This window comes from Clytia hemisphaerica, unplaced genomic scaffold, assembly GCF_902728285.1.
Source record: "Clytia hemisphaerica strain Z4C2 unplaced genomic scaffold, Clytia hemisphaerica genome assembly, whole genome shotgun sequence".
NCBI lineage: Eukaryota > Metazoa > Cnidaria > Hydrozoa > Leptothecata > Clytiidae > Clytia > Clytia hemisphaerica.
The window spans coordinates 89,032-155,047 of record NW_027103993.1 but is presented as its reverse complement, the minus strand read 5'-3'; the positions used below and the strand labels follow the sequence as shown (position 1 = coordinate 155,047).

At 35.3% G+C, this 66,016-nt stretch overlaps 6 protein-coding genes and 2 long non-coding RNA genes across 11 annotated transcripts; 3 read left to right on the top strand and 5 right to left on the bottom strand.

Annotated features, from left to right (window-relative positions):
• Positions 1 to 3,110: 3,110 nt before the first annotated feature.
• On the bottom strand, positions 3,111 to 4,086 carry LOC136811172 (uncharacterized). Of its 2 annotated transcripts, XR_010847203.1 has the most exons (3): positions 4,000 to 4,086; positions 3,605 to 3,732; positions 3,111 to 3,430 (listed from the first exon to the last, which is right to left on the bottom strand). It is a non-coding gene; the product is annotated as an uncharacterized lncRNA (long non-coding RNA). The 2 variants fall into 2 exon arrangements; XR_010847202.1 differs by having other exon boundaries at positions 3,605 to 4,086.
• A 13,386-nt stretch (positions 4,087 to 17,472) lies between these two features.
• On the bottom strand, positions 17,473 to 21,158 carry LOC136811191 (uncharacterized). Its single transcript, XR_010847207.1, has 3 exons — positions 21,123 to 21,158; positions 19,913 to 20,084; positions 17,473 to 17,577 (listed from the first exon to the last, which is right to left on the bottom strand). It is a non-coding gene; the product is annotated as an uncharacterized lncRNA (long non-coding RNA).
• LOC136811190 (uncharacterized) lies at positions 18,316 to 19,630 on the top strand. Its single transcript, XM_067067805.1, has 3 exons — positions 18,316 to 18,428; positions 18,774 to 18,887; positions 19,349 to 19,630. The coding sequence occupies exons 1-3, from the start codon at positions 18,374 to 18,376 to the stop codon at positions 19,570 to 19,572; spliced, it is 393 nt and encodes a 130-aa protein (XP_066923906.1). The 5' UTR covers positions 18,316 to 18,373; the 3' UTR covers positions 19,573 to 19,630.
• Positions 21,159 to 24,984: 3,826 nt separating the features above from the next.
• On the bottom strand, positions 24,985 to 26,475 carry LOC136811171 (uncharacterized). Of its 2 annotated transcripts, none has more exons than XM_067067791.1 (2): positions 26,039 to 26,475; positions 24,985 to 25,723 (listed from the first exon to the last, which is right to left on the bottom strand). In XM_067067791.1, the coding sequence occupies exons 1-2, from the start codon at positions 26,439 to 26,441 to the stop codon at positions 25,044 to 25,046; spliced, it is 1,083 nt and encodes a 360-aa protein (XP_066923892.1). In that variant the 5' UTR covers positions 26,442 to 26,475; the 3' UTR covers positions 24,985 to 25,043. The 2 variants fall into 2 exon arrangements, with proteins under 2 accessions (XP_066923892.1, XP_066923893.1); XM_067067792.1 differs by having other exon boundaries at positions 26,151 to 26,273.
• A 139-nt stretch (positions 26,476 to 26,614) lies between these two features.
• Positions 26,615 to 34,284, bottom strand: LOC136811169 (E3 ubiquitin-protein ligase TRIM71-like). The gene is made up of 10 exons (XM_067067786.1): positions 33,535 to 34,284; positions 32,801 to 33,137; positions 31,860 to 32,074; positions 31,271 to 31,388; positions 30,640 to 30,773; positions 30,075 to 30,162; positions 29,522 to 29,675; positions 28,389 to 28,735; positions 27,822 to 27,962; positions 26,615 to 27,537 (listed from the first exon to the last, which is right to left on the bottom strand). The coding sequence occupies exons 1-10, from the start codon at positions 33,996 to 33,998 to the stop codon at positions 26,980 to 26,982; spliced, it is 2,556 nt and encodes an 851-aa protein (XP_066923887.1). The 5' UTR covers positions 33,999 to 34,284; the 3' UTR covers positions 26,615 to 26,979.
• A 4,027-nt stretch (positions 34,285 to 38,311) lies between these two features.
• LOC136811170 (E3 ubiquitin-protein ligase TRIM71-like) lies at positions 38,312 to 44,227 on the top strand. Of its 2 annotated transcripts, none has more exons than XM_067067789.1 (6): positions 38,312 to 38,436; positions 40,232 to 40,981; positions 41,204 to 41,485; positions 41,816 to 42,375; positions 42,811 to 43,126; positions 43,582 to 44,227. In XM_067067789.1, the coding sequence occupies exons 2-6, from the start codon at positions 40,267 to 40,269 to the stop codon at positions 44,106 to 44,108; spliced, it is 2,400 nt and encodes a 799-aa protein (XP_066923890.1). In that variant the 5' UTR covers positions 38,312 to 38,436; positions 40,232 to 40,266; the 3' UTR covers positions 44,109 to 44,227. The 2 variants fall into 2 exon arrangements, with proteins under 2 accessions (XP_066923890.1, XP_066923891.1); XM_067067790.1 differs by lacking the exon at positions 38,312 to 38,436 and adding an exon at positions 39,043 to 39,165.
• Positions 44,228 to 45,182: 955 nt separating this feature from the next.
• LOC136811168 (uncharacterized) lies at positions 45,183 to 47,049 on the top strand. The gene has a single exon (XM_067067785.1). The coding sequence runs from the start codon at positions 45,282 to 45,284 to the stop codon at positions 47,004 to 47,006; it is 1,725 nt and encodes a 574-aa protein (XP_066923886.1). The 5' UTR covers positions 45,183 to 45,281; the 3' UTR covers positions 47,007 to 47,049.
• Positions 47,050 to 47,272: 223 nt separating this feature from the next.
• LOC136811167 (rab5 GDP/GTP exchange factor-like) lies at positions 47,273 to 57,931 on the bottom strand. The gene is made up of 15 exons (XM_067067784.1): positions 57,791 to 57,931; positions 57,498 to 57,634; positions 56,862 to 56,943; positions 56,313 to 56,407; positions 55,955 to 56,054; positions 55,505 to 55,580; positions 55,199 to 55,311; positions 54,554 to 54,708; positions 54,092 to 54,169; positions 53,493 to 53,604; positions 52,105 to 52,174; positions 51,608 to 51,678; positions 49,055 to 49,142; positions 48,795 to 48,905; positions 47,273 to 48,426 (listed from the first exon to the last, which is right to left on the bottom strand). Exons 1-15 carry the CDS (start codon positions 57,871 to 57,873, stop codon positions 48,262 to 48,264), a joined length of 1,536 nt encoding a protein of 511 aa, XP_066923885.1. The 5' UTR covers positions 57,874 to 57,931; the 3' UTR covers positions 47,273 to 48,261.
• Between the last annotated feature and the right edge of the window lie 8,085 nt (positions 57,932 to 66,016).

Sequence of the window (66,016 nt, the reverse complement as noted above, 5' to 3'; positions counted from 1 at the left end):
CAATTGGTTGTGTTCCCATGTATTGAACAAACGAGTCTAGTGAATCGTATTGCTCTGGTCCGAAATAACATTGACCAGTCGCCACGTTGAATTGTAAGAAGAAATGTTTATATGAGTCTATATCACGTCTGAAAAAAATAATTGTTAGTTTTTGAAATATTACTGAGCATAACAGCTGGCTGCAAGGATTTAGTTAATAAGACCTTTTCGCCATTGATGTCATTTTATATGTAAGCAGCCATTTTTCATGCAAATGGCATCATTTTCCAATAGACCAGGTCGATCTGGGGGGTCTGCATCCCCCAAGAGGTGAAAAATATTTGATGGTGGTTTTGGGTTGCTAAGATGCTATATTTTCAGGAATGAGACGGTAAATAGGCTGTTAAGGGGGCTAACTAAAATGGTAGGCTAGGTAAGTGGGGGTGTTTTTTGCCAAAATACCAATTTGTAAGGGATTTTGCTTGAGACTTGAAACAGCATGGTAACTTAGAAGTGCGATTCTGCACTATCTAAAAATTATTATTGATTGAAACTTTCCAAATATGTTACAAATAGGTAAAATAAAATTTTGATTTTGGTTCTATATCAAAGAAAACAGGGGGTAAAACACGAAAAAAACCCAAAAATCGTCTTTTTTCAGCAGAAAAGTGGTCCTAGGCAAACGAAAAACTGTTTATGATACTTCAAAGGTTACGTGGTGATAGATCCTGATTGCTCTCATCCTAATATCAGGATTTACTATCCCCTGGGGGCTTAATTTTTTATCTTCAGGGGGTAAAAATTGCAAAAATACTCATTTTTTGACCAAAATTCAATTTTTTGAGCTTATGTCTCGCGATTTACCCCTCAAACAGTCTCCAACTATTAAAATTCCCAATAAAAAGCCTTTAAACTAATAAAATTATTTGTTTCTAGGTTAGAAAGTTTCAAAATATCTCAAAACCGGGGGTAAAATGTCTAAAAATATTAAATTTTTACTAAAGAATCACTTTTTTTCAAAATTAAAGACTACCAAAGAGACTTTAATGACAGCGCGGTTCACACAAATCATTGAATTATACGAATTAGGATCAAATTTGGTTGTAGTCAGATTAATCGAAAGAAAAATATGACCTTTATAGATTTAGAAACCCCTTGTGACCAATTTATCTCATTACACAATGTGTTACGTTGGATTTTCAATCCAATCTAGAGAGTGTTTTCAGTTATTCAAAACGTTTGTAATGTAAATTTTGTAACATTTTTGTTAAAAGAATCTCTGTTTAAGTTATCAAAGACTAAGTTGCAATCAAAATTGTTCATTGCTTGCTATATAGCTTAATGGGTGTTTTAGAATTAGACTTGGAGAAAATATTTTCATGGTTTACATAATGTAGAAAACTTAGATAATGTTGATAAAATTTCATGTTTTTTTTTCTCTTTTAAGAAGAAAAATTAAAATGAAATGACAAAATGAAAAAGTGTATCATACATTACAATGGATATCCAAAATATTCAGTCCCTAAAGCTCTAAGTGAGATTAACCGGAAGCGTATTTTAGAGGCAAAGGAGAAACGTCAGAAACTTGGTGGTGCCCATTATGAAAATCATATGGAACAATGCAATGGCGTGCCAGAATTTTTCAATGAAAATCACTTTATGCATTCAGAACCTTGCTATAAAAAGTTTACAATGATCTTAAGTGGCCAATCGAGTAAACAAAAAGATAATCCTGAGGCACCACAACGCAAATCTAAACGAAAATCAAGTATAGAAGAAGAACCAAAACCACCTGGTTGGGTTTATCCACCTGAATGTCAAGATTGTAAACGTTACCGAGTCAAATACCAAGGAGAGCATGTCTTTCCTTTCAAAATTAAAACTCAACAGTGTGCTGAATCGATAAAGGCAGCTGCAAAAGCAAAGAGCGAAGATCTGTACTACGAAATCCATTTACTTGATTTAGTTGCTCGAGAATTCAAGATGCATGATCATTGTCGTAAAAAATTCCTGAAAGGATTCGGTGAAGTAACCAGAGACAATAACGAAAGAAATATTGCAAGCCAGGTAAACATTTCTCATCAATCAAAATTCAATTTCCTTTTAAACGGCCGTTTTTTAGAGTACCAGATAGTTTTCTTGTTGAGTAGTGAAGCCAAATATGAAACCTTAAGGATTAGAGTGGATTTTTAGTAATGTTTTGATTGCAAATTTCTTTCATTTTTTAGCAATCATCTCGAATAGACAAAAACGAAATTTCGAAAACAGATTTCACATCACTGAAGCTCTACATTGAACGAAACTTAATCGCAGAAAGTAAAGTTGTTTCTATGAAAATTTTACAATCCATCTATGGTGACAACTCCGACGATAGAAAAGCTCACGCTAGGCTTAAGGAAAAAAATTTTGAAGGAATTTCCTGACAAACTTATATTTGTACAGCCTGGTCAAAAATGCCCCGAAGTTGTTTTCAGCAAATGCATTTTTGATAAAAAGTTGATGCCATCGCTGGACCTTGAATCAAATGTTGTCTCTGTGGCCAAACAGTTAAGAGAAGATATCATTTCCTATTGCAAACCTGCACTCTCAGTTTTAAAGGTCTTTATTAAGACCTTTTGGGTGTATCAGGTAACGATCCGTTATCGCAGAACGTTTTGGGTCTTGTTCTAAATCAGACCTTAAGGTCTTGATTTTAATAAGACCTTTATCGCGCCCAATAGAGACTATTCTAGATCCCGAAAGAGACTTCAAGGGTTCTGATTCTATCATACCTAAAAGGTCTTATTTTAAACGAGACCTTTCGAAAAAAGTCCGTTATCGCAGAACGTTTAGGGTCTTGTTCTAAATCAGACCTTTAGCGCGCCCAATAGAGACTATTCTAGATCCCGAAAGAGACTTCAAGGGTTCTGATTCTATCATACCTAAAAGGTCTTATTTTAAACGAGACCTTTCGAAAAAAGTCCGTTATCGCAGAACGTTTGGGGTCTTGTTCAAAATTAGACCATATTAGTGCCTAAAAGAAACTATGTTTAGTACTCGTTTTTGAAGGTCTGTAATTTTCAAAAGGCCTAAATTGCCGAAACAAAACCTAACAATAATTAAGAGAAGAAGAGAATAAAAATACTCAAGAATTTCAATCTAAAAGATATATTATACCCAATAGGATTTCTAGATATTTTTCTAACAAATATCCATTATATTATGTATATAATAGTTCTTTGATATCGAAACGTACAAGAGATGTATTGTACGTGTCCAGTTTGTTCATGACAATGATGATGATTCACGACAAAGTCTAGCTGTTTATGTAAGTACGACTGTAAACCAGATTGTCAAACAAACGTCCGTGTCCAAGAGTTGAAAATTGAATAGACGTTTGTTGGTGACGGTGGCACAAAACTTTAATGAACTGGATAGTTGCGTGCTAACATGAAAGCTGGATAGTTGCGTGCTAAAAAATTCAAGAGAAGTGAGATAAAGATCACAAAACTGGTTTTTAGGCCTATTACTTCATCGAAATGTCATTTAGAAAATTTGAAAAATTCTTTACTTTTGATCCAGCTCTTCAAAGTTTTCCAGAAAAAAAAAACAAATTGGGCAAAGATACAGTATATTCAATTCTTACCTCAGCAGAGAGTCGATTTTGTTCTGGCCATACTTTAAACAAACGTTTAGAAAATGTGATGGTGGGATTTACAGCGACAGTGACATGGGCTCACATGATGTTGGGTTAGATTCTCGTTAATGTCGAAGCTGAAAAAAATAATATAATAAAAGATTTAAAACGAATATTGCACAAAAAATAAAATAAAATTTCGTAAAAGCCTAGCTAGTAGGATCAATAAATACAAGCACAAAATTCGATCGAGCCTCGCCAAAACTTTCCATGGGTGTATTTGCAACAATAAAGCTCCATGTTTGTGGAAGAAAAAAGGATTCATCCGATCAAAAGATATATAGCTCCAGTTGACAAAAAAAGGATTTTAAGAAATTTTATTACGTGAAGATTGTGTTACTTACCTTTTTTTCTTTTTGCTCTTCAGACCGTCTTCACCCTTTTGGCTCCAAAATTGTTTTGATTTTATTTTTGCACTTTGATCGGCATACAGGAAAACTGGGAGCCGGGAGGCGGGAGGCTGGACCGGTATCAGGGGGGATCGGGTTCAATAATCCGAAATGATAAGCCGTCGTCGAACATAGAGGTCGTCGTCGCCGCGCATAGAGGCCGTGGTCGGACATAGAGGTCGTCGCCGGACATAGAGGTCGTGGTCGGACATAGAAGTCGTCGTCGAACATAGAGGTCTTGGCCCAATTTTTTTCGGTCTTTATTTTATAAGTTCTGGTCTGGAAATTTGACAACACAGTCTTCAAAATAACACCTTATCGTATTTGTGTATAGCAAAGTCACGGCAGAACGTCGTCTTCTTCGATAACAAGGTCTTGGCCGGACATAGAGGTCGTCGTCGAACATAGAGGTCTTGGCCGGACATAGAGGTCGTCGTCGAACATAGAGGTCTTGGCCGGACATAGAGGTCGTCGTCGAACATAGAGGTCTTGGCCGGACATAGAGGTCTTGGCCAGACATAGAGGTCGTCGGACATAGAGGTCTTGGCCGGACATAGAGGTCGTCGTCGAACATAGAGTTCTTGGCCGGACATAGAGGTCTTGGCCGGACATAGAGGTCGTCGTCGAACATAGACATAGAAGTCGCCGTCGAACAACGGGATCATTAGCCTGGAGGTCACTTAGAGCTTTTTGATAGACTGGATGACACAGATAAGTGGCCATTCTGATTTTTATTCTGCCCAGCCAGACTCTAAAGTCGTCTGGAAGATTTCAGATGTTTTGGAAATTAATCAATGATCAATGAATGGCATGGGGTGATGATTTTTTTTCAATATAAGTCATTGTAGGCATTTCTGTTGGTTCTTCGCTTCGTTTTTAGCCAAGCAAGCTCGACGCTCGCTAATGCTTCTTACTCGATGTCTTGAAATTGCCATCGAGCGCGAAGTAAGAAGCAAGCGAGCGTCGAGCTTGCTTGGCTACTTCGTTTTCAACTCTAAAAAGTTTTTTTGTTATTTTGAAATTTTGGTCAAAATGGCGTTTGCGTCAATAGCTCCTAGTCTACAAATTTTTTAAAAAGCAATTCCATTTTTCGCTAAGGATTTTTCGAAATCCAGGAGGGCAAAAGATTTTCAAACTTAAGGGCTCTGACCATAGTGAATTTTTCATAATTGCCGTGTTTAAAATGTGTTTTCTGACTGATGTAACCAACAAAACTATGGCATGTTATACATTTTCTGTTAGACAAACTATGCCTGAATCTGAAAATTCAAAAATTACATTGAAAAAATGTGATGAAGAAGAAAATGAAGACTTTTGCGAGGAAGAGTATTTCAACTTTGAAGAGCTTAGTTTCGGCGAAGAAAAAACATTTTGAAAAATTTTTCGCAGTAGATGGTGTATCTTTTACCGAACAATAAAAATTTTTGCGGAAAATTTTGGTAAATGCTTCTTTGTCTCAAAATCTTCAAAATAGTGGATTTTCATCAATTTTTCATCTGGATTTTGCTTAAAAAAACAGTCATAACTTTTGACACATCTTTTTAGAAAAATTTTCCGCAAAATTTAAAATAGTTCAATTCTTTGCGGACAGTTTGAAAAAACTTCTAAACAAAAAGGTTAATTACCCATTAAAACTTAGCACTTTTTATAAAAGAAGGTGATGCAACATATTATTAACGTCTTTTTAAAGTTCATAACGTCATTTTTGCAATTAAGTTCTTAATTACTCTTAAGGGATTTGATTAAAAAGCAATTTATAAAGGCAATTCTTTGTTAAAAGTGTTAAAGAATCTAAAACATAACTTTCATGTTCAGATACTAAAATCAATTTTCCGACTATGGTCAGAGCCCTTTAAGCACAATTTTGAATTTTTCGACAATTTTTCAATTTAAATGGACAGTAAAGGCATCTTTCGAATGTTTGCAAGGGGCTCTCTTCTAAAATTGTGCCCGAGTTTTTTTTATTGCTGAGGAAAAAAAGTTGCTAATTTGGATTTGAGGCGTCAGGATTGCTAAGCAAATTGCTTAATTTTTTTGGGCCATTTTGAGGCCTGAGCCCTTAGCAACTCGGTTGCTTATAAAAAATGTGCATCGCAAGTATTTTTCTAGATCAATCCGCTGTTTTTCCTGGGCTTACCAATAAGTTGATTTACAAAATTTTAGTTCACCCACCTATTTCCTATTTGTTGAAATAGGAAAGCACCCTGGAAATTCAGTTTAAATTTAAATTAAGGCAAAATATACCGAAAAACGGTTCTAGGTGATATTTAGTACTAAACGGACCAGTTTGTAAAATTTTCCGAAACTATTGTACCTTTTAATAAGTTTTAATTTTCAAAAGTAATTTTCAGTCCTGAGACGACGACCTCTATGTCCGGCCAAGACCTCTATGTTCGACGACGACCTCTATGTCCGGCCAAGACCTCTATGTCCGGCCAAGAACTCTATGTTCGACGACGACCTCTATGTCCGGCCAAGAACTCTATGTCCGGCCAAGACCTCTATGTTCGACGACGACCTCTATGTCCGGCCAAGACCTCTATGTTCGACGACGACCTCTATGTCCGGCCAAGACCTCTATGTTCGACGACGACCAAGACCTCTATGTCCGGCCAAGACCTCTATGTTATCGAAGAAGACGACGTTCTGCCGTGACTTTGCTATACACAAATACGATAAGGTGTTATTTTGAAGACTGTGTTGTCAAATTTCCAGACCAGAACTTATAAAATAAAGACCGAAAAAAATTGGGCCAAGACCTCTATGTTCGACGACGACTTCTATGTCCGACCACGACCTCTATGTCCGGCGACGACCTCTATGTCCGACCACGGCCTCTATGCGCGGCGACGACGACCTCTATGTTCGACGACGGCTTATCATTTCGGATTATTGAACCCGATCCCCCCTGATAGACCGGGAGCCGGGAGTCGGGAGGCTGAAATCGAAAGTGGGAGGCGGGAGGCGGGAGGCGGGAGGCTGAAAACGAAAGTGGGAGGCGGGAGGCTGAAGTTGAAAGTGGGAGGGCGGGAGGCTGAAAACGAAAGTGGGAGCCGGGAGGCTGAAATTGAAAGTGGGAGGCGGGAGGCTGAAAAACGAAAGTGGGAGCAGGAGCCTGAAATGAAAGGGGAGGCGGGAGGCTCAAAACGAAAAGTGGGGAGGCGGGCTGAGCTGAAAACGAAAGCTGGGAGGCGGGAGGTGGGAGTCGGGAGGCTGAAATCGAAGGTGATATAGGCTGAAAACGAATAGACGAAAGGCGAGAACCAAGTTGCAAAGATAAACAAAATCTTGTGAAGATAAACAAAGACAACGGTTTAAAAAGCACTCTCACGAGTTCCGTATCGTTTGTTAGTATACGCCTTTTCAATTATAATAAGGATCCTTACGGAGCCTGGAGTATGTAATTGATCTAAACAGTTAGCCTAGCCCATGAGGTCCAAGGTCAGTTCACCCGTATATGCAGTAGTGTTTTTTATAAGGATTTTTGAATTACGCGTTTTCGTATCGGCTCTATAGTACATAGCTAGCGTACCGAGCTCAGAATCATTGACAAGAGGCTTTGGTAGTTCAAGCCGGGGTCAAATTTTCAGTTTTGAAAAAAAATTCTAAGTCGCAAGGCGTTCTAATCATTTAGCTACATTTCACTCTTGGTGTTTTCAAGTTAGTCTTTAATTATTGGAAATATGAATTAAAAAGGAAAATACTTTCATTTGTCTTTTTTCTACGCTCAATGTCAATTTTTCAGGATAGGACTCGAGGTTGGTTTGTTTTACATCAGAGGAAACCCCGTTTCATTTATTGTTAAAAAAAAATTCCATGACACAGCATTCGAAAAAGTAGAATAATTGGGCTTTCCACAAGTATATTACTTTTTGATAAATATAACGAGATTGCTCACGGAAATATCTAACCCGGGCCTGTCAATCATTTTCTAGACCTGTCAATCACTTTTTTGGCAGTATATTCAGTCAGTTTTGCTTTTCTTTTCATCGTGGTTCTGAAAAAAGTGTTTATAAGATATAATAAAAAAAGACGAAAGCCGATTTTTTAGCATTTTTTTAGTTGAAAGTTTTGGAACCCATTAGATTTTCAAGACAAGGGAAAGTCATAACTCTTGACTCTTGACTCTCCACCCGCTAATCAACCTGATTCATTTTGAAATACTGTACTTGAATCAAACTGCATTGAGCTGAGCTGAGGGGGGGGTTACCATTTGACAGTATGTGCGGCAAAAAAATTGGCTTTTAGAATCGCACCTACAGTGCATTTATCAAAAGTCCACCCATACAGTGCATTTCTGATAAATTGGAAAACATACCCTTAACCGTTATCTGGTACCAGATGTGGAAATATGCTACGACACGCTTTGCTCTAAAGGTCCGGCATATTTTATATTGGTCCGCTCCTTTAGAGCTTTAGCGTGGGCGGCCGCCAATACGCCATCGGAATATCAAGATAGCCTAAACCGCTGCAGAACCCGTCGCGGCGTCGGTCAATTTGCCTGACTGCCCCCCCCCCCCCAATTTTTGTTTCTTAAAATTTTAACGGAAATTTTCAAAATAATCAATAAGAGCTCATAAACCAGAAAAAGTTTGATCAATGTGACAAAACAGACAAAAATAACACAATTTTCGTCGCATCCGTATAGGATTCAAACTCTCTATAATCATTACCCTTAAGTTGCCGTTTCATCGACTTATCCACTCGGCCACGCAGCTGATGTGCAAGAGAAGTTGAACAATGATTATCATGAGACCTTTATTTTGCCATGACTTGTATAATTTTAACCCTGTCAAGGTATTGACTTCTTAAAAATGATTTTAGATTATTTCCAAAATGCAAGAGCCGATTGCACTAAATATATATAACTCGAAAACTATCATGTTATATTTTTTTTGTAATTAAATCTTGCATCAGCAGTTTCGAAAAAAAGCATGCTATTTTTTATGTAAAATTATTTTTATAAAGAGAAACGCTTCCTAGGATTAAAGGAAATAAACCAGCTGTGCTGGAAGGTCAGCCTGAAAGGATAAGAAAGATTAGAAGATAAGAAGATTAAAATAATTAATTCAAGGAAAACTAGTTGTCCCTTATTTTCCGAGGAAAATTAGTTATCGCGTATTTTCCAAGGAAATTTAGTTATTGCGTATTTTCCAAGGAAGATCACTAGACTGTATTTTCCAAGGAAAATCACTGGTTCCGTATTTCTGAGGAAAATAGTTGTTGCGTATTTCCAAGGAAAATTAGTTGTTGCGTATTTTCCAAAAAATTTAGTTATTGCGTATTTTCCAAGGAAGATCACTAGACCATTTTCCAAGGAAATCACTGGTCCGTTTTTCTGAGGAAAATAGTTTTGCGTATTTTCCAAGGAAAATTAGTTGTTGCGTATTTTCCAAGGAAAATAGTATTGCGTATTTTCCGGAGATCACTAGATCGTATTTTCCAAGGAAAATCACTTCTGAGGAAGTTGTTGCGTATTTTCAAGGAAACTCCTTTTCCGTTCTTTCCCAGGGAAAATCAATTTCACGTTTTTCAAGGAAAATAATTTCCCTATGCTATTTCCAAAGGAAATCATTTCTGTCGTATTCTCCAAGGAAAATCACAGCACTTTATTGATTTTCTTTTGAAAGAAAAGGTATTTCCCTTGCAAAAAATACAAATAACTGAAATTCTTGAGCAATCATTAGTTGAATTTTTCTTTTGAAAAAGAAGATTATTATTCCCTTGAGAACACACAGAAAATCAATTTCCTATGGGAAAATTCATAGCCTGTCTTATTTTAATTGGAAATACAAGATTTTATTTATTTTTCTCTTGGAAAAAACTGCTCAGAATGATGATTCACAAACTGGGGGAGGAGTCTTCAAAAGTCATGCATCCGCATGTTTCTAGTCCAACAGCTAAAAAGTCCGATAAGGCAATCGAAGGTTGCCCAGTTTTCCGAACCGATTTGTCCGGCAAAAAGTGTCAAAAGAATATTTGTTTCAAAAAAACGTTATTAGCCTGTCTGACTAGCCAACCAATTTTTAACACTTCAAAGTAGGCGGAGGATCGTGTCCGTCTAGTACAGACTTTTAAACTAAATTAGGGAAAAAATCTCTTCAAAGGTCCCCAAATCATCAAATTTTGTCTCTCAAAGGGCGATTTTCGATTTTTGCCTCGGACATACCTGTCACCATCGCAAACCTAGTACCCCCCCCCCCCGGAGCATCCGTAACCCCTTTTTGCCAATATCCCCCCCATGTATATCTCGAGGAAAGTGTATTGGAACTTTGTGATTCAAAGACAATTTTGGATGAAAATTGTATCAAAAGTATCAAAAGATTAAAGGACACAACAAGATCTGCTATTTAAAAAGATAAATTTCTCGACCTCCGTGCTTGAAAAATCATATGTTTTGATTAGGTCTGAAATAATTTTGATCCCTGTGGATTTCCCTTGCAAAAAATACAAAATAACTGAAATTCCTTGAGCAATCATTAGTTGAATTTTTCTTTTTGAAATAGAAGATTATAATTCCCTTGAGAAACACACAGAAAATCAATTTCCTATGGGAAAATTCATAGCCTGTCTTATTTAATTGGAAATACAGATTTTATTTATTTTTCTCTTGGAAAACTGCTCAGAATGATGATTTCACAAACTGGGGGGAGGAGTCTTCAAAAGTCTTACCAAAATATTAACTAGAAAAGTATACTTTCAGTATATAGAAAGTATACTGCATTCATACTTTTGCTCAAATTTAAGGATTAAAGTATACTCTAAGTATACTTATCAAAATCAAAGCATCACTCAAATTAAAAAAATTTGTACTGCATTTATACTGCGAGCAGAAAGTATAAGAAAAGTATACTGTTTTTATACTTTACTGTACTTGTTTTTGAAAAAAAAGATAAAAAGAAAAATAATTGGGTGCATTAGATCAAAAAGTATACTTTAAGTATACTGCCCTTGGAGAGGGAAAATTCTTATTTGTTTTGAAATCATTTTTCCTTTGTTAATTTTCATGCATGAAAGATTTTTCTAAAAAGAAGTGAATTTCATAAAAACTTTGAAACACATGAAAAAATTCTCCCATAACATCAGAACATCAATGTGTGTAGGTGTTGTGAGAGAACTTTGTTTTACCATTTTTTGAACAGTTGAAATTTTAAACATTTTTAAATTTGAAGATGAAGTGTTTGCTAACAATTAGCAAAGGTTTAATGGATGATGTACAGCGACCTTGCTTATGTAAGTATATAGATTACCTGTATATTATTCAAAACTAATGGACCACTAATGGTGCACTATGTGAATGTAATGAATCTTGTTTGTGATTATACTAGTCTGTGACAGCATGATGAGTTAAGGTAGTTTAAGTTAAACCTGATGTGAGTGGATACGGATTTTCTTTATCTGCTTAAGTGTTAAGAGCGTTTAAGATTATTTACTTTCAATGTTACTGACAGTTACTTTACCTTCAATGTTACCAGATTAATAGGAGTTTGGTTTTAAAACTTCTTCAAATTCATAAGCTTTATAGGCATGAACTTTTTAAATTTCATTGAAGAATGTGTTTTAAGTGCGGCCATGTGGTTAATACTAGCAATTTGTATAAAAGTATACTTTATTTATACTTTTTTGCAGTATATTTGAAGTATATTTCCATGCAGTATACTTAAAGTATATGGAATATTGTTCCAAAAATTTAGTACTTTAAGTATACTTTCTATAACATCACAATATATACTGAAAGTATACTTTTAGTACCTCTGAAAGTATACTTGCAGTACAATATAGAATATACTTAAAGTATACTGAGTTTTGGTAAGGGACATGTTCTAGTCCAACAGCTAAAAAGTCCGATAAGGCAATCGAAGGTTGCTCCAGTTTTTCCGAACCGATTTTGTCCGGCAAAAAGTGTCAAAAGAATATTTGTTTCAGAAAAAACGTTATTAGCCTGTCTGACTAGCCAACCAATTTTTAACACTTCAAAGTAGGCGGAGGAACGTGTCCGTCTAGTACAGACTTTTAAACTAAATTTAGGGAAAAAATCTCTCAAAGGTCCCAAAATCATCAAAATTTTGTCTCTCAAAGGGGCGATTTTCGATTTTTGCCTCGGACATACCTGTCACCTCGCAAACCTAGTACCCCCCCCCCCCGGAGCATCCGTACCCCTTTTTGCCAATATCCCCCCCATGTATATCTCGAGGAAAGTGTATTGGAACTTTATGATTCAAAGACAGATTTTGGATGAAAATTGTATCAAAAGTATCAAAAGATTAAAGGACAACAACAAGATCTGCTATTTAAAAAGATAAATTTCTCGACCTCCGTGCTTGAAAAATCAATATTTTTGATTAGGTCTGAAATAATTTTGATCCCTGTGGATAGATTAGTTTAGAAAAGAAAAAAAAATACGGGTGGGGGAATCGAACCCTGGACTATGAGACCTTGAGTCTAATGCTCTACCGACTGAGCTAATTATTCGAATCTGATAAGTGATAGCAAATCTATATATTAATAGCGGTGCTTTGTGTGTCTGTGTGTCACTTTCGTTTTCGCTTTGTTTGTGTTTTAAAATTATGACTTTTAGTCTCTTGCTCCACAAATTTGTTCCATTGGATTCGCGCCATTTGCAAAAGATCGGATAGAGCTTGGTTTGGACTTTATTCAGCCTTTGTTTTGAAATTTAAGGCCCATCTACATTTTAGTAATTTTAATTTTTGCCCAGAGTTGTCTTTTTCTCTATTCTTTTGTTTTAAATGTTTTCGAATGTATTTAACGATCGTATTTATAAATGACATTCGAATTCTTTTCAAAACAAAACAATTTCATTTCATAGAAAAGAATATTTCAAAAGTAAATCAAAACATAAAAATCAAAAAGGTTGTGGACAACAACAGCATTCAAAGGACGATATCAAGCATAAGAAAAAATTAGTTCACTTCTTTCTTCTTATAAAAATATTCAAGTCGTCGTTTAGTCTGTCATTTTGTATGTTTAAATTCGAAAAATTATGCCAAGGGATTAAAAAAGCAACTTTAAATTGTCTTATTTTTTTCTCGATCTGATAAAAAACAAAGAGTTATTGCACTATTCTTTGTGACCTTCCCACTTTTTCCTGAAAAATTGTCATTTAAACTGGACGGCATATTTAACGCGAGTGAAGCGATACAGTAAACGATACTTTTTTATAACTTTTGACTTAAACAAAAAATTATGTCACGGGGGGGGAGGCAGTACACGATCCAAATATGGTTAAAAGATAAGACACCCGTGGAAGGTTAGAGTTAAACGTTGTAGAGATTTCTTCTTTTTTTATTTGATCGCTTTTTAAGCCAGCTCAGCTTCAACATCCAAAGGACTTTTAGTGCGTTCAGCTACAGCTTAACCGGCGTGCGACGCCGGGTACCGGCTAGTGTTTTTATATTACCATAAAAAGTAATAAAAAATGACGTAATGTAATTGCGTAAAACATTTTCATTCGCGCATACAAACAATAGGCAGGATTTTCATTGTTATTTTGTCGATACTGGCGTAATCATTTGAGAGTATTCCGATCAGAATAACAACTGATACTTGCTTATAGCGCTAGCCATAAGCGATGCTAGGTTCTAGAAATCCGTTAGGGAATGTTTTGCCGAAATATCGGGGAAACACTTTTTTTGAACGGAAATGGATGATAACATACTATTTGAAATATTTTTTTTGATGGATTGTGTGTGTTTATAAAAAATAAATGATCTGATTTTTCTCAGCTCTTTGTTACCTATCCCTTGACCAAAAACGTTTGTGCGTGGCCTTATAATTGAGCCTCTCACTTTTGTTTTGAGCCTCCCGCCTCCCACTTTTGTTTTCAGCCTCCCGCCTCCCACTTTCGTTTTGAGCCTCCCGCCTCCCACTTTCGATTTTAGCCTCCCGCCTCCCACTTTCGATTTTAGCCTCCCGCCTCCCACTGTCGATTTCAGCCTCCCGCCTCCCACTTTCGATTTTAGCCTCCCGCCTCCCATTTTCGTTTTCAGCCTCCCGCCTCCCGCCTCCCACTTTCGATTTTAGCCTCCCGCCTCCCACTTTCGTTTTCAGCCTCCCGCCTCCCACTTTCGATTTCAGCCTCCCGACTCCCGGCTCCCGGTTCAGCCTCCCGCCTCCCGCCTCCCAGTTTTCCTGTATGCCGGTGGGAAAGGAATGTGAAACATTTTGTAGGTCAGAGATTATTTTGGTGGCGGTTGAGTTTAGAGACCATGTTAAATCATTTTTCACTCATATGATATTGAAGAAGGGGACATTATTATATTTAGATAACATATTATTGTAATCACAAGTTTTTAATGGGGCAAATTTAAATTTCAACGAAAATATTCATGCGTATGCGTATTATCTTTTCGCAAGGTTTGCCGTTATTTGCTTATTTTCAGTGATATTTTTTTAAAGAAAAGGGAGGACCAGAAAATCAAGGATTACTCCCAAAATCTCCGTGATATGCTACTGTGCTCTTAAAATGTCGATTATAGTTAACTATCTTCATAATTGCTAAAGAGTTTTGGATGAGATTAAGGGAGTAGTCACGGAAAAACTAGGTCTTGTCAAAAAGGACCATTTTAATCATCGGGCACTCATTTTTCGCTGTTGAATCAGTAAAAAATTTACTTAATAGACTTATTAGAAAGTTTTTGAATGTTTTTTCCCAGAGTATTTCGGAGTAAAATATGATAAATTAGTCCAAAGCTTTACTAAGAACATATTTTCTGTACGAAAATAACAGGACTATAATTAATCCTCTGGCACTCTTCAAAAGAGTTTTTTTGCCGTAAAAATGTTTTATAGTGTATTCAAAAGACAAACCGCAAGCAAAACCCCCAAAATTATAAGAGTAAATAAAGCTAATGGAGAAAATGTCATTTTCTAAGAAATCGAAAATGACCCCTCAAATCATCAAATACTCTTGAATTTCCGAATTTTTTCGGCTAAGGCCTAAAAGCACCCATATCAAAAGTTTTAAGTTCATATTTGAACTGCAACATCTAAAAAATTGAGATGACTTTTTGTATCTTTGCTTGGAGGGACTAAATCGAATCATTTACTACTCCTAACTTTAGACCAATATTGAAGTAAGCCTATTAATGCTAAACATCTCTATACTTCAAAAATGGAAGAACCAATCTTATCTTAAACTACTCTGCAAATGACGTCTTTCTAGCTTTAAAAGTTTCATGGCTATCTTACAATTAGTGATGGAGGTGAAAAATAACGATTTTGATACAGTCAAAAAAAAAACAAGTCCATAAAAAGTTATTTTGACTTTTACTTTTCTTGAGTTTATATGTATTGAGCAAGACTTTCAATTGCAATGCTATAAAATGTCACTTTCACAGATCCCACTTTTACAGTTCGTTCTTTAATGTAAGTATCTGCTTGGAGAGTTCTGAAAGTTTTTTGTGCTTTTGAAAAACATGCAAAGGGACTTCAACGGGATAAATCCGTTGCATGATCGTCTCGAGGTGGGATACGGGATATACAGGAATCAGTAAAAACAGTATTGGGACTCGGTAAGCCTCGGCACCAATACGTTTTTTTACTGACTCTGTATATCCCGTATCTCATCTCGAGAAGACCGTGTAACTGATATTATCCCGCATCAGTAAGATTCTCGTGATTTCATTGGTCAAAAGAAATCACGTGGAGGTGGGATATAAGCCGTATCCTGTCTCCCTCGCATTCGATCGAAGGTAGTTCTGAAAGCTTTTTTTCCTTTGGGAAAACATGCAAAGGGACTTCAACGGGATAAGACCGTGTAACTAAAAGTCTACGATACAAAAGCCGGCACTTCAATTGTGCCAAATGTGTTATAATCACATCAGCAATCACCTGGAAAAGATCCGAAAAGTAGCTTACATATTCGAAATGAAATAAAGAATCTGATTGGGTGTAGCGCTAAAAGTCGGCATCACAAGAAAGATAGACATAAACTGACAAACAAAAACACATAACGTCACAGACGCATAAACTAACTACATAAGAGATTTATCAACAACGATACGACATTGAACGATAGATTGAACAAAGTTTTTTGTTATATACAACAACCTAGAGTCCGGTCTACCAGCGACGGTAAAGCAATAGGACGTATCGTTGGAAAAGGATCGAACATCAAAGGTTTGAACATTTTCTAAATTATAGGTATTTGAACGTGTTTCCTGGGATCATACATACACATTTCATATCTTTGTGTAGAATAAAATATAGACGAGGTTCTGCCATTGCAATCCCCTAATTCTGGCAATAGATTTAAGATCCACCATTTGTGGTCGTTGAGACATCTTCATTACATTCATGCCGAAGAATGAACCCAATAGAATTGGATGAAAATCTAAAAAAACCTTTCATTAGTCTGAATATTGCCACTAAGATCACATAAACCAAAAGAATTAGTTTTTTCATTCTCATTCCCCCCGATCCTAAGGTTTTCAACATACGAAATTTACGAATCTTTGATAGTTACGGTAAGTAAAGGTAGGTCTTCACAGTATAAGCCATGGAACCTCTGCATGAGCTTGCTACTTTCGAACCAAAGCCAGCTACTGCTTTATAGGTCCTTGATTGAAATTTTCATAAACAAAAAATAATCTAAAAGAAATCATCACCCTTCTGTCAGCCAAAGACAACATTTATAAATAAGAAAGCATTTGAAAAACTAAAACAATCTTACAACAAGCGCCCTGGCACGCCATGATCTCCACAACAACAGTCTTTCATTTTTCCAAATACAATATGCCACATCATATGCAATATATTCCATTTCCAATGGTTTCTTGCTCAATATCACTCCGACAGGTCGAGAGCCAAATAAATTTTCATCGTGTAGATTACGATAATAAACAGTAGCAAATCTAAAAACAAAGAAAGTTGAAACTTTCAGGTTCATCTATTTTCACCTGGATAACCGTCAACGACTTTTAAGTGAAAACCTAGTCTTTTCCGTAATAGAGCACGGAAGATACAGTATGTCATGCCACTTTCTCTGAAGCTCTAAATCTTTAGTACACCCCCTTCTAACAGACCCACCAGGAAACCTTCCCCCTGGTAAAATTCAGAAAAGCAAATGCTCACTGCAAAATATTGTACCATTTTTTTCATCGGCACTGAATTTCTATGACTAGAAAACAATTGAATTAAAATCATCAACCAAAAAAAACATGGGAATATAAATCCTATCGAGTTTTGGTCCGTTATTTTTACCCCCACTAGCTCATAAAATCCTCAAGATTTAGAAGCACCGCGTGTGAAGAAGTAGTCATCAGCAACAATAATTGCGGGGCTTTCACTTGTGGTACGCAATATTGACCAGACTTTAAATCACAATCCGTTTATTTTACAACCAACTTCAGCTATTATCACTTTATTCAACTTTACGTCAACTTTTCAGAAAAGAATCCTTACCAAGGCTGGTTGATTCTCCAGTTTCTTTCTGAATGCATCAACATTCTTGACTTTCGTGTCTTTCGGCTGTTTAATCAATTGATGAACGCGATACTGGAAATTCTTCATGATCTGCAAAATAAAATAAAAAGGCTCCTTTCAATTATTTGATGACAAAAATTTGATAAAAAGAGGTCTAAAAATTTATTTAGAGGGTTGGATAGCACTGAAAAGTCTATCTATAATAAAATAGGGTTGTAAAATCAATACTCCTGAAAAAACAGTATTGTTACATGGGAAATTTCAAACGATGCACGAAGGAATTACTGTTTTGGAAATTGATTTTGCTACAGTGCACTGGGAAAGTCGAATACTTGAAGTAGTTACAAGCTCTTAGAAGGTGACCCGTTGACACGAAAAAGTGAAAAAACAGGGGCTTGAGCTCCAAAGAGTCATCTTCTCGGAGGCTGCCTGTAACATAGATATATTTAACTAGGAGGTCAAAAATTGTAGCCCCGTTGTTGCAGTATTCTAAAATGAGTGAAAATTAGTGTGCGAAATTTCGAAAGCAATCTATGAAAATGCATGGACTGTCAATTGTTTTCTGAAAATTACATCCATAAGGTCATTAGACGGAATATAATCAGACATTTAATTGGCTGTAAGTCATTATTCTCACGATACGAGCCGTAAATATGAATTATATATGAACCGCAGATTTATAAAGTGGGCTGGCGGCTGGCAAGCAGCTAGCTTACTCTAATTTTCATGAATTTTACACGAGTCCAGTTGTTTGAATGTCATTACTTTATGCTCAGTAATGGTATAAAAGCGCCATGAAAAGTAAGTGGAATCATTCAAAGCTGATAACACATTCAAAGAAGAAGTAAAGATAACTGAAGATAAAAATATCGTTAAAAAACAGAACATGACTATGATGAAGTTGGCTTTCTTGCTTGCTGCTGTCTTCATGGTTGTACAATGTAAGTGAAAAGATTTGCAGACCTAAACGTTTTTTACAATCTAAAATTTTTGAAAACTCAGGATGTTCTTAACTTCTTTAATTTCAATCCAAATAATGTTCTTTTTTTTCACCATTACGTGAGTATTTATTTTTGTCCATTTTCCTAAAAAGAATTGTTAAAAAGCCTGTTCTTTATTTGTTCATATATTTTTGTCACCGAAGCCTTATGTTCTTATATTTTTTTCTAAGAAAACGTGTATACAGTTCATTTTGTTTTGCTAAAATACCAATCTTCTTAAGGAAAAACGCTCACTGTAGACTTTATTAATAAATTCAATTTACTAAGGGATATCTCATTTTACAGGTGCACCAACAGTAGTAGACAAGGAAAATAACCTTTCCACTTCAGAAGATGTTTTTGACGCATTGGAAGATTCACCAATGAATGATGAACTCGATGAAGATGAACTCGATGAAGGTATACACACTTGACCTTCTCACAGACCCATTACATTAGGATCCCTTCCCATTGGAATACTGTAATTGGCCAAAATATCGGAAAACTATACTTGAGTTTTTGTCCTCACTGCAAATAATAAAATAAACGCTCACTGTAAAATATTATGCTATTTTTCCAACCCCCACTGAATTTTCTGACTTAAAAACAAGGGAATTTAAATCCCCAGCCATAAAAGATATGAGAATATGTTTTTTAGGCCAAGCTGCTCTATTTTTTTGCCGCTTCAAAAACAGCTTCTAGTCTTGTTCTCATTTTCCTGGTGGAATAGGCTTGTTACTCCTTTTATATTTTGACTCTTAAATTTGCTTATTAAACTACTTAACTAAAAGTTATCTACTTATCTAACTAAAACCTTATCCATTTCTCTTGTTCTCAATATTAACGAAAAGAGTACATCTTATACATTTTTTCTTATTAAGAAATCGAAGATCCTTCATACTACCGGAGAAAATGTCGATACGTTCGTAGATGCCGTTCGTCAAGGAAATGTTCGCGTGTACGTATTCCCGTCAAATACAGCGGAAGCAAAGGTTCTTACCAAAAGCCAAGATATGAATTACGTTGTAAACCTGTCCGACGTTGCCGACGTGTTCGCGTTTGCCGTAAAGTTAGAGTTCAAAAAATTTACGCTTACGGAAAATAGATGCCAAACACGTGTTATGAAATTCAACAAAATAGGTGCTGGAGATTTCTGCTTGATTTCTTTATTTAAATTTATATATTTCAACCTAAATTTTTTCATTGTATCCATTACATTTTTAATTTCTTTCAAAGAAGACAATGGCTTTATTTTAAAATAAATGACACTCATTCAAGAGGAGGTTTTTCGACGATATAATCGCGATATAATAAAATCTCGGTTTTTCACTATTTAAGTAGCAAGCAATACGAGACAGAGTGAAATTTTAGATCTTTCCAGGATTGGTATTTTTATAATAGCAAATTTCTAAATGAAAAAAATCAAAAAGAGGAATAATTCTTACCTTCCAGTGAATATTGGGTTCTTCCATTTTTTTGTCGGTGTTTCATACATCGGATTTCCGTGCACAGGCCCTCATGGATGACCCCGACCAATACTTTACTTGCATTTTTATGCATCTTTATCTCAAGTTCGTCCAAATTGTTTGTGAGCTGTTTGTATAGGTAATGATCGATCTGTCAATATGAAATGAGGAGAAACTGACTTTAGGTTCAATAAGGTTGGATTTTTCAATAAAAAGAGTTAACTACCACGCCCCTGTATCACAACCCCGGTGAAACTTTTTCCCACAGCGGGGATAAAAATTCTATTGTTCAAAGATTAGAAAAATCCAATGGGGATGGTTTTGGAGTATAAATTTTAAACATTGAATTTTGAATGGGGGATGACTATGATGAAATCAAAGTCAATTCCCCAAAAAGTTCGTCCCCGGTAGGAAAATACCCTAGAATTTCATACCCACTATGAAATTCTAGGGTATTTTCCTACCGGGGACGAACTTTTTGTCAAATTTTTCAGCGGGGCTGGGGTCCCAGCGGGTCTGCGACACAGGGATGTGCTACCCGGAGAAAATTATGTATCGGGTTTATCCTTTTCCTTTGGTATCAAGAGTTCTCTCAAAACTAAAGAATCTCTGGAAATAAATGTTTTCTGCTATAATTAAGCTTTTCTTATTTTCCAGTATTTTAAGCTTTCTCCTATTTTCCCTGCTTGTAAATTTAGAAATGGCCCAAATTTTTAGTCTCTCTTAATACACCTTTCCCGTAATTCGTAAAACTAATGCGCGCGCATTATTTTGATGCTCTCCACCGTTTAGGCTCTGGAGGTTAACAAACCTGTTTTTGCCTGCGTTTCCCTAGGGAACGTTGGCTTTTTTAGCTTTTCTTAAGTTCTGTCAAACAAATTCCCCTCAAATTTTAGTATGTTCAATCTATTCATGATATTATACTACCCTGAAAATCTTCTGCCAAAAGAAGATCGCTATCAAAAGTTAGAAGATGAAAACCCACTTTCCCTAACCCCTCGCAGGTAAAAACGCGTTCGTTTACCTCCCGAACAATTTTATACACAATAGTGGAGCGCACATTTTCCCGGGCCATTTCTGAGAAGTTTGAATTACGGGAAAGGTGTATTATTAGTCGGCCCTTAGTGATTAAATTTTGACGAGGCGACTAAAATTAGAGCCGACTAAGTTTTGGCCGATATAAAGCTACCTCATTCGAAACTCAATATCTTCTTGTGTTGTAACAGCAGGTAACAGTACTAAAATTGAAAATTATTACACCCTTGCTTCTAAAAACGACATCATTTGTTGATTGATTGTTAGTTTATTGATTTGAGCATCATTCTTTTAAATGTCCAACTTTTTTGGTAAAAAAGTTCTAATTTCATTCTGGTGGTCTCACTACTTTTGGTATGGCAATCCTTTCTTCTAGATTGCATTGACCAATTTATTTTTTCTGTTTTCTTTTAGTATTTTCATTCTAAAATGACAAAAGTATTTGAATACAGTGATGATAAATCAAAATGGAATATGTACTCATAGACTCTAGGACCTTGAATTTAAGAAGTACTTTAAGGTTTAAGAAGTATTCCAACATTGACAAGGAAGTTTTAAATCGATTAAAACAAAGTTCAGAGACTTTTTACACAAAATTTTGGCTGAAATTTTCAAAATTTAGTCCAAATTTCAAGAATTTATGGCCCTTTAAGAGAATCGATTTTTGATTTCCGTGGTTTTGGAACATTTACAGAGAGCCTGGAGATCCATGCTATGATTTCTTATTCTTTACAGAGACTGCTTTTTTTGATGATTTTTTTTACCGCTTTGAGGGACTTTCGAGGGTGTCCTGGAACCTATTTTGACTAAGTACCCCCGGGCTATTTTTACAGAACTTGCATATTCTCTTTCAAATATAGAAGTTAAATAAGTGACAAAGTAAAACCAAAAATTGTATCAAGAAATAAGACCCTTGCAAGACTTCCCACAGAAGCAGCCACCGACCTAAAATTTGCAAATATCTGTTCTGATTTGCCAGCTGGAAGGATTTCCACGAAATTAAGAACAGTTCCTCGTTTTCCAGGCGAGAAATTTTTACTTCAGAACAGTTATATTTTTCCAGCTAGGAGGTAAAAATACTTTCAGAACAGATACGAAATTACCAGGCGATTGATTTTACGCGAGTTAACTGTTCTTATCTACCAGGGCTGACAAAATCTTATAAGAACAGATCGCTAAATTCCAGGAAACTTAATTTCCAGCTAACAGATCGACAATTTCCAGATGTTTTGTAGAACAGATGGAGAATTTTCAGCTGCAACTCCAGGCAACCACATTCAGGACTTTTTTTAAAATCCCTCAGAACAGATAGGAAATTCTTAGACACATTATTTATAAATATAAGATATCAGACTATTTTTTCATAAGAACAGATCATATTTTTCCAGCTGGTCCCAATCTTCAGTAGAACAGATCATATTTTTCCAGCTGGACCCAATCTTCAGTAGAACAGACAATATTTTTCCAGCTGGTCCCAATCTTCAGTAGAACAGACCACTTTTTTCCAGTAGACTTTTTTCTTTAGTTCGGTAAGAACAGACCGTCATATCCAGCTGGAACGTGCCTTCAGAACAGATATTTTGAAGTCCTCCTTCGGTGGATGCTTTCGTTCCCATTTTTGCATGTGTTCCAGTAAAATGACTCTCCGAAAAGAGAAACCTTTATTGAAATAGATATTCAAGATTTCGAACGCCAAAAACATTCGAAATTCGAACGTCAAAAACATTCGAATCAGGCATTCGCGACGTTCCGTATCAGGAAAAGGTTCGAATCGACGTTTTTGAGAGTTAAACCCGGAATTCATGATATGCAACACTGGAGAGTCTTCTTTTAAAAGTTCCCAGAAGACTCTCCAGTGTTGCATACCCGGGGGGGGGGGTACTAGTGCAAAATGGGTTACGGGGATGCTCCGCTGGTCAGGGTACCTTTTTTAACCTCCACAAGTCCCAGGTAGGGTCGCAAAAACACCAAAATAGAAAAATCAGTCCCTCGTAGGGTGCCTATTTTTGGAAAATTTGGGGAAAAAGTAGAAAATTTTGGAATTTCAGTCCCATTCAGGGTCCCTTTTTTCGCAAATTTCGAGTCCCACTTAGGGTCCATTTTTCGAACCTCAGCGGAGCACCCCCGTCTGTCGACAAGGGTAGTACCCCCCCCCCCCGGGGTTGCATATCATGAATAAGTAAGAAAATAGGTGAGCGATGATACTTTCACTTTACGACCACGCGATCAATAGGCTTGAAGGCTTTAAATGTTTTTCCGACTGAAATGTCGCTGTGACAATCTAGGACATTAGTATATGTTACAATATGTTATAATCCTTTAAAAAATAACGTAAATAACTCGAAAACTTTAAATTCTCGTTTAAATTAAGGCACGTAAAATCTCAAGTTAATTTATCAATTACCGTCATTCTTCTAATTTAATCCTCCGGAAAAAATAATTATTTTGAAGGGGTCGTACTAATAATAAGAGGAAATAAAATACCTTGGAAATTGACGTTGATTGTCGTACTAATAATTAGAGTAAAAGAGATATCAAATCGTATTAAATTCGTAAATTAGGGGTTGAAAAATTAAAAACACACATTTTGGTACTTTTTATTTATATTTTCTTTCTTTTTCAAACTCTTATTTTGACCAACTTTTCTCTTTTCTTCAAAAGTTTACAGTTCCTTGAGAACTTTCTCTCTCATTTGACTGTAAAGTTTTGCATTGACCGTTTTGAAAATGAAATCAGCTGGTATCTCCATACCTCCTTGTGGAAGATCGAACGAGAATCTTCGCTCTCCTGTTACCTTTATCGATAACGTGACTTCGTATTTATTTTTTCATGTTTTTTTAAAAAAGAAAGTGTCTTTGAAACAAAAAAAATTCGTTTATTTTTACTATTCGTACTATAATTAGAGGAAAATTTGACCTTTATCGTACTAAATTAGAGGAAAATCAGAAATTCGAAAAGTTATAGGCAAAAAAAAAAACCGAGTTAGCTTTTTCACATCTACGTAAAATTTTACTTAAGACCTTCAGAAATGGGGAATTTCCCTAAGCTTACGTAGCGTTTTAAGGCCTTACGTTCAAAACATTTTGAACGGAAGGAAAAGTCACTTAAGACCCTTTTACAGGACAAAAACTGTACGTAAGGGCGGCGGGGAAATTCCCAAAAGAAGTTTTTCGTAAGGTCTAAAGTAAGATTTTACGTACATGTGAAAAAAGAGGGTCTTACGTGACTATTTTCCTTCCGTTCAAAACTTTTTGAACGTAAGTAAACTCTACATAAGGCCTTAAAACACTACGTAAGCTTAGGAAAACCCTCCACCCTTCAAGTCTTAAGTAAAATTTTACGTAAAATCTTAACTCGAGTTTTTTCGACCCGGAATTCCCAAGTTGCGAAAAAACGAGTTATTTACAGTTTTTCACTTTTACATTCCTTTAAATCGGTTTATTTTGCTTTCTTTAGCTTCCCAGTCATTTATCGTTTTTAACTCAGGAAATTTCGCGCGAAAAAATAGAGGCATGAATAAAACCCGAGTTAAGAAACACCAAATAACTCGGAGAAAGATAACTCGGGAATTCCAGGTCGCGTCCACATAAAAGCAGCATAAAGTAAAGTCTGCCTCAAAAGTATGTGGACACTTAGTTAGTTTTTGACATTTTTCAAGCAGCCATTCGTGCTATGTTAGAAAGTTATACACCGTCTAAGGGTTTAAGGTTTTTTAAAAATTTTTTCTAGACATGAAATTTTCTTAGAATATTTGAACCTTGTTGATTTCATCTGTGTTCAGATTTGTCATATCTTTTTAAATAAATAAAAAGTTACAGCACTTTGAAGTTGGTCACTTTTGCCCGTTTTAGGCCTACTTCCAAGGGCTGTAACATTTCATCCAAGAATTCAACTTTTCAAAAAAAATTTATTCTTTAGATTTTTCAACTTAAAAATATCTTTCCAACGGTCCTATGAATTTCTAACATAGCACGAATGGATGCTGAGAAAAGGTAAAAAAACCCAAAGTGTCCACATACTGAGACACATACTCTAGAAAAACATTGTAATAATATGTAAAACCTAAAAAGTATTTCTAATAAATCATATCCTGTCCATATTCTTCACGACCAATAAATTTCGCTTTACTTATGCTCCACTCTGGTTTATCTTTACAACGTTTAGGCATATACCGAACATGCGGCCAAAATGCATTCAAATCAAAAGTTCGATTCTTCTGGCAAAAACTGGTAAATTCCGGTATATGAGGAATGAAATATCTCCGTTTAGGTTCTTTATAATCACTGTGTAGAATCCAATATTTCAACATTTGTAATTGATACGAACCATGCATCGCTAAGTAAACATTACAAAAACCATTGAACATATACTGGTGCTCATTGTACGCTGTTGCTTGATGTACAATTCTGTTATTATCAGGAAACCAGTTGATATCTAACTTCGATTCTTTAATCCAAAGGGCCACAGCTTGATCACCAAATGGATGACACGGTAACGTTGTATCAAGCTTTGATAAAGCTTCGTCAATTATATCACGTGATAATAACATCCAACCTTCATCTACTCTAATAACGTTATCTGTACAATGTGTGTAGCCCCAATATAATCCGCTCTTCGGTCGATAAGGAAGTTCATACAATAAACGCTCCATACAAATGAAATAGTCATCATCAACACGTAAGAAATATTGAAAATCGTAATTCTCGGTATACCATTGTAACATCCAAACCAAACGTTCGGCAAATCTATGCCCACCTAATTAATAAAAAATAGAAAACAAAAAAATGATGTCATGATCGAAAGATTTACTACTAAGTGTAGACTTTCTATGACAAAGACAATTAAACCGATTAGGGATACAGTTGACGCTCTCTAATTCGACGTTCTCTAATTCGATAGGCCCCCCTATTCGACGAAAATCCAATTCCCCTTGAAGATTGAATTAAAGAGCGTCAACTGTATAATTTTCTGTAAAAACATCATAAAATTCCAGATATCATAGTATTGTTACAATTTCAGTGTACTATCGTGCACCATACAGAAAGACACGACACTAGTATATTACTATACCTTTTATTGGCATGAATAGCATATCGTTATATTGACGATTTTCTTCTTGAATTTTATCAACATCTGTTTGATTCAATCCGTCAAAGGAATCGGTGAAAAAATTACACCGTACCAATTTTGTTTTCCGTTGGCATTCTTTAAACCACGTCATTCGTATAACGTCGCGACGGTTTTTTAACGACAAATGATTCAAAACACCGACAGCTAAAAGTATTTGACGTGATTCGTGACGTTTCTCGTTTATTTTGAAGTAGGTTTGATTTCCTTTGACCGTGTAAAACTCAGTTGATTTGAACTGTTTGAAATTTTCTAAGGAATTCCATATCCTGACGTTTATTGTAAAAATCGCACAAAGTAATACCAACAAAAATGATACAATCAAAAACTGAACATATTTATTCATTTTAAAATTTTATAAACGCTATAATATGTGTACATGAAGCTTCTGTAAAGTTAAAAGTCCATTAATAAATGAAACATAAAAACTGACTTGTGAAAATTACAATTTATCAAAGTTGCTAGGCATTAAAAATGAAGAACAATTTATATCACATATACACTTTGAAAACACGTGTTCAGAGGGCGTAAACCGCCCTATATAAGTCTATTCTTTAAACAAAAAATCATACCATTTTGTAATAAAAAAAAGAATACTTTCGAATTTTCCATTTTTGAGAACATAAACAACAACAGTTTAAAAAACAATAAAATAAAAAGGTGACAGGACAATTGGCCTCCAGGATAATTATCCCTCAGACCATTTGCCCCTAGGACAATTACCCATAGATAATTACCCCCACACAATTACCCCCTACGTTGAAAAGGAACTGGACAATGAAGTCAGCTAAGAGAGCCTGAGTGCCAAATTATAAATGCCAATAATACCACCCACCAACCAATCGTTACTGTAGTTGAAAGCAGTAACGATAAAGAATTTACATTTAGAAAAGATATATTTTATGATTTCCACGATCAGCTACAAATATATTACCAGAGGTTGTAACGCAAAGACTTGTGGGTTTACTAAACACTCCTTCACCGATCTTCTTTACGAAAACACCCATTTTATCAAAGAGCTGAACATCCAGATTCTTGAAATCGGCTACTACAAGATTATCCTCAGTATCGGTGCAAAGGCCAGCTGGGCATTGAAATTGACCAGCATTGGATCCTTTCTTACCAAGGATACCAAGATGCTGTCCATTCTCATCGAATCTTTGAACGCGACCATTATTAGAATCCGAGACAATAATATGGTTGCCATTGGTAATAGTCACGTGACGTGGGGAATCGAATTTTCCCTCTGAGTTACCATAGGAACCAATATTAAACAAAAATTTCCCGTCAACAGTGAGAACTTGAAGGCGATGGTTATCTCTGTCAGCTACTATTAAACGATTTTGTAGATCGATAGCGATATCACAAGGACCTTTGAACAGACCATCCATGTTACCTCGACCTCCTATCTTTCGAACGAATCTGCCTTCTGGTGTAAATACCTACAATAAAATAAAAATAGTAGTGAAACGAGGTCTTTTACAAGGGTTACTTTTACTTAATGGTGGTGTTATGTAGTGTCCACCACCGCGGCCAGCTTGTATGCTCCAAAGTGCTTAAACGAAGAATGAAGGAGATTTTCTAATGAAGAAAATATACTTCGTAAATGATATGCAAAAAGGTGTGTTTCTCCTGAGAGTATTATCCACGAGCGTTTAGTTAGCAAATACATGGAATAGTGAAAAATCGCTAATAAATGAATTAATATTAAAATTTACACACTGACCTGTATCCGATGATTTCCATGATCAGCCACAAAAATATCGTCATTCTTATCGACGCAGATTCCCGTCGGATACCAAATTTCTCCGTCATTTTTGCCACGTGATCCAAACTGACGTAATAATTTTCCATTTTGATCAAAAATCTAAATCAAAAGTAAATATGGTAAAAACAAGATCTTCTTTGGGGTAATTTAACATCACAAGACAGATAAACGTAAAGCCCCCCCCCCGGCTTTGAAAAAGAACTTATTAAGATATATTGTTGAATAACTACTAATCTTAATGTTTTTGGTAAAATTTGCCAACCTGAAGTTATCATGCCCTTCAAATAAAGTATACAGTTAATCCTTGCTTATTCGAGCTGGAGCTGTCCGATTTGTTCAAATTACAGAAAACAGAAAAATTCGGATTATAGAAAGGATTTTTCGAGGGTTTCCCTTTGGTGGGGCCTGAGAATTTGTTCGAATTATAGAAAGATTCGAATAATAGAAGTTCGAATTAGCGAGAGTACATTGTATGTCGTGTAAAGTTTATGTAATCTTATGTAAAAGCGAAATACTTTACCCTACCTGTATCTTATGATTGTTATGGTCAGTAACAATCACCTGATCACGACTATTACAACAAATACCCCATGGTTCATACGCTTCATTGATTTTCCCATTCGATTCAACACCGTTAGATCCAAACCACGTCAGAACAGGACCAATCCTAAGCGAATCAATACCAGTTGAAACGCTTATGGTGAAAGGAGAACCATGAATAGGTCGTCCGCGTAACGTGACTTGAAGGAAATGATCTGTTTTGGCGTTGACTTTGTATTTGATTGTATAGCTACCATTTTGGTTATCAATGACGTCAACAGGAATTCGCTCTCCTTCCGTGTTTATCATGGCCGCTGAAACATCGTCACCTCCTATAAATTATTTACATAAAAAAATTAAACTATTAACCGAAGGTCGAATAACCTCAAATCTCTGAAGTCATTGCATTAATGCCCTTATCAATATCTAGACATTTTGTAATCACCGGTCCGACGTAGACTGCTGGCATCTAACGGATTCGTGCTCCTTATACTACTTGCGGTTTCGTAGAGGTTTGCGATTCAGTGACTACATCCGACGCTTATCATTTCGAACCCGATTCCTACGACATTAGGTAATAGACCTTTTCATAAATTACGTCACGAGCAACTCTTGATGCCTCGTTTCCAAAATATTTGCTATGGTGATTGATTCCCAGAGGAGTTCATAAGAAGTTTACTCTATTTCTAAAAGTAACACTTGAAGCCTCAAGAGATTTAATAACCTTGGTAATGGTTTCAAAACGAGACAATTGTTGCACTAAAAATAATTTATGAGAAGTCCTGTTAATACATGTACAATGGAGTTTCTCTAACTCGACCCTTTATAACTCGAATGTCTCCTTAACTCGAACAAATTTTATGGTCCCTTCAGTTAACAATGCCTTATAAACCTTATTCTCCAAATTGAAATTTCCTTAACTAGAACAAAATTGTGTTTTCGACACAACAAATTCGTGCGTGTTCGAGGCATGAATATCCCACTGTATGACAAAGACCAGTTTGACAGTGGAAGCATGCGAGGATTGTTAGATTAAAGAGAAAACTTAAACTGTCGAATAAAAACAGAATCCTTACTACGAAATTTGTCTTGCTTATTATGTATCCTAGTTGACTTACCGTTAGTTATCCTTTCTGATTTGCGATTATTCAAAACTACTTGAAAAGATGACAAGTATCCTGTCTTGATTAGTATTTCATTACGTTCCGATGCAAAGCAGAAAGGTGCAAAAGCTTGACTTGTTGTTAAAATACCAAAATCTCGTGTCCCAGTCTAAAAATGAATGAAATGTAGAAAATTTGACGTTAAAATTAAAAGGAGTCTTACTCAAAAGTTGACGTTCAAACTTTTCAGCAGTTCATTTCTTCCTATAGAATATTTCGATAAAAAAACGGTTAGTCTAGTTTATTAAAATTCGTGTTGTTTAACTTTTTTTCGCGAATTTTGTTCGTTTTCGCGGAAATTAGCCAGTGCTCGAGAAAAAATTTAATACAAAATAGTACTTGATGCCTTTCTACTTTGTCCTTAGGAAAAGGATCCAGGGAGAGAAAGGACCCGAAAACTCCTCCTTTGATAGCTATCTACCCGAAGGTAGGGGAGGGCACCCCCTCCTACCTTCGGGTAGATAGCTATCAAAGAAGAAGTTTTCGGGTCCTAAACGTTCTTATTTACCATGAGATTCTGATTGTTTTGGTTAAAACAAAGAACATCATTTTCTTCTGGAACAAGTTGCATCTTGTGCTCACTTAGTGCATGTAACCTTCAATGAAAAAACAAAATATTTTTAACGGGATAAGCAATTAGATAGGGGAAGTACAGAAATTCCAGATTCTAAGCATGTGATCAATATTTTTGACTGATGATAGATTGGGCCAAGACTCGTCCACCTTTTATAGCCAACACTTTCCCCGCATCACCCACCCCCCTGTCTGGAAAAATCTGACTTCAGTTATTATGATTAAATGATTTGTCAAATTTGATGTCGTGACTACGGGCTGTTCCGGAAAGATAAGATAAGATTTTGGGGTATTTTTCAAGAAAAATCAGGGGGCCAATGAGACTTTGTGATAAAATACAAATGATCTCTTAAACCAAGGAGAAATCTGTTCCGTCGTGAAGCGTACAGTCTAAATAGCCGAAACACCACCTATTTTTCACACTGGAGACGGTTATTCTTTTTAGAAGGAAGGGCGTCCCAGCACTTGTGCTAAGGGGTTATCTATGTAGAAACAATCACCTTGACAACATGAAATATTTAACATCCATAAATTCAGCCTCGTTACCATACAAAACGATATTATCGACGAATTCACAGCTGCTAACCACGTTATCAAGATCAAAGTGCAAACGTTTGAACTGCTCTTGAAGAACCTAAGGTAGATAACAAAACAGAAAACATTTAGAAGTTATGTTAGAAGTTATGGATTTTTTTTCTAACTAGAATTTTGCTTTTACTCGAAAGATTTTAGTTTCTAAAGCTCTAAATTGTATTTTCTCTTTTAAGGCACTAATATTGACACCCCCTTCTCACAGACCCACTGGGACCTCTCTCCACTGGAAACTCTAATTTTTGCCCCCACTTAAAATAACCAGATAAGCAAATCCTTACTGTGAAATATTGTGCTATTTTGCTATCCCAAATCCCCATCGAGTTTTGGTCTGTTATTTTTACCCCTGGTGGCTGAAAAATCCTACCAAGTCTGTGAGAAGAGGGTGTGTATATTGCAAGTTTTCCAAAGCCGTCACCGGAGTTTTCGCACTTACATGATCGAGATTATCTTTTTACCCTTTTAGTAGAGTAAAGCACAGTTAGATTTAGTAATAAAAAAACGTGCAACATAATGAAAAACTGTGCAAAATCATCTTACATTGTCTTTTGCAGACGTCATATCTTGTGCTTGTTGTAAAAGATATTTTCGTTTTTCTTCTAAAAGTTGAATATGTGAGTCAACTGATTGGTTGATTGATTCTTCAATCTTCTCCTTCCTTTGAATAAAAAAAGGTTTTGGAGTTAAAGTTAAACCGTTTTCCTTTTTGGCTGTAGTAAGACCTGAAAACCTCGCATTCTGCAATTGAATTATTTGAAATACCTGCTAACAAGTTAAATCGACTTTTATGTGGGAGCCCACTTTCTACAAAATTCATCCAAAATCTTTCGAATTTTAAAACTTTATTCAAAATTATGAGAATATAGAACCATGTAAAAGAGTCGACTTTTGATATTTCGTAATGTCAGAACCCTGTCTCTGTCACTTAGGGGGGGGGGGGAGAGAAAAAAGGAACCCTTATATGGCTTGCAAACACCCGACACATTTCCTATGTATCCCTCAGGTTATGATGGTGCACAATCTTACAAACATTTTTAGGCTTAAAACTCAAAAAGTTAAGAACATTTGAAGGCTTCAAAATCTTTGGTTATTCTTATAAAAAAACGTGTATTTACTATCGTAATTTTACCTTTGTTGAAGATTGTTTTCCACTTGTAAAATCGAATCCAAAGCATTCTTCAAGATGGGCACTTTTTGTTTGGTGTTGCCAAGCAACTGGAGTAATTGTTTACCATGACTTTTAACTGCTTCCTTGAGGTCCAAATAATTGTGTTCGCGATGTTCAAAGATGGCGCAATCTCTACAGATAGCTGAATCACAACTTTCACAAAAATACTTCAGAATCTATAGATAAACAAAGGAAAAAAGTTACATGTTTTTTAAAATGCAGCTCAAAAATTAATTCAGCCTGTAGATACTGTAATTGTTCAGGCTCTATATTCATATTTTTTATGAGAGCTTTGATATTGTTCTTATTTTGGTTGGGATAATTTTTCTTATAAAAATAAGAACAGGATAAAACCAATTTGAGGCTCAATGTTCTTAAAGCCAAGATCAGCTGAGCCCTAACTAAATTAATATTGGTTCTTATAAAAAAGAAAGAACTGTTAAGTAGGCAGGCACAACATCGAGTAGACGTTTTCAAACATAAGTGTGAAATTAATTCTTTCATAGGTCAGATGGTAGAAGATAAAGATAATAATGAAGTGAAAACTAAAGAAAAGATTTTTCAGAAAAATATATAACTGCGAAAGTTGATTCCAAAAAATTTAGTAGGGTTTAGAGAGAAATTATGAAACTTGAGAAGTATGTGCGCGAAAATGGTGAGTTTCAATTTTTTAACTACGGTCTCCAAAACTCGAACCTCTACTACTCGAATGTCTCCTTAACTCGAACAGGTTTTTCTTGTGCCTTCAGTTAACAATGCCTGATAAACCCTACTCTATAACTCGAAATTTCCTTAACTCGAACAGATTTACGTTCCCGTTGCGTGTTCGAGTTTTGGAGACTCCACTGTATAAAGTGACATATTCGAAAGTCCCATTCGGTGCATAATTAGAAGATACTTACTTCCCGATCGTGTATTTTACAGAACGATGGACATCTAATAGATTCATCAACAGTATTGTTCTGCAATTCTTCAAAACTAACAATCCGATGAGACTTCGTTTGACGGATGCGTTCGTGCGCTGTTACGCAATTCTCACATAAATTTTCCACACAGTCTAAACAGCGAGCTGAGGCTAGTTCACGATCTTCACAATTGGTACAGTTATGAGGGCTTTCTATGGCTAATATGTTGAGCATGTTGGTAGCGAATGAATTGAGTGGGAAAGCTTCAGCACCTTTGGTAGGGATAGGAATAACAAGACGACAAACTGGACAGTTGAAACTTCTCTCCACTTCACTAAAAGATGAAAAGTACATTTAGATATTTCCTGGGATAGAGAATAGTTTTGATGACGCTGAATAAGCCCAATGAGGCGCTTAATCAAATCATCAAACAGTCTTTTAGTAGCCATGAATCTTTCAGAGATTGAGAGCTTACACATTATTTAACATTAAGTTAAGAATATTTCAAGGCTTTATGTATGGACTCTTAACACTCAATTTTCTTAGGAAATTGCACAAAAATTCTCACAAAACGGTGAAATTAAGAACATCTTAAGGACTCAAAAAAGTTAAGAATATCCAAAGGCTTCAGAAATTTTGCAGTAGATTTTTTACAAGTAGCAAAAGAATTTTACTTTATGAAACTCTAAGTCAGAAGTAGCGAAATAAAAAAAGAAGAAAATCAATCTTACTTGATGGTGTCTTCCAAGCAAGCATGGCAGAAAGAATGAAGACATGGTAACACTTTGGGATTCTTGTAATTCAGTTTACAAATCGGACATTGAAGGTCATACACGTCTCTTGCTTCTTTAATGGTGATCAAGCTCCGCCCAAGGCTGGAGGGTGGTGCTGAGGGCGGCCCAGGTGATGGTGCTCCACTAACACTTTCAGTTTCACTAATAGTTGAGTGACTTGCGGACAGTTCAAAAGAATCTTCTTGGTTTTTACCAGCAAAAGGATTCGAGCTTGCAAATTCGTCAATTTTTGGTGACGCTTTGTTAGAGACGTCAATCTTTGGGAATGTAAAACGAGCTGTTGGATTGTTTGGCATGTTCTTGATAGCCTCATTGTGCAAGTTGTTAGAGTCTTCATCAAAAGATGAATGTTGTATTTGGTCTGATGATGTGATAGGCTGAATGTCTTTCATCAAATCCATTGTGCTCTACACGTGAACAGAGCTTATTTCGTACACGACGGATTTCGAGTGGTTTCCTCGTAGAAAACAGCTTGAATTTAAACTCTTCAGTGAATTCCAATGGATATTTTAAAGACAATGTCTAATCGCATCCAAAATAAAAATCTTGCTTGATAAAATCGAATGTGGACGTAGTGATGAAATCAGCACCAGTTATCCATTGCCAAAAATGGAAGTCTTGGAATGTTGCTATTGCTTTTGTAATTACGGCATCCAAAAACTTCGTGATGAAAAATATTTTTCTATTGGAGAATTGCACTCCACCAATCTTCATAAAACGCATCATGTGATATAAATAAAGCATTCTGATTGGACGAGGATCTAAATTAAAATTAAAAGAGAAGAATTTGATAATTGTGAATAAGTATTCATTGATTAAACTCAGTCGCAAATGGCATTTTGTGTTTTGTTTGAAACGCTGTAAACTAAAAATTTGAAACACGTTTTGCGTTTTGTTTGTTTGTGGTTTATTAAAATTATACTATGAGCATGATTCAAAAAACAATATTGTAAAATCTCTGATTTATTTCTTAAGTTGAAAGCTGCTCGTATCTAATCGTACACCTTTTCGACCATAGCCACCAATTGCCAATCGGGCATTTTTTTGTCCCCTTTATCCCACTAAAACCGCCCCAGTACTTTTTTCGCAGCTCCTATAGACAATAGAAAAATGTGTCAAAGAATGATTGGATCGAGTTTAGGGGGATAATTAATTAATTAAGTGGCACGCGCCAGACCGTATTCTTTAATCTGAAACTGAATGGAGAAAAAAGTGCTGGAAGGAACGGCCACGTGACCGAAGATTCTTGCCTTCAAAAACTTCCCACATCCTAGGATTCTGGTAGTGTGTGTTTTAAGTGTGCTCCTTATAGACTACAGACTACCTGCAGTTCTGCCAAGGTCTGAGATTTAGACCTGACATTCCCAGTAAAAGTTTGCAAGTCAAATTTTTTTCTTTATTAGATTTATTTATTTACAGAAATATATTTCCCAGGTCTATCGACCTCTATGAAATAATCATGCTTAACATTTTACAATTTATGGAGATCTTTTCCCATTCTGTGAGCAATTTTTCTTTGAAGTTGGCGACAGATTTTGCAGCTACAACATCAACTCCAAGACCATTCCATATGCCAATACTTCTGTAGAACAACGAATTTGTTTGATACCCTCTACTGACACCATCATTTGCAAAGTTTCTTTGTAGTTCGTAATCGTGTTGACGTTTCGGGCGTTCGCGAAGGACAAACTTTTGACAGGCCGATGATTTATCATAAAGGTGAAGATGTTTATATACTTCAACCATATCGCCAATTTTACGTCTGATCTTCAGTGTCGGAAGGTTAATCTTACGGAGACGGTATTCGTATGATTTGTTCTTGTACCCACTAACCAGTCTCGTGGCCCTTCGCTGAACACTCTCGATGGCATCGATGTGTTTTGATGAGTCGTGGAGACCAAACGGCTTTAGCGTACTCAAGATAGGTCGGACGAACGCTATAAAAAGAGTACGGAGCATTTCTGGTGAAAAAAAGTCAAAACTTCTGCTGATCAGACCAACGATTGAGTTAGCTTTCTTGACTTTACCAAAGATGCGTTCTTCAAAATTCAGTTTTTCGACGATAATCACTCCAAGATCTTTTTCTTGATCCACGTGCTCCAGGATTAACCCTATTCTATGTTGTATGGACGGGCATGTTTGATGTTCCAAAATTTTCCCAGTGTTAGCACGTGGCATTTATCTGGGTGGAATCTGAGTAGCCAGTCCTTTGACAATCTTTCCATTGCGTCGATATCATGTTGCAAGCGAATGGCATCTTCAGCACTATATATCTCCTCGACAAGCTTAGAATTGTCTGAAAAGAGGTACATCAGAGCTTGTAGCCTCGGGTAGATCGTTTATACCGGGTGCGCCACAAAAAGGTTTCTCTCTTTAAAACTAATTTTCCCGAAATCTAAAAATTTTAAAAGAACCATTCCTATTCCATTGGAAAGAAGAAATATAAACTTAAATTTTGATGGGTCATTTATTAAATTCGGTTCATTAGATCGAAAGTTATGCTATATTGAATAAAAAAGTTACTTTCTGAAAGTGCTCAAAAACGTTAAAAATCGAATTACATGATGCATCAGTATTTTCGTTTCAGTCATTAAAAATGATAATTAGCTGTCTAAATGACCTTTTGTTGTGTAAAGGAAGATTGAATTTCAATAAAAGGCAGAAAATTCGTCGAAAAAAGCCAAAAAATGGTAAAAAGTGGTAAAATTCATAAAAGTACATCAAATATGGGTTTCGAGGTACATCATAGACTTTATCCAGTCTAGAACCAAATATCTGGAGGAAAATTTCGTTAAAAGTAAATTGAAATGATTTTGATGAACATTTTAAACCCTTTCGTTCCATCAGTTTCAAAATTTATGCGTTTAGTTACTGAAAAATGTTCTTAATCATGTAAAGCCTCTTTGCGATTGCCAATTTTAAAATAAAGATTTGATAGGTCGATTTTTAACGTTTTCGGGCACTTTCTGAAAGTAATTTTTTTATTCGATTGAGCATAACTTTTGATCTAATGAATCGAATTTCATAAATGACCCATCAAAATTTAAGTTTATCTTTCTTCTTTCCGATGGAATAGGAATGGTTGTTTCTTAATTCTTAGATTCGAAAGTTACATATGAGTCTGTAAAATTTAGATTTAGATTTAGATTTCTCAATCAGGAGGCTCAATGTGCGGACTGGTTTCTCAAGATAAAAAGCATCGTCCCATCGTGCAAAAGCAAAGAGGGCGCAGAGGCGTATTTAGGGTAGGTCAAGTAGGTCAAGTGACATAGTTCCGAGAAATTGAAAAACATGAAAAATTGTGAAACAGGCTTTCTTATTCCTTTTAGTGATACACAGTCCCCTTTCAGATGCCATGTCTTGTATCAACTTTATCAATTTTATGCGTGTGGCAGTTAAAACTTAGACTAAAATTTATCTCCGCAGTTTTACCTCTCTAATGTTTTGCGAGTGAACCTTTCGCTATTTAGAGGCTTTTATTTTGATAATCCGAAAACCTATCTAATACCGCCCGACCCATATCGCCCCGCTTGAGTGACTTAGCAACACCCTTTCTGACCTCTTTCACCCTAGCAAATCGGGATCATATTATTACCGAGCTCAACTTCTCTAAAAATTCACGTGTAATGACCTTGAGTAACTGCTTATATATCTGGCCGCCTTTCATTTAGAGATAATATGAAGCTGTGAGACATAGCTAGAAATAGCTGAAACGACCTAGCAAAATTTCTGAAAAAATCGGGGTAATAGCTATGAGGCTACGTACAGCTTCTCTGTCGAGTTTATTAAAAAACAATACTCAACTTTTCCTAGCTTATCTCTTTCACAGTTTTTATTGAGAGAAGCTCAGTTTCCAGAGCTGAAATTTGCTGAAGCGACCCAGTTAACTTTTGAGTTTGATCTGAAATTTTGTGAAAGTCCAAGTAACTTTCACGTCAACTGTGATTTTATAGCTTTAATTCTTATGGATCGATTGCTAAGAATTGATTTTCAGGGTATTAAGTATAAGCACCAGTTGTCACTGCTTTAAGTTGAACTAATAATGTTTATTTTTTAGCAAAAATGAAGCATTTTTCAAAGTCTTTTAAAACTTTGTTTTTTACCTGCTTTTTGGTTGTTGTTGTGAGCGGAAATGAATATATTAGAGTGACTTGACACCATTTAATTACCTCCTATTCAATTCAAAACATAAAAAAATTTTTTAGGGATATAAAGGCCTATAAACTCAACTATAACTCATCTATATTTCTTGTTTTGGGGAAACGGACATTGCTCCACATCAGTATCTATTTTTTTACCACAAGCGGTTAATTAGCGTAAAAAGGTAGTTAAAACGTGAGACAGGGGTATGCGTTGAGTAAAAAAATTCTCATAATTTGCAAAGTACGAGTGTGATACAAACTACGTCCGTCCAAACAAAAGTGGAGTCTTGCATAGAATAACTCGGATAGCGATTAAACGAAAAATGATAAACGCCTTTCTAAGAACCAGACTTGAACCACTTGGCTTCAAAAATTTGACCTACTTGGCAAAATTCCTAAATACGCCACTGGGGCGATTGGAAATTAGGATAGATAATTGAAATGTTTGGAACTGCTGAGAAGAGATAAATTAAACGCGTTTAAACAATTGTTCGGAAGAAAACTTAAATGTTCATGCCTTATTGAGTACCAGAAAAACACAAACTCTTTATCAAAATTTACACCAGAAGATTACTCAAGCGATAAAACACAATAAAGAAGAGTAAAACTCCAAATCGTAGAAGTTCCAATCGTTTGAAATTGAATTAATTTTTGTAAGGTGGTGATAATTTGTTGTTACTCCAATAATAAGATACAGGTAAGAAATGATGTATATTATGGAATAAGTAAATGTGTACGAAAATTGACCATAGGATTCAAAATCTACACCTAAGTTACCACATGTTGGGACTCCGTCTAACCCCCTACAATTTTTCTTTATAAGAACTAGTAACTTTCAGACGAGGCTCTGTAAGAGGCCAAAATGGAAGCAGAACCAAACTTGAAGCAGCTAATCGCCTCGATGAATTCTATTGACTGTTCTCATGTTTTTTTTTGCACTTTGGCCTAAAATAGTTCTCTTCCAGTTATTTTCTAGGGAAAGATGGTTTTGGTTTAAAATTCATTTTCAATTCAATTTGCTTAAAATTCAGTTATTCTAGGCTCGCTCGCGGCATTGTTCCTAAATTATTCTTTTTTTTGGAATTTTTCTGCCTTGTTAAACTTCCTTTATGAAAAGTACAGTACATAGTTGCTTATCCAAAGTCCAATTTTATGCTTTTATCACTCGAAAATGAATTCTGCCTTCAGTTTGCTTCTAAGAAATTACTGCTGATGTACAGTAAGCAGGAGGAAGCAGAAACTTTATTAAGCAATGATTTAATGATTTACGAACCTAATTAACTAACTGTTGTGATAAACAGTTAGAAAAACGATGTGATATGTTATAAAGAGCGTGCAGATGGTAAAATACAGAGACGTTTGCATAAAACCATTTTAATCTAAAGTTGAAATCTTGATGTTGATATAGAGAATTTTGTAGAATATGGTGAGTTATGAAAAAATAAAATGTTTTTCCCATATTTATTATGAACAGGGATTCAATTTCTTTTGTTTTCAAGTCAGAAAATTCAGTGGGGATTAAAAAAATAGCATGATGTTTTGCGGTGAGAATTGGTTTATTTGATTATTTTCAGTGGGGACAAAAGTTGGAGTATAATTTTCCATCAGGGACGATATTTTAACCAAATTTTTCAGTGGGAAGGGTACCCAGTGGGTTTGTGAAAAGGGGATGTTGTAGTTTTTAGATTTAATCGTTAGGTCAAGTTTCTTTCCGCGTTCTTTCTAAAGGTTTTAGTTATAATTCACGAGCTTTTACAATGGCTTTTTCTACAAGGTAAATCTTGTGAGAAATGAAAAACAAATATTAACTTTCAATAAAAACAAATATAAAAATTCTTCAATCGTCTTTAAAAAACATAAAATACAACGAGTGGAAGTTTCTTAAAGCGTGAAAAATTAGATTTGTGTTGAGGGTAAGAGATTTAGAGGGGCCCTTTAGATAACAATCGTTCGGGACACACTGGTTGGAAATAACTACACGTTTCTATAAGATTATTTCATAAAAGCAGATGCTCAATTTTAGCCAAAATCTCAGAATATATTACGAACAAATGCTAACCTTAGAGTCTAGAAATGGCTAGGAAAATTTTGAGTCCATTTTAAGTCAAGAAGTTAATAAAGTGTATAAACAGTTAGCATACTAAGATTAAGATTAAGAGTATTTTAAGAACACTCAAGGTTGATTGATAATCACAAAAAAATAAGAACACTAGACTGGGACGCCAGTCGGGCTTGCACGATATCACATAGATAAATTGAGCGTATTGGTAAGCGATAAGGAGGAAAATCAGTCGGCAGGAGGAGCTGAAAATGTTCATCAGCAACCTCTCACTAGCTTTTGCTCTCGCTCTCCTGCGCAGCTTCTATTTTAGCGAACACCCACTGCCTTCATGTTTCCGCCGATTAGATAACAGACTAGTTAGTTAGTCTATAAGAACAAATGAACTATTACTTCTTATAAATTGACATCTATGTTTTTTTTCATTTAAAAGGCATGGTTTACTAAGATGAAGCAACAACACCAACAATGTCATCAACTTCAATAACATTAGATACTTCATCACAGCAACTCAATCGCTCATTGGTCGATATCATTTGTGATCCACCAAACTTCCAACCACCAAACCTCAACAACCAGAACACGCCAACGTCAAGACAACAAAGTCCTCAACATTGTTTACGTGATATCAATCTCACATGCGAGCTCTGCCAAAAATATTTCTATAAACCACGCATCTTATCCTGTCTGCATACCTTTTGTGAAGAGTGCTTATCCAACAACATCACCTATGCTAAGATACCAGGCTATGAGGGAACACAGGCCATCATTAAATGCTTAATTTGTGGTGAATTTACAAGCTTTCCAGAGAAGAATCTAACCTCAATGTTACCATATAATTTCTTTGCAAATAATGCTATAGACTATCTCATGATACAAAGTCAAAATGAAAAAGCAATCCAATGTACAGCATGCTCTGATAAAACAGATGCTGTCTCCAGATGTGTTGAATGTTCTGAATTTCTATGTTTGTGTTGTGTGACAGCTCACAGGAGAATCAGAGTAACGAAAGATCACAAAATCATCCCGTTGGATACTTTGAGATACGATCAAAGCATGGTTCATAGGCCAGTTTATTGCCCGACACACTCACCTGAGGTTTTTACCTATTTCTGTGAAGTTTGTAAAGAACTGGTTTGTAAGGATTGTACCATTTTAGAACATCGTGGACATAAATATGAAAGTAAGTAGCCTGTTTGGTTTACTTTAATATCTTGCATTACACCTTAAGAGGGAAATTCTGGAAAACGACAAAATTTCTCTTTCCTTTAAGATTAGGCCTTGGCAATAAGATATATTCAAGTCTATTTATGTTTTTTTTTTACATGCCTATCTTAGACTGGTAGATCTGCAAGACGTATGCGTAAATAATTTCAGAATGTTATAAACCATTTCTTGAATTCAGGATTGAGTGAGGCATTGGAGAATCAAAAACCATCAGTCATGAAATTATTGGCAACGAACGAGAAAGAAAAAATCCCACCCATAGCGCGCGCACTTGATGATGTCCAAGATATGGCCGCCAGATTACACGCGCGGACGATTGCAACAAAACAAGCGGTCCGCTCGTGTACTGAACGTTGTATAAGAGAGATCGAAGAACGTTGTAAGATTTTGCTTTCAAATATTGATAATTTGTATCGAGAGAAGAGCGACGTGTTACATAAACAACAGGAGGTATTACAAGGTAAGATAAAGTTGACAATTTAGCCTTTTAAATAGAATTACATGGCAACTAAACTTGCCTAGTTCTCGATTTTTTCCAAACAGATTTTTTCAGAGAGGTTGATTTTTAGTGTTAAAGAATAATTGGAGGTCTCAAAGAAGATAATCATGTTGGTAATCATTTCAAGGCGAGACCCGAGGTGGTTCGTTATTTTAAAAGCCTATTTGTATCTGTTACGGGAAGTTTTAATCTTTTTCCGTTCTTTTAATAACTTGGAAAAAGTAATTTCTTTGTTTGAAGACAAGTCTGAGGATGTACATGATAATTCTTTCTCTTAATTTTTTTTTGCAGAAAAACTGATGAAAAACAAGGCAGCGAATCAATTTGTGAACTATGCATTCCAACATGGAAGCGAGGCGGAAATATTTGAATTGCTAGACCTGATGAAAACTAGACTGACCGATCTCAATGATGAGGACTTAGGCTACGATGAGCCTGAAGAAAATGACGTCATTGATCACCAGTTTGATTCCAAAGCTGTCGAGCACATAGCTGAAAACCTCGGCAAAATTGCCACATCTAGTGTTTTCTTATCATACACAAAACTCTATGGACCAGGTGTACGAACAGCCAAAGTAGAGATCGAAACATTTTTTATGATAGAAGTTTTTGATCGAAAGAAGGAGCGCTGTTGTGATCATTTCTCACCGGGCGCCATTAAAGTTAAAATTCACGCACCAGAAGGGTTCTTAATCAACAACAAGATCACTGATAATCGTGATGGTACTTTTACTGTTCGGTATACTCCTGTCACGAAAGGTCGATATGATGTTACCGTCAAAATCAGGGGCAAATCATTTCCAAAGAATCAGTTCTCTGTCAGAGTATTCGAAGGCATTGATTATCTCAAGGTAAGCTTTTGTATATAATTCTAATATTAGAGAATCACGTTATATCTAACGAACGCTACCGCGGAACAATCTTAAGGAACTGCTCACTAATGAAAAGCTTTTTTTTGCTATTTAGGTTGTAGATTAAAATATACAAACACAGATGAAAGTTATAATTAAAGATCTAGTCAAAAACCTTGAAGTTTTGGGAAATGCTGCGAGCTTGAAAAACCACTATATACTTATTAATTAAGATTTGAAGTGGGGTTTCAAGGTTACAGGATTACCGTAAAATGGAATTGGCTTAAGTGGCTTAATTATTCAGAGCTATTGAAGAATATCTCACACTCGGAGTTTCATGACTCGGTGCCAGTCTCCGGTGAAAATGAGCTCAAATCAACATATAACTATGAGAAAATTAATCAACTGAACTAAATTAGAGTTTTCAATTTTCAGATCGGCAGCAATTTTTTATGTTTCGGTGAGCGTGGCGTCAAAAACAGTGAATTTAAGCAGCCATATGGAATTGCAACAAATTCACAAGGTCAAATCTACGTGACCGATAAAACTAACAATCGAGTACAAATCTTCGATAAATTCGGCACCTTTCTATCAGAGTTCGGATCACGTGGTACAAAACAAGGTCAATTTTCAGGACCGGAAGGAATAGCAGTTGATCAAGCAGGCATGATCTTCGTAGCTGATACAGAAAATCACCGAATACAAGCTTTCAATGCAAATGGAACATATCATTCAAAGTTTGGTACAAAAGGTATAAGATATATTAGTATCATGTAACATTGAGATTTAGTTTTTAGTTCCCTTCATAAATGAGGCTGTCTTTCTTCCTACAATATTTGATTATCAAACCTGATTTCCGAGCAGATTCTGATTACTTCGCACTGGCACGTTTGCACGATAAAGGTCATGGCTCTGAAAAAGAATCTGCCCAGGTTGGAGCACAGCTTTGATATTTTTCATCAAGATTTGGATTGAATATCAAATGTGCTTTTGAGGGCGGTGATTTTCTAAAGGAAAATACATGCACCAAAATCAAACATCAATCATTAGAACCTAGTCGCTTTCGTTTTCGTTTCTATAACACAGCGCGGTATGCAGAGAATAAATGATCTGTTAATAAATCTTTAAACACGCAATTTCACAAGTTACTCTCGTAATGTTTCAACAAAGGAAAAAATATACCTTTTTAAAATTTCATTCCATTAGGTAGTGAAGAAGGAGAGCTTCTCAGTCCATGCGGTATTGCTATTGATAAGATCGGTAACATATGTGTGGCTGATCGAGGCAACCATCGAGTCCAAGTATTCACACCAGAGGGTAAAAGTTTATTATCATTTGGTTCCTATGGTGACCAATACGGACAATTAAATTCACCGAGTTTTCTCGCCATTAACAATGATAATTGGTTCATTGTTGCCGACAATGGGAACAATAGAATCGTTTGTTATGATAGCAATGGGTTGTATGCTCAAGAGACTGGTGCCAAGGGTTCGGACCCAGGCGAGTTTTCTAAACCAAATGGTATTGTGGTCGATCAAGAAGGTTTTATCATAGTCTCTGATACAGGAAATAACAGGGTGCAGGTGTTAACGCCAGATTTGAAATATTTCAGTCAATTTGGTTGCCATGGTAATAATGATGTTGAATTTAAACAGTTAACTGATGTAGCTTTAACTCAAGATGGTAGAGTTGCAGTGAGCGATACAAACAATTACAGGGTACAAGTGTTCTAGTATTATTCATTAATTTTCAAAAAAAATTAATATTGGTATATTTTATGCGTATGGCTTTTGTATACTATTGAATATAAAAATAATTAAAAATAACTGAAATAAAGGATTCTTTGTAAATATTTAATAAAGTTATTAGTATCTTAAAAAATTTCGTATTTGCAATCTATAAACATTTTTTATAAGCAACCGAATTGTTAAGGCTCCAGCTCTGAAAGTAGCCAAAAAATTAGGCAACTTGGTTTATTAATCTTAGTCCTGAAACGAATATGAACAAAGAAGTCATCAAAAATGAAAATTGACATCGAAATACCTAACAGAGGTGTTATAATATTACTTTATTTGAGGAGTTTCAGGCATAATATGAGGTGAAAAGTGAAATTTTTCGGAGTCGCCAAGCAATTTAGGCTCAAAATTTATATTTAAGCAGCTTTTGGGCTGAAATCCTGAAAATCCTTAAGAGCTCCAGCCCTCGTGAGACGAAAATTGGGGTTGCTTATAAAAAGATTTTTATCAAATAAAGGTCTAAAATAAACTCTGTTGTAATATTTTTCGTCTTTATCGAGTCTTGTCAATGCGGGTTGAGAGTTGAACATTCGTATGCTTAAACAAAGCTAATATATGAAAGGGTTTCTGTACTAGCAAATATATACACGTTTTTTATAAGAACATCCAAAACTTTTGAAGCCCTCATCGGACATTTTTCATTTTTTGGGTGTAATCCTAAAAATGTTCTTAAATACTTATTTTCACCTTTTGAGTATTTTTTGCGCGATTTCCTGAGAAATTGGATCTTTAGAGTCTATAGAGCCTTCTGAATTTTAATTAGCTTTTTCAGATTAAAAATGCTCTTAACTTGTTCTTAATTTTTAGCCATTGAAGTATTGTTCTTATATAGATTGTTCTTATAAATAAACGTGTAAAAGAAAAAGATCTTCTTTTAGAGAGAATCACACATTCAAGAAGTGTAATTACAGAAAATTTACGCTAGAATCTCAGAAGGTGTTATACAAGACTTCTCGGAAAGATTCTCGGTAAGTCGGTTAAAGAAATCAGAATGGATGATCGTTAAAAGAAAATGATAAACGATAATACAGTTACATGTCGGAGAAATCTGACGTTTAAAATAAGTTAATTGGATAGTAATTATAACAAATCCCTCTTGTCCAAGTATTAATGCAAAAGAAATTATATGCAAAAACAATAATGATAAAACGAGATTTTGAAATCAAATGGAAGAGACAGTGTTACTGTGAGGTGAAAATAAAAAATATTGTAGCTAGGGATGCAAGTTTCAAGATGGCGTCGGAAAAAGGAATAACTAACATAAATGTACAAAATTGGCGTTCGAAAACGGCTGATTCGAAATTACGTCGATTTTATGAAGGACTTGATTGCGCTCGATTATTCAATACTCGATATTTACTCGATTATACATCAGTCGATTTGAGAGGATCGAAAGGAAGGTTAGCTTTATCGATTGTGTGTCAAATTGGAGATGAAAAAGCTAAATCGAGACGAATTTTATTCGATTGGTTACTCAGAGAAAAATGTGATTTCAATTTACAAGATAGTGACGGACTCACATTAATCGCATGGTTGTGTAAGAATAACCGTCAAGAACTTTTCGACGCTTTTATCAAAAAATGTGAAATGGATATTGATTATACAACACCTGATGCTAACGAAGACTCTCCTCTTATGCACGCTGTGCGGACAGGTAATATAGATATCGTTAAAGAGATCGTTCGCATATTGGTGAAATTTGGAATAAGCGTTGACAAACAAAATAAAGATGGGTTGAGTCCGTATGCAGAAGCTGTCCGGTTAGATTTTGTTGATATTGCTGAGATTCTTGAAAAGGAAGGTCAAGCATCGACTAATGTTTATGTCGAGCCTTTGTGGACTTTAAAAACGTATGGCCATTGTTTTAAAGATGTTTTGAGTGAATCAGTCGATAGCAAAGAAAATATCGTCGAGTCTAAAGGCGATACTTTAAAAGAACTCGAGAAGACAAAACCGAAAAGAAAGGCTTCTAGTGTTTACAATAGATCGAATTTAGCATTAAAGAAAACAAGCGTTGTTAATACTGACTCATCAACAACGTCGAGTGGAAGGAAACTAAGCAGAAAGAAAGATATAATTGCTATTGAACCAAGCCCTTTCATGAGCAAAAAGAAAGAAAGAAGAAAAAAGAGCTCATGTACAGCTCAAAGAAAAAGTTTGGCAGGAAATAGCCCGGATACAAATCGTATGAAATCTACAACATCAGAAGCCAATCAAACGGAAGAAGACGTATTAGTGAAAGAATTATCCAAAGTGAGTAGTGAAAAAACATCGAATGGAAGAAATGGTAAAAAATCGAACGAAAAAACATCCAAGAAACCATTAAGTCGCCGAAACTCTCATAAAGGAGATGAATGTCTAGGGTCAGTGCCTGGATTACGCATGCGTAAAAACAATTGTAAACCACAAAAGGCTTTACAGCGTAAATCGATTGCACCTCAAAAACTCTGGTCACCTAATGCAACTCCTGATAATTTTGATCGAGTTGCTTTCGAAGAGAATCGAATGTTTGAACTAATGCAATATCGAACACAACCGAGCCGAATCGAACAAATTACTTATCAAGATGTGAATCGATTCTACCCGGCATTTCCACGTGTGAGTTCGGCAAGTAAAACTCAAGAGCATCTGAGATGGTTGCTAAGATTACGTGTAGAACAAAATGAATTATTACCAATGGCGCGCTATTTGAGTAAAAATGATGTCGATAAAATTGTGACTCCTCCTGAAAGATTAAGAAGTAGAAAGTCAGGCCTTGGTGGGATGGCAACTGGTGAACGATCAGAGTATCTTTGTAATGCTGTTTTAAACAGAATTTTAAACTCAAAATCCTAAATTTTGAAATTTTCACTAATTATTATCGCAAAATTGTTTTGTGTTGTGTTTTGTACTTCTATTAAATAAATTTGGTCATTTTTAACTAGCTCGTGTCTTCTAGAGGATCTTTTTTTCAACAACAGTGTCATCTTCCCAATCAAGTCAATTAGGTCCAGCTATGAATGGGAATGCAACCCTATTTTTGGAACTTCAGCTAGTCAGTTCTCTTTAAAAGACTTAGAAAAAAGGCCTTTTTCAATCACTTGATTAATTTTTTTTCGAAATTCGATTCACTTTAATATATTTAATCAAAAATTTAAATTTATGCAGGTAAACAAATTTTGAAGTTGCAACAATATTTACAAAATTACTATAATGTGACCTTAAATTAAAATTTGTACAAAACAAAAATTTGATGTTTTTTAAATAAAATTTCGTCTAAAAATAAGCTTATGGATTAGTTAACTTTTGGAATTCTACATAGTAACAACTGCAGTATAAAAATAGTTTTTTTAATTTAATAACTAAAAATCATTTTGTTTTGTAAACCATTCCTCTAGGTTCATCCATTTGAAAATTTCGCGAGAATCAAACCATTCAATCAATCAGTCAATTATAATAGTAACCGAATAATAGACCTTTACGTTACGAACACTTGCCTTGTTTTGGAATTATTGTCATGGTGATTAACTCCCAGCGGATTTTAATACAACAACTTCATATTCATAAAAAAATCATTTAATGTCTCAAGGGACATAATCACCATGGTAATTGTTTGAATACGAAGCAAATGATGTTTGTGACGTAATTTATGAAAAGGTCTATCCAACAATATTATGTCAATTTCGTACTTTATTATCTGTAATTTTGACCATAAAATTTCATGGGAACGTGAGTCTTTTGATAGAAATTCTGTTTATACCCATCAAATAACTTCTTATAAATCAAAACGCTCGAACAATGAATTGAACCACAAGTGTCTAAATAATTTGAATTCGAATTATATGAACTTTTCATTCGTTCTAAATCATCACCATTCATCATCTTGTGTTCTTTACTTCTTAGTAATATACAACCTTGGTGATAGATAAACTCTCCATTGATTCCATTTTTGAATCGATCGCTTTTTGATCACCTTACTTTCTTTAACACGTTCACATATCCGCTCCAAAGTAGATTCAAACAAACTCCTTAAAGAGAATAACCTTTCAAAAGGAATTTAAGCCAGGAAAAAAATTCTCACCAAACCTAAATTATTCTCCATCTTTCATCTTCATTCAAAATCAATCAGTTTTTCTTCAGTAGCAGCTGTAGCTGATACTGCTTGGGCAGGCTCATGTGATTGAGATTGATTGACTGTTTCCACTTCAGGTTTTGTTAGATATTGCTCCAGATGCTTGAGGCTTCCTTCGTGTTTATTTTGCATTATTTCAGCAATCTGAATATTTGCAAAAAAAAATACGACATTGTCATTATATGTGAGCAGTCTGTTTCTTTAAAGAATTCTGCATTATAACACGCATGCGTAATTTGTCGTTCTTTTAACCATATGTAGTTAATCTTCGTGATAAACAAAGATAAATGAATTCGTAGGGGTGGACGAAATTTTTCGTTCTTTTTGTCTATTTTTAGTAAATGAAGGATTTTTTAGATTCCCCCTCTGAGATCGCCCAATTTGAACGGTCCTGCACAAGAACTGAAACTGGAGTGTCATGACCAAAGTAACGGTATTTACCCATATGTAATATTGACAAATCTTCCTTAGTTTGAGGCGCCTCCGTTATTAAAAAAATCATTATATCTTGCCTGTTTCTTGACATTTTCCCGGAACTCATCCATTTCTTTTCTTGTCGTTCGGCATTGTTCCAAAGTCTTTGACTGGTGTTCACGCAGTTGAGAAATCTCCTCCAAATTTTGCTGAAAAATAGCAATTCAAAACAATTAAATTAAAATGAAGAATTATCTCTATGATGAGTTAATCAAAAGGGTGACTTTCGAAAGTCACTGTACAACTATTTTCTTAAAATGAGCATGCATTAGCTAAAAGCCAATTTTTAAGTTTATACCTGCATGCCTTCAAGGCCATCACAAGTGACAGTATATTTCCGTTGTTTGACTTTCGTTTGGCGGAGCGGCTTTTCTCCTTTCATGTAACTAAAAAGATATAATAAGTGTGATAACAGTTAAGAAAGAATGTGACTGTTATCATTCAGTTTTTTGCAGCGCATCTAGGTTACTAATATCAAAGCTTTATTGGATTAATGGGATAAAATTTCGCAGATTTGGGTCTCATCCGCGAAATTAAGTCCCAATGGAAATGTGGAAAAGCCTCATCCGCGAATTATTTCAAAACAAATCTCAAAAATATCAAATAAACTACTTTTTAAATGTTTACTGGCATAAAAGAAGCGCTATAAATGCGTATTCCAACAACTAACATGTAAGATTTGGCATCACAAAGCACAAAACCGTGAATTTTTGGATCAGCTCAACCACGAAATTTTATCCCATTCAAATAGTTATGAAACGCTTTTGGAATATATCAAAAAAGAAAAAACAAGCTAGATGCTGAATGGACCTACCTGTTAGATAGCAATAAGGAGAAAAATGAAAACAATAAGTCCGAAAATATAGCGTTTAGCGAAATTGCATAACGCATTACGCATTAAATTTTATCATTGATTTTGGATTGGGGGAGAGGGAAGGTGAGTAGGGAAAAAATTAGAAAGTTCCGGTTGCAAAAATCAGTTTTATTGACAATTGAATCATGCTTGATGGTGAGCATTATTAATTATCAATAATGTTTTTGTGTGAAAACAAGTGATACTTTTATGGACCTACCTGGTTATGCATTTAACACATATATAATTGATATCTACATATAATAAGCGTGACCATTAAACAATCATTTAGAACACAAATAGTGATGATCTATTAAAATTAGTCGTTTGTTTCTTATAAAAAAAACACGTTTAGAAACCAAAATTTCATACTCTTGAAATATTCTTTCATATTCAAGACTTCGAGAGCAAAAATACATATCTCATCAAAAAATTCAGTAATTTTAAGAACATTGATGTATGCTTTTTAATAGTGATTCTTATAGATAAATATGCGTTTTTTGAGCTGAAAAATTCTTTTTTTTACAAAAAACTGCTTGAACCATCTTTAACCTACTTTCATGCAAAAATTCAGAAAAAAACAAGTCCAAAAAACCCTTTTTTTAGCCATTTTTTAGCTGAAATTTACCCCAAATTTTTTTTCTCCAAAAATCGAGCTCCGTCACATTCGAGGGTTTATAGTTATGCATCTTTGTGCAAAAAATCATAAAGAATAAAATAGCCAATCTCGAGAAAATCTAATACCTAAGTAATTGATAGTGTGCTTATAAAAAAATATCGAATTTGGCCAGTTTTTCTATAAAAACAAGCTAAGCAACCAAAATTTCATGCCTAAACACATATTCTTTAAAGTAAGCCCTCATGAGCAAAAAAAACATTTATCTCATAAAAAAGATTGAGTAATTTGACTAAGAACATTGATGTATGCTTATTAATAGTGATTCTTATAAATAAACATGCGTTTTTTGAGCCAACAAAATTTTTTTTCATAAATCTGCTTAAAAGCCATCTTTTACCTATGATGGTACCCTACTTTCATGCAAAAAATCAGAAAAAATTAACGACCTAATTTTTCCCAAAGTCCAAAAAACCCGTTTTTTAGCCGTTTTTTGGCCCAAATTTGCCCCCCAATTTTTTTTTTTGAAAATCGGGCTCCGTCACATTCGAGGGTTTATAGTTATGCATCTTTGTGCAAAAAATCAGAAAAAACTAACGAGCCAATCATGAGGAAAGCTAATAACTAACGAACGGACGAACGGACAAAGGTTAATTTATAGGACCTCTACCGGGGTAGGTCCAAAAAACACAAAGAAATATGAGGAAAAAAAGTCCAATGAAAATCTGCATATTTCTGGCATTTTCGGCCGGAAAAAAATTTGTTTGGGCATTTTTAATACGCATCTTTGAGCAAAAAATTAGAAAAAGCTAATAATAAAATCTCGAGAAAATGCCAAAAAAAAAACAGTTTTCCGGCATATTTCCAGCATTTTCGGCCGGAAAAAAGTGTCTTTCAAAAATCAGGCTCCGTCACATTTTGGGCATTGCCATTTTGCATCTTTGTGCCAAAAATCAGAAAAAACTAATGAGCCAATCTCGAGAAAAGCTGGTAACAGACGAAGGACGAACGAAGGAACGGACGGACAACAGTTAATTTATAGGACCTCCAGGTCGGTCCAAAAATTAAACATATATTTTATAGTCAACCAGATAATCATTTGATTGGATAAATATTTCTAAACATCTTTTTCACAGTCATAACGTTCTCAGACTGAAGATTTTTAGATGTAAAAATGATAGCTATTACATACTTCCTGTAGAAATGCTGCAGAGGAAGTTGACATTTCTACCATCTATTTTGGAAACAAGCACACACAATAACAAAACACCTAAATAACACAAAACGCAACAAAATCTAATACAGATCTTATCGCGAAATTACAATCTTTTTCAGGACTTTTAATAGATGGCGAAAAGAGAAAATCAAAAGCATTTCAAAACCTGTCGAATTCATCCTGGGAAAGATTCAGCGAGCTGGCATCAAGTTCTTTCAAGAATGATATGGCACCACACTAAAGAAGAAATACAAAAATTAAAAGTTCATAAATTCAAAAAAAAGCAAAATTCAAATACAAATTGACCTTCACGAGCAAAATGTGATCACTCCTCAAACTTTCTTCTTAAACCTTTCCAGCGTGCAATATTTTTTGAAAAATGTAAAATTTTCCAGCTTTTGCTTTTGAAATCCAAAATTTCAAATTGCCATAAAAGCTTGTAGCTTGAGAGTTAGGCAATAGTTTTGGTACCATTGAAAAGGTATTTTTATACTCTTCCTAAAAGCATATGATTTATGATTTAAATCAAGTGGTCAGGAGTTATAACCTTAAGACTAGGGGACTCGTTATATTGGCAATTTCAAAACGTGTATACACGTCTGCCGTGTTTGAAGGATTAAGGCATGCCTATTTAAATTGACATGATGGTCGAGCAGAACTTACAAGGTTTGTGAAATAGTATCCTCCTTCTCCGGCCATCAGTTTGTTTGGGTTGCAGAAACGTGTGATGTACCTGGAAAGATTGTGTGGTAAAATGACTATTACTATAACAAATGATGAAATTAAAGTCTGTCCAAATATAATTGGCAGTGGAAACAAGAATGCCTGTAACTTTTGATAGTCAAATATAATTATAAAAATTATTTTTGCTTGCTTTAGAGAATCAAAAGCGCTATATTTGAATGTATTTTTGGTTGAAAAATTCGCGATTTTTAGCGGTTAAATTAGCGATTGTAAAAATTGAGCTTTTTTTTTTACTTATGCTACAACATTCATTTTTACACCAGTGGTAGTTCAACCTTAGGTTAAGAAGTTTGTTAAATTTCAAGGCAAACAGAAAAGTCCTTCGGAAGATATGGGACCCGAAATACCCCTTGGTAGCACTTTTCTGTGAAATATCAATTCTCCAACTTATTACTAAAAACGGGGGTTATGTTATCTTTTTTGAACAGTGCAATTAAAAGTTGGAAAATGTTAAGTGTTGGTGCATTGGTATTATTGGTATCATTGATTATTTCGAAACGAAGTGAAATCACAGTATAATTGTTTTTATTGTAAAGATAAGCATGAACTTATATTGCCTTTGTTATTTTTAAGTCATTAAAGAACTTTGCTAATTTCCAAAACACTAAACAAAATTTGGCTATAGGTTCATTAAAGAGATCGTAAAATGTGTTATGATCGAGAAACTGTTTTATCAATCATATCACTACCCCCGTTTTTAGTAATAAGTTGGAGATTTGATATTTCACAGAAAAGTGCTACCAAGGGGTATTTCTGGTCCCATATCTTCCGAAGGAATTTTCTGTTTGCCTTGAAATTTAACAAACTTCTTAACCTAAGGTTGAACTACCACTGGTGTAAAAATGAAAGTTATAGCATAAGTAGAAAAAAAGCTCAATTTTTACAATCGCAAATTTAACCGCTAAAAATCGCGAATTTTTCAACCAAAAATACATTCAATATAGCGCTTTTGATTCTCTAAAACAAGCAAAAAAAATTTCCATAATCATATTTGACTATCAAAAGTTACAGGCATTCTTGTTTCCACTGCCAATTATATCTGGACAGACTTTAATTATTATTAATTATTTCATAACTCAAACACTAGCAACTCAATTGAGAAAAGAGAGAAGTGATGAGGCCATAAACTCCAATTTGATGTTAAAAGTAAATCTTAAAAAACATATTCTTCAATTATTCCAATAAATTTGACATTAATTCTAGCAAAACAAAATATTCGTTTTTTTTCAACAAACTAAAAACAAAAGAGACGAGACAGAGATCACTTTTTCAAAACTCTTTGTAAATTAGAGGATTACAATACTTACTGTATATTGGAATGTAAAAGAGGAGGGTTGGTTTTCAGCACCACATAGATGAGTACAGGTAAGAAATCGTCAGCACTCGCTATAAATTCACCACTTGTTCCTTGTAACAATTCTTCACGCAAAACAAAAATGAGACGAGTCAAGAAAAAATATAAAAAATCATAAAGTTTACCACTTTCAAAGCTGTTCTACACATATGCTAATACAGGCGCGGCAGAAGTGGGGAGACTGGGGACAAGTTCAGCCCTCCCCAACTTTGAGCAAATGAGATTTTTTTCTCAAATATCTGCCGAGTTTTATCTCATTTTGAGCCTTTAGCCCCCCACTTTTACGGTGATTCTGCCGGGCCTGTAATATTTGTGAGGACCTAGTCCCTCATCTATCAATACCCTCTCGTATGGCCCCTAGTAACTTGCAAGTCCCTTCGCTGATTTTAAAATCCAAGAGCTCATCTAAATTTAGAGAGAAGGAATCTTGTGATGTCTAGAGCAAAAGTCTTTTGTTTATTGTTTACTTGACACCTTTAAAGGTGATAGAGTTGATAGCGAATAAACTAATGCAAAACATTCTAATTTGAAAAAGAAATATTGAAAAGATACGGAATATAGTCAAGCAACATTTCACCAAAGATGCCAGTTTGTCTTGCGGAGCCCTTTTTGTGTTCATCTCTAACAGCTCTAAATAAAAAATATGATATAAAATTAAAAAATTTCTGTTAAAAAATCAATATATTAACAAACTAAAAAACTCTTGATTCAGGCATCTTATTTTGGCCGGTAAACAGAGAATTTCGCCGTTCCAAAGCACGAAAAGAAATCATAACTCGACGGTCTTAATATTCAGTTCAAGTGTATATCAACACTAATCAATGCGCTTGGCTTGTTAAGAATTCTCCTGCCTAGAATCTAGAGTTTTTTTCATTCGCCAGCCTATCAAAAACAAAGCAAAACCTCTGCGAGTAGTAAGTAATAGGCATTTAGACAAATCATCGCTTCAGTTGTGTTCATTCTCTCAAAAATGATTGGTTATTCTCACATGTTAAGCTCCGGAAGAGTTCCTACCTGTTATAGCTTTACGCATCAATTTGTCCACAGATTCGGATTCAAAATCAATGGGTATTTCTAACTGTTCCCATGTGATCCAGTTCAAACTATGTAACCTTCGTTGAAGCTCCAGATCTTTTTTCTCATCACCAGCAGAGGGGTGGCAAAATACTCTAAAATATAAAAATTATCAATGTCGATAGAAGTTCTTTAATTTGATTAGGCTTCAGTAAGTAAGTTTGTAACCAGGAACCAGAAGGCACCCTTTCTCTAGCTGTCTTCCCAAAGGTAAGTGGAGGACACCACTCCTTTCCCTGGATTTCTCCCCCTTCCCTTGGTTCGTCTTTTTAGTTGTTGAGCATCAAGCAAAGGGACGTCAAGTACCATTTAGGGAATTTTTGTATGACCTGGCTGGGGGGTCGAGCCCAGAACCTTGAGCACCGTAGCCGGATGCTCTACCTTCATGCTAAGCCCACATGATATATTGATTAATCTTACTTACACTATCGCACTTCGATTTACACAATTGAACAAAGAAACAAAGGTCTCCTCAAAATCGAGTGTTTTCACCAGTTTTCACAAGAACGCATTTGCGGTTGTTAGATAAACAGACAGACATTAATTTTTACAATTAATGTTAATAATATAATAAATACATCATACCCTTTATAAATATGGGTCATTATATATTTTTCAATACCATCCATCATAAATTCCATCTTTTCAGCAGACATGTTGCTATAGGATGGATTCATTTGGATACGATTGGCCATTTTCTATGAAAAGTTTATAATAAGGTTTAAGTTATATTTGACTATGATTACTGTAAAAAAATAGGGGTGGAAAAAGACCAAAAGTACCTGAAAGTACTAAAAATAGTAAAAATATGCTAAATATCGTGATGGGCAAAAAATATAAATTAATCAAAACATTTTTGGGAATACTTTCAGGAAAAAGAAAGATCCATACAGTGTAGAAATCTTGAACCATCTCAGATTGTTTATCGATTGACAATTCATGGCTTTGAAGGATACGAAATATAAACCTAAAAAAAGCATTACAAGAAAACACTAGATTATTATTTGTGATATACTTTTTTTTATTTCATTTTTTTGATGGGCTTTTCTTTCCTCACTTGAAAAATCTTTTTGAGAGCACCACCTTTTCCAGTCCCTTTTGGAAAGCAAACATATTAGAAAATCACCACCGAGAGGCTAATCTTTCTCAAAAACTGGAGGTATGTTTGTGTACTTACTATAGTTTTTGAAAACAAAAGTAAAGAGTTTCAAAATGGTGATATCCTCTACTTGACTGCGGACTCAGTGACTTCAGTCATAGAAGATTGTCCTGTTTCTTGGAATAAAACGAGTACCCTAAAGAAAGTATTGGGTATGAAAATAGATTGAAAAGAAATATTACTCTTTAGAGCGTTCTTTGATGTCTTTCGATGCCGGTCTCTTGAATGCTTTCAAAAATTCAACAAACTCTTTTGAAGTAGAGCGTATTTCGTCTTTTACATCTGGAAAATATCACAAAAGAAGAAGATAAATTCTAAACAATGAATCCTTAGTGTCAAAGCTAAAGATAAAGTCTCTTTCTGATCAGGAGCTTTGATTCACTAATTCACCGCTTTGTTTATAAAAAAATATGAAGATAGAGGACAAATTTGAAAATTTATATTAAGCAAATGGAAAAAAAACAGTGTCAAGGGTGAGAATCGTTTATCATTAAACCATAATTGGAATATTAAAGAGTAGAGTAGATTAAAATTATTTACCTTGCAAATTCAAAGCACTACGTCTTCCCATAGAAGGTGATGTGTTTTCTTGTTTGACAGTTGGACTCTTTGTAAAAAACTTCTTCACGCTATCACTGAAAAAGTAAAATACTTTCCTGGTAATAAAACTAACAAACTTAAAATTATGAACACAATTAAGATTTTGCAGTATTTGGGTATTGACTGTTGGAGATATAATCTTTTTCCTTACTTGTCCATGCTAAAGCAACTATTTGTAAAATCCAAAGAAACACATCCAAAAGACAATTTTTTTCATAAGCAACCACGTTGCTAAGGCTTGAGGGCTTTAATTAGCCAATTTCTTTTCACTATTTTGTAAAGTAAACCATGGCAAACAAACGAAAACCCTTAGCAAATTAAGCAATAATATGGTATCGTATCAGGGATGGTCTAAGCAAATTTTTCAGAAAATGAGTAAAAACGCTAAGAACCCCAGGGCTGACCCCAAAATCGAAGTTGATTTAAAAAAAAATATGTATGTAAGACAAAAAATTTGAAATAATCTAAAAACGAAAAAGGTGTATATACCGTTTTGAATCTTGTTTTTGTTTCTTTTTTTCTTCAAATTTATCAAACTTGATAGCTGGAGTTCCATCCGTAATTTCAATATCTGAAGAAATCAATCCAAATAAAATACTTAGTTGTAGGTTTTTCATTCTTCTTCTAATGTCAACTTGAAAATATTTTTATGTGATAAAGAATTTGAATTTCAATCTTGAATCAAATAGACATTTAACTAAAATACGAAGCTTCACTCCTTTTAATTAGAAAATATAGTTGGTGGTATGAGAGCGATGATGATTCACTTGCCAAATGAATCGTAGAACATGCTGAGCATCAAAATTAGATCTCCCAGAGACAAGAGTGATGACCACTGTCCCTAATAAGCCCAGGAGGGGGCAGTGGGTGAAATTCATCCCCTTACAGTGCATTTTTCTGAAATTTTCAACTCTTTTAGAGCTAAAAATATGAATTTTTTCTAGATTTGCTGAAATTTCCACCCTTATAGTGCATTTATCAAAAGGAACAGTATATTTCTGCTTTCTTGTAAACCATACCCTTAACTGCTGCACGTACCTGTCGGTCAATTTGCCAGACTGCCACCCCTGGGCTAAGTATTGAAAGCAAAGTACTATAGAAAAAAGTGTGTTATCAGCTAATAACCTTTGTTTGATGCAGTAGCACCAATAGCACCAACTGGTACATCAACTGGTGCAGCTTCATTGTATTGTTTTGCATGAACTTCTTTATAACATTTTGAGCAGTATCCATCCCAGGCCTGATTACCATAGAAACCACACCTAAAATGATGAAATATTCAATTGATTTAAAGTTTAAATTTCTATCTTTTTCATGCAAAACTTTAACCTTCAATACCTTTGTCCAATGACTTTTCTATTTTCGTGGCAAAAAAAAGGAAATAAGTAAAAGTGTGCAATTTTTAATAATAACAATACCCAGATTTGCAGTACAGTGCAACATTTCCAAATTTTTTATTTGCATTTGACCTGGATCTTTGAAGAGCAGCGTTTTGCATCATGGTGATTGTTTTTATAATAGCAATATGCACTAAATATAAAACAATATTCAATTTGTGCAGAATTTTGTTAAAAATACTGGAAAGAGAAGAGAAAATCTGATAAATTTTGAGCTGCTATATGGCATATAAATTTTGTTGAACAAGTTACAAAGGAACAAGTGATACTTTTATGGACCTACCTGGTTATGCATTTAACAAATATAATTGATATCTACATGAGCATGACCGTTAAACAATCATTCAGAACACAAATAGTGACGATCTATCAAAATTAGTCGTTTGTTTCTTATAAAGAAAACGTTTAGAAACCAAAATTTCATGCTCTTAAAGTAATCTTTCATATTCAAGACTTCGTGAGCAAAAAAAAACATCTATCTCATTAAAAATTGAGTAATTTGGCTAATAACATTGATGGATGTTTATTAATAGTGATTCTTATAAATAAAGATGCGTTTTTTGAGCTGAAAAATTCTTTTTTCACAAAAATCTGCTTGAGCCATCTTTTACCTACTTTCATGTAAAAAATCAGATTAAAACAATGATCCAATATTTCACAAAGTCCAAAAAACCCTTTTTTTAGCCGTTTGTTTGCCCAAATTTGCCCAAAAACATTTTTTTTCAAAAATCGGGCTCTGTCACATTGGAGGGTTTAAAGTTATGCATCTTTGTGCAAAAAATCATAAAGAATCAAAGAGCCAATCTCGAGAAAAGCTAATACCTAAGTAATTGATAATGTGCTTATAAAAAAATATCGAATTTGGCCAGTTTTTCTATAAAAACACGCAACCAAAGCAACCAAAATTTCATGTCTAGACACACATACTCTCTAAAAGTAAGCCCTCATGAGCAAAAAAACATCTATCTCATAAAAAAATTGAGTAATTTGACTAAGAACATTGATGTATGCTTATTAATAGTGATTCTTATAGATAAACATACGTTTTTTGAGGCAACAAAATTTTTTTGCAAAAATCTGCTTGAGCCATCTTTTACCTATGATGGTACCCTACTTTCGTACAAAAAATCAGAAAAAATTAATGATCCAATTTTTCACAAAGTCTAAAAAACCCGTTTTTTAGCCGTTTTTTGGCCCAAATTGGCCCAAAAATTTTTTTTTTCGAAAATCGGGCTCCGTCACATTTTGCCCACCACCATTTTGCACCTTTGTACCAAAAATCAAAAGATTCCTATGATTCAATCCTGAGAAAAGTTGGTAACAGACGAACGAACGGACAAACGGACGAACAAACACAGGTTAATTTATAGGACCTCCACCGGGGTAGGTCCAAAAAAAGTGAAAATCAAATCTTTCAAAAGATCATCAAAAATAATAATCAATCAAACAGATCAAAATTTATTTGAAAGTAATCAAACATAATCCAATATTATCGAGGAATCAGCTGTTCCATTGCTATGCCAATTGCAATTTTTGTTCCATCATGTTTGATTGACGCCTTTTGGGCTGACGAAAACCTTTTTAATTAACTTTCCAAAGAGGGTAAGCACGCATTATATATATACCCCGCATGCTGTTGTGTGCTTATAATCTGGCCCTGGTTGAGATTGTCTGGACACAATGAGTAGGAACCAAAACAGGTCAGTCCCCCCTCCCCCAATAAAAAATGTTATATCCAGACGATCTCAATCGAACGGAATCGACGATCGAACCAGTCAAACCAAATCGAACGCAATCGACCGATTGAAATTCGATTGTCAAACGCAATTGAATCTCAATCGAATATTACCGCAATTTTCAGATTCGATTGATATTCGATTGCGTTCGATTGATGTTCGATTGATGTTCGATTGCGTCCAATTGCGTTCGATTCATTGACCCCCGGATTGTCCATCGCACAATTTCTACGGGAAATCGAAAGTAATTTCATTCGGCTTATGATGTTTGAGAGCTTGGATGTTGGGAAGCTGCAAGAATAAAGCCAGACGATCTCAATCGAACGGAATCGACGATCGAACCAGTTGAACAACAATCGAACCAATCGAATATTACCCAGAATTTTGACCTTGGATTGAGATTCGATTGCGTTCGACAATCGAATTTCAAACGGTCGATTGCGTTCAATTTGGTTCGACTGGTTCGATCGTCGATTCCGTTCGATTGAGATCGTTTGATTTTATATAACTCATAAAAAGATGGCACAATTTTTCTGTTAAAAAATTGAAAAGTTCTGATAAAAAAAAACAGTCGAGCTTGATGACAGTTACATCAATATGCCTTCTTACCTGTCTTTAAAAATATAAATAAAAGTAATCACGGAATAGGACGCGAAAAAAAAAGACATAAGTGTGAGAACAGAGTAATCAAACTCGTTAGAAAAAGTACCATTAAAAGTTATAAAAAATCAACCTGAATAAATGCAATCGAAATTCCAGAGAACTTCACAATTCCCCAAACAACATTACATTACTATGTCAAACTCCCATCACATAAATTTTACAATTACGTCAGAGTAAACTACGCTCGCCACCGAAGAGGTTTATTTGGAAAGGGTAATTATATTTTATTGTTCGCTTCTTTTTGAAAGATTTGCCGGGTTGGAAAAGTATGAATTTCTTTGTACATATTTTACCTACCCCAAATATTTAGGAGGATGAGTTTTAAACGAATCGTCAAGTTAAAACGAACGATAAATGTATCAAGGTCTGTTTTATTTACCCCCTGGTGACTTAACAAAAGAGACTTAACTCGATGTTACAATCCAATTATTGAAAGTTTGTCTCGGCCTTTTTATAATGAGCGAGACATACGTTCTCTGATTACGCAATTTTCATATTGACATTTTCGAGGCATTTTGATGTAACTGGATGATATCGAATATCAACAAGCGAGAATGAATATTTTTTATATCCGATTTTTCACGTTGAGTATATAGTATGCAGTGCTGACAAGTCCTTGCAAGTCCTAATAAGGACAGAATGCATAATACCAGACTTCCGCTCTTGATAGGATCGATCATCAGAACGGCTCGATGACGGATCGATCATCAGAACGGCTCGATGACGGATCGATATGTGATCTATGGATTACTTAACGATCCAGATAGGAGATTGATAGAGAATCGATACTCAAGATTTTTTAAAGCTTATGGTTAGTTATTGATTATTTATCGATTATTTATCGATCTTTTATCGATCTTATCGACCCTATCGACTCATACTTGATTTACGATCAACGATCGATAACAAATCGATTAACGATCGATGACGAATCGGTATACTCGATTGAAATACTAGCTCAATACTGGATCAACGAAGGATCGATATTCAAGACTTTTTAATGGCTGAATCTTCCATCGATCTCCCATCCGGATCGTTAAGTAATCCATCGGTCACATATCGATCCGTCATCGAGCCGTTCCGATGATCGATCCTATCGAGCGCGGACGTCTGGATAATATGCTGCTCTGCCACCCAAATCTCCTGATAGAAGATAATTGGAATGAAATTAGGAATTTCTTCAAATACATAAAGGTTTATCGTTCACCAATTAGAAAAAACCATTTAAATTCCCAATTTCATTCAGTCTTTTCTCTTTTTATGACATTCTTCAGGCCATATTTCACATATAATTAGCTAAAGCAAAAAATAGCTGATACGACCCTGCCTATGCCCCGGACAGTCCGGGGCAAATGTCTGGGGTCTGAAAAATATAACTTTTTCCCCGGACCTACGTCCGGGGCTCCAATTTTTGCGCCATAAATTTACCCCGTATGAATTAGAAAAAAGCCCGCGCGGTCAGCGATTCTATAAAAAGCGACCGCGCGGGCTGTCTGGGACGTCCGGGGTAGTCTCTCAAAAACAAATAATACGGACCCCGGGCACGCATCAAAAAAACCCCGGACTGTCCGGGGCATAGGCAGGGTCGTTAGCTGATAGCTCACACCACGGAATCGTTCTATACATATTGTCTTTTTCCCTCATTCCCTGGCAAAATAAAATTATGTTTATCAGTTGATACCATGGTCATACCTACCAGCCAGCCAGAAAAGAGAAGCTGCCAAAAAAATTATAAGATAACAGGTAGCAGTGCAGTCGAGGGTGGTCGGTTCAGTCGGTTGGTTGTTGGTTTTTACTTCTTGCGGATGATCACAAAAAAATCCGGAGTGGAGGGTTCTTAGCTATGTTACGGAGAAATATGTTCAAAATCTATGTTATGGTTCGAAATTATTTTTCGGACCTTGTGGACAAATCAAAATAAACAACTGGCAGACTGGGGAAGCGAAACTCGTCAGCTGATCAGGGCCAAAAGAATATGTAAAAGGGACTTCCCCTTTATTCTTAAGAACTATTAAGTAAATAATCTATTAAGTCCAGGAAATGTAAATATAAGAGGAGACTTACTTGTTACTTACTTGTGTGGTTGTTCGAGCATCCTGCTTCAGGTAAGGTTCTTGGTGAACCACGCCTCTGTGATCAATCTGTCGAGAGAAAAAGAATCTCAGCAGATATTTTTCATGTCAAATATTGAATTGGAATTAGCTCTCCTGCACTCAGTATATCCATGGATCTGGGGTTCATCTGGGATAGACTTAAGGTGTGTGTCCAGGGCTCTTTTGAATTTATCGATAGAAATGTTTTTGAGGTTTCTGATGCTCTTTGGCATAGCATTAAAAAGTTTTGCACTTTGCACTGCAAGTGTGCTGTCTCTAAATTTTGATGTTTGGTTCTTTGGAATTGACAGTGTACACATCCGGCCCAGCCGGGGGTTTTCAGTGGTTTTGATACCATTTACAGTAGGTACAATCTTTTCCATCACCTTCCAGACGTACATTATTCTGTAGCGTTCTCTTCGCCATTGAAGTGAGTAAATTTTTGTCTGTTTTAGACACTCCCAATAATTGTTTGGGGTGCCATATATCTTTCGTAAGAAGGACTTTTGAATATCTTCAAGTCTCTGAATGAGACCAACTGCATTTGGGCTCCACAGAACGGAGCAATATTCTAATATTGGTATCACCAATGATTTATATAGTATAGTACGGTCATACAATTTAAAGATTGTGAAGAAAAAGTTCTCAGGATCCAAGATGTTAAGTTTTTAGCCTTTTCGATTACTGTAGTAATTTGCTTCTGAAATGTGCAATTACTGTCCATAAGGATTCCAAGGTCTTTCACAACATCTTTGTTCTCAATCTCAACACCAGACGGTGATGTATAGCTTGTTTGAGTCTTGATCTCATGGTTCTTTCCATAGCGCAAGAGTTCAAATTTTATATCATTCAGCTTCATGTTGTTGTCATCCGTCCATTTATATATTCTATCAAGATCTTTTTGAAGTAGGACAGCATCTTCTAGAGTTTTGACTTCCTTTGTGGCGCGAGTGTCATCAGCGAAGGATTTGAGAAAGCTGTGCACCACTTCCTTGTCAATATCCCCAATCAATATGAGGAAAATCAAAGGTCCCAAAACACTACCTTGAGAGACTCCTGAAATGACCTGTTGTGATTCAGAAGTGACACCATTCACTAGCACTGATTGTTTTCTCTCTGTTAGGAAGGACTTTAGCCACTGTAATAATTTTCCATCTATTCCTAGTTTCTTTATTTTTCGTAGGACAATTGAATGGTCTACTTTGTCAAAAGCCTTTGAAAAATCTAGGTACACAACATCGGCATTAGCATCTTCGTCCAATATATTTAGTATCAGGTCATTGTTCCAAAAGCTGACTCAAACATGAACGCCCGCTTCTGAATCCATGTTGATTGGGATTGAACAGATTATTTTCATCCATGTGCTTTACAATATGTGCTCTGAGTACTTTTTCAAATATCTTGATGCCATGGGATGTTAGGGCTACTGGTCTATAATTTGATGCCAGTGATCTGCTACCTCCTTTGTGGATTGGTGTGATTGTGCATCTTTTAAGTTCGTCTGGGACAATCCCTTTGTCCAAACTTTGTCTCCAGAGGATACAAAGAGGAATAGAAAGTTCTTCTTTGCATTGTTTGAGAAAGGTTGCAGGGAAACCATCGGGACCTGGTGCTGCAGTTTGGGACAGATCGTTGATTGCTTTTATTAAATCATCTTCTGACAAGTACAGAAGCAAGAAGAGAGTGAAGAACGAGCTCTGAGGACTCATATATTGTTTTATAAAGTCGCAGTCAGCAGCAGCGAATGCAATGCACCTTCTTGAAATGTCAGATGCAAGGGTCACTAGGACTAGAAGGTGGGCAGATTGACTTGGGAGGGACACAGAGACAGAGTTGTTTTCATTTTATTAGGTATTTATGATTACTTTTATTTTCAATATCATGATAATCAATAATATAATGTATAAGTATAGTCCGGTGTTTTGTCTGGTGCCAAAAGTATCCCTCTCAGCCACACCAGATCAGAAACCTTTTGTTTGGTGTTATAGTCCAGTGTTAATTTTTCGAAGTTCTGGATACTGTGTGTTTCAAAATAATGCTCACCGGACTCAAGTCCACTGTTGCAGAGGTGCCAACTCTAAAGTAGTGCTGAAAAACACTTTTCAAAACACTTTTCAAAGAGAGAAACTTTTTTGTGGCGCACCCGGTAGAAAGTTTACACACAGCCTAAATCTGACCTTCAGACCAGTTCAGACCGATAATTCCTGAAAAATTCTTATAAGAGAAATGTGCATTTACAATACAGTAGCTTCAAACTCTTAAAGAGAAATATTAATAAAGATAATTCTCATACATAATTGTATATATGAGTATTATCTTCTTTATAGTGGAGGTAAACTGTTTTTCGGTCGTGTTGTTTTTTGTAATCTTTTAACTTTTTAAGCAGACTTACAGTACCTGTTGAAATATCAAATTTCAATTTTTAAATTTCTTTTGATAGATTTAACTGACATAAAAATGGCGCAAATTGGCGAGCTCAGCTTAGCTCCTACTCGTGCTCCTGTATGCAGTGGAAGTAGTTGTGAAACAATTGACGCACTTCACAAGACGTTTTCCTCATTATCATTGATTGGAAGTTTTGTTGTGTTGGTCTTAATTCTCATCCTAAAAGAATATCACATGGATGCTCAAAAGATGATCTTATTCATGGTTTTGTCAGCTTTCATTGATAGTATTGCTTATTTAATGGGTGACGCTGAAACAACACATGGTGCAACCTGTGAAGCTCAATCATTTCTCATGCAATATTTTGATTGGGCTACGTTGTTATGGGTGACAATGATCACAACAAATTTGATTTTAATCATCAAAAATAAACAGTCACCTAAATATTATTATATTTACCATGCCGTTGTTTGGCTTGGTGCTTTGTTTTTTGCTATTGTCCCTTTCTTTGAAAACACATACGGTCATGCAGGACTTTGGTGTTGGATCAAGAGAGAATATACAGGATATAGGTTTGGAACATGGTTCGGACCTCTATTTTTCATATGTTTTGGAATGTGTATCACTCTTGGCTATGTCACCTATTCAGTATATCAGGCTACTCAAGCCCAAACTGGAGTCTCTGTTGCAACCGAAAATATCAACAGAAGCTATCGAAATGAATTGAAACGACTTGCTTTTTATCCATTGGTTTATATCATTTTGAATATTCCAACCTTAGCTTATCGAATCGAAGATGCTTCACATCCTAATAAGAAACCCAATTATGGCATCTTGGTTGTATCTTCAATATTTGGGCCTTCAGTAGGAGCTGCTAATGCTATCATCTTTGCTACAATCAATTTAGGTTCGATTCGGAACCTAACATGGCCAATGATCAGAAATAATGTAATATTGTTGTTCAAACGTGAGACGCAAACGCAAATCGAACATAATGTTGTTCTTGAAGAAGGTCCACAAACAAGTGATTCATCAGAGCAATATCAACCGATGCCTTGATTTTTTTTTGGCAAAATCTAATTCAGAACAGTACAGCTTCTGGTTACACGAAATGTTGTTCTTATGAAAAAGGTCCAGAATCAACTGGAGCCAGTAGGCGATATCAACTGATACCTTGATTTGCTCTGATAAAAACTGGTGATGAACAGTATCTACACTGAAATGACAGTGTAATCTTAAGATTTATATTATAAAGCTATAATCAATATATTTTATAATTATAATAAAGGGTAGTCATAGTCAGCAAAACTCTATTGAAGTTAGAAGTCTATTGAAGTTAGCTCTAGAAACGGTGAATTAGGCTTTTCCAG

What these genes read in the sequence shown, in the direction of transcription:
- LOC136811190 (XM_067067805.1), top strand. Translation starts at nt 18,374, where the DNA reads ATGACTATGATGAAGTTGGCTTTCTTGCTTGCTGCTGTCTTCATGGTT. An exon ending in TGTCTTCATGGTTGTACAAT is followed by an intron (nt 18,429 to 18,773) that starts GTAAGTGAAAAG and finishes CTCATTTTACAG; the next exon opens with GTGCACCAACAGTAGTAGAC. An exon ending in TGAAGATGAACTCGATGAAG is followed by an intron (nt 18,888 to 19,348) that starts GTATACACACTT and finishes TTTCTTATTAAG; the next exon opens with AAATCGAAGATCCTTCATAC.
- LOC136811167 (XM_067067784.1), bottom strand. Translation starts at nt 57,873, where the DNA reads ATGATGCAAAACGCTGCTCTTCAAAGATCCAGGTCAAATGCAAATAAA. An exon ending in CTTTTACATTCCAATATACA is followed by an intron (nt 52,175 to 53,492) that starts GTAAGTATTGTA and finishes CAATCTTTCCAG; the next exon opens with GTACATCACACGTTTCTGCA. An exon ending in GGGAAAATGTCAAGAAACAG is followed by an intron (nt 48,427 to 48,794) that starts GCAAGATATAAT and finishes GCAAATATTCAG; the next exon opens with ATTGCTGAAATAATGCAAAA.
- LOC136811168 (XM_067067785.1), top strand. Translation starts at nt 45,282, where the DNA reads ATGCAAAAGAAATTATATGCAAAAACAATAATGATAAAACGAGATTTT.
- LOC136811170 (XM_067067789.1), top strand. Translation starts at nt 40,267, where the DNA reads ATGTCATCAACTTCAATAACATTAGATACTTCATCACAGCAACTCAAT. An exon ending in TCGTGGACATAAATATGAAA is followed by an intron (nt 40,982 to 41,203) that starts GTAAGTAGCCTG and finishes TCTTGAATTCAG; the next exon opens with GATTGAGTGAGGCATTGGAG. An exon ending in ACAACAGGAGGTATTACAAG is followed by an intron (nt 41,486 to 41,815) that starts GTAAGATAAAGT and finishes TTTTTTTTGCAG; the next exon opens with AAAAACTGATGAAAAACAAG.
- LOC136811169 (XM_067067786.1), bottom strand. Translation starts at nt 33,998, where the DNA reads ATGGATTTGATGAAAGACATTCAGCCTATCACATCATCAGACCAAATA. An exon ending in GAAAACAATCTTCAACAAAG is followed by an intron (nt 31,389 to 31,859) that starts GTAAAATTACGA and finishes TTTTATTCAAAG; the next exon opens with GAAGGAGAAGATTGAAGAAT. An exon ending in TGACGTCTGCAAAAGACAAT is followed by an intron (nt 30,774 to 31,270) that starts GTAAGATGATTT and finishes TATCTACCTTAG; the next exon opens with GTTCTTCAAGAGCAGTTCAA.
- LOC136811171 (XM_067067791.1), bottom strand. Translation starts at nt 26,441, where the DNA reads ATGAATAAATATGTTCAGTTTTTGATTGTATCATTTTTGTTGGTATTA. An exon ending in GCTATTCATGCCAATAAAAG is followed by an intron (nt 25,724 to 26,038) that starts GTATAGTAATAT and finishes TTTATTAATTAG; the next exon opens with GTGGGCATAGATTTGCCGAA.